Source organism: Coenobita brevimanus, chromosome 14 (genome assembly GCF_032717465.1).
Source record: "Coenobita brevimanus isolate Jiangsu-jjx chromosome 14, ASM3271746v2, whole genome shotgun sequence".
Classification (NCBI taxonomy): Eukaryota; Metazoa; Arthropoda; class Malacostraca; order Decapoda; family Coenobitidae; genus Coenobita; species Coenobita brevimanus.
Genome location: NC_136967.1, coordinates 53,103,779 through 53,175,867, shown reverse-complemented (window position 1 = coordinate 53,175,867; position 72,089 = coordinate 53,103,779).

Here is a 72,089-nt window from a genome sequence, read left to right as displayed (position 1 = left end):
CAAGACAGGGTGGAGCTCACCAACAGAATGGGAATTTTGGGTAGACAGTGAAATGGAGTTGAATGTCTGCCTCGACCCACAACGCTGCTACCAATAATGTATCTGGGTTGTTGGAAAGTGTTGGTAAAAAAGTCCACTGAGTTTTAAGGTCTTTACTGAGGACAAATTTAGCACAGGTAACGCCCGTCGTGAGCTCTATTTCTCTACTGACTGAAAAGCTGGTGCAGTCCTCTCCTCTTTTCTCCCAAGATAGCCTAGGTTAGCAAAACCATGGTGGCGTCACATAGTCAACGATGTCACCATGCATTCCATCACATTGCCACTCATGGCTACACATTACTATACATACATTAACATACATGAACATTTATATAATAATGAGCAAAACGAAAAAATAGGTTAATACCTAGTTTATAACAAATCACCCAATCCTCCCCCCCCCCTCCCCTCCATTAATCTCTGCATCTGCGCAGCAAGACCTTCCGTCTTGTCTCTGGCAAGCATTACAGTTGTAAGAATTTAAGCGACAGACTCAATGACAAGACGGTGACAACATAATGTCTGGTAGAAAAATAAAACACGGAGGTGGTGATGTCGGGCATAAAGCAGTGAAGCACCGTTAACGGCGACGAAATACTGGAGTCCGGATACAAGTCCTCATTATGAGTCCCCATTTTGGACTATATTTATTTACTTACCTTTGTTATTAACATCTGCAGGCTGATATGACACATGCTGCTGACTTAAGCTGCATGGCATTTGCTAGAACAGAATACCATAGTTCTCCCCGATAATGAAAGAATTATTTAAACCTGAACCAACACTCTATGAATGTTCCCCTCACATCCATTAAATAAACTGGTGGTCAGTGGAATAAAGTATCATCTCGACCATGTGAGGATTAATGTGGTGTATCGTATAGTTTATGCACTGTTTTTCTACATTAAAAGGATGCAGATAACGGAGAAGGGAATGGTAAGGTATATTATGAAAAAAATTGTGTGAAAAAATATGCAGCAATTTACACACACACACACACACACACACACACACACACACACACACACAAAAGTCGATATAATTTGGTGGAGACGATAAGAAAAGTGCGTGAAACGAGGCAAGAAGAAGAAAAGCAGCGAGAAGACGATGGAACCCAAGCCCAGGTACCCTTGGCAAATATTTAACCAGCTGGGAAAGGATTAAATAAAATCCTGACCAATAAATCGATTGTCTTGGAGCATTTGTCGTTCTCGTTGGGAGTGAAGTGTTTGACGGGTATTCATAAAATACTAACCAATAAATCGATTGTCTTTGAGTATTTGTTATTCTAGCTGTGTGTTGTGTTTGACAGGTACTTTGGCAAATATGAAAGTACAAACAATTAGTTGGATAGAGTTTGTCGGAGAGAAAGTCATTTCGACCATCAAAGAGTATTAACATCAACAGAAATGATTTATTAAAACTCCATCCATCTTTCATGTATTCAAAATGTCGTGTGTGTGTGTGTGTGAGAGAGAGAGAGAGAGAGAGAGAGAGAGAGAGAGAGAGAGAGAGAGAGAGAGAGAGAGAGAGAGAGAGTTATAAACATAAGCAGTACCTCAAAAGGCTTTACGACCCATATGAGGAGGCATTATTACTGAATTTTCCACTTACATGTTCATACTGTAAAAGTCGGAGGAAAATAATGTAAAGATGAATACGCTCCCTACCCAATTCTTCCACCCGCAGCTCGGATGCGGAAAATAAAGTGCACCTACCATGGAGGGAAAGGCTGGTACGGGACTTTCTTCAGGAAATGAAGAATCGCATCCTTCTACCAAATCACTCTACAGCTAAATTAAACCTGTCAGGCTATATCTATCCATGTCTTAGTTTTGTCTGTAGGAGGACTGTTAAGTACCATGACTGGAAATTTATTTCAGGTGTTACAGACCATGTACGTACACATTAAGTATTTGCCTAACAGATTTTGGTGACAACGCTTCAGATTGAGCTTCCAGGCGTCCATACTTGATTCACAGTCGAGTTGGTATTTAAATCAAATATGTGCTGGGTGTCGATGTCGTCAAAATCTATGAAGTATTCTGAAATATCCAGTGCAAATGTCTCTTCTATCATGTAACGAAGTTCAGCGTCAGTAGCTTTGTCTGGTACTCCATGTGACGATGGATGGGATCCGCTTCGTAGCCTGTACCTAGACTTTTTCAAGCCTCACAGTATCTTTCTTCAGGGACAGCACCAGAAATACAAAGATTAATTCTGATGCGGCCATAGAACGAGAGGACCATCTTGTTTCTGTATCTAAACTGTCTTTTCATATAAAGTAAAAACTTTTAAGATTTTTTGCCTGTTACAAAGTATTATTCAGAGAATCTAAATTGCCTGCTGATTAGGGACACCTGCGTCTTCCTCCAAATTAGCAGTGCTTGTTGTACTTTGTAAAAAGTAGTTGGTTTTTGGATCTGCATGGCCAGTGTGCATCACCTCGCTCTTATCCAGGCTGAATAGCATTTGACATAGTTCAGTTGACTTCCCTATCGTAACCAAGTTCTTAAGGTAGCTCTTTCATCTTTCTGAGTGACGAAGCAATGTGTCGACTACAGATTTTGGAATTCTACTGACTACGCCATTTCTATATCGCTGATATAATTTATAAATAATAACGGACCTAAGGCACTCCACTCATAACTGATGCCCGGTCAGAAGTTCCCCATTGACTGCTGATCTTTAGTGCAGATTAGTCAGCAAATTCTCAATGAATCTAACTACCTTTCCCTGAATTCCCAGTGCACGAGTCTTTGTCATGAACTGTCAGTACCGAACAGGATTTTATGGAGAGCTTTCTGAGAGTCCACATAGAGAATGTTAATCTATCAGTACTTGTCATGTTTAACGATCATACAGTGTGAAAATTCAACCAGACAGGTCAAAAACGAAAGCCGCTGTCAAAAACAGTACTGTTAGTTATATACTGTAGTAAAGTATTTAAGTGAAGATGATATATAGTCCTATTTGCAACTCTACCTTCCAATACCTTCCCTGCCAATGATGCAAGGTTGATTGGATGGTGATATCCTGGACACCTGTAATCTTTCGTTTGTAAGAATAGGAACTACGTTGCTTTCTCCTCAGCCCAAAAGACATTCAACAAACAGTGGTACCGACGATGAGAGAATGGGTATTGAGGAGTAGACTGTAGCACCAGTCGAACAGGGCAGTACTCCCGAGATTGATGGCAAGCTGGTGATAGGGAGAGCTGGAGCTCCCGTTTCACCAGCCCTCAGGACTTGATCCTGACCATCTCCCTTTTCTGAACATTTTCAGTGCATTCATTTACACAGAGAGTAGGCCAGCATGCTCTCATATTACCTCTACCTTCAACTGTCTACACCACACTACATGCGCATAACATATCACACCTTCTATTCACATCTTTAGTAATGACCGCTGCAATCTTGCTATCAAATGAGGTGGTACCTCGGATTGCCACCACCGGCAGGGTAGGGCTGGAGGCACAGGGTCCTCCCGGTCGTCATCAAGCGACTGTGCCGGCAGCGACTGTTGCTATATCCGGGAATGCTCGTCGGCGAAGAGGTGACGGTGCGGCCTTATTCTTTACCAACATCCGTGGCCTTACCACAAATTTAAACTCAGTTCATTTTTTCCTTCAGTCCATATCCCCTGACCCTTTTCCTCACAGAACCACAAATCTCACCCTCTACTGATATATCTCCATTTTGTTTTCCCGGTTACCATCTCCTTACAAACTTTCGGAACAAGGGCGGCACCTGTTGTTATATCAAATCCCAATATGCAGTTGATACTGTTTTAAACTTCATTTCATCCAGCTTTGATTACTCATTATATAAATTAAATTGCCAAAACATTACCAAATATATCTGTGTAGTTTATCGTTCCCCCAGTGCTTCTTCGGAACCCAGTGTATTTGATTCCATATCCACTCAGTTGAGTAACCTTGACCTTGCCCTTGGGAATGAAATTACCATTTTGGGTGATTTTAACATACACAATGTTGAATGGTTATTGCATTCTGCCCGGACTGACGATGCTGGTCTAGAATGCGAGCTGTTTGCGGAATCGTTTAATCTCACCCAGTTGGTAAAGCAACCAACCAGGATACCTGATAATCCTGACCATAATGCCCATCTCTTGGATTTATTCTTGACAAATAATCCAGATCAATACAGGATAGAGGTACTGTCACCACTTGGACCCTCTGACCACAATCTCATCAAAGCCTCATTAGTTAACCCTCCTACACCTCCCCATTCCGAACCTGTCAGGATGACCCGATGGCACTTTGACAGGGCAGACTGGGATGGATTTAGAAATTATCTTGCTGATGTTCCATGGCAGTCTTTCTTCTCTAGTGATCCCAATACTACCCAGTCCCACATTTGTGACTTAATACTAGCTGGTATGGATTTATTCATACCAAGTCAACACTTCACTAAAAGATCAAATTCTCCAAAATGGTCTGATGGCAATTGTGCCAGAGCAACAGCCCAAAAGTCATTAGCATATAACTCTTACTTAAAATCAAAAACATCTGAATCACTCCCCCAATTTAAAATTGCTAGAAATCATGCAAAAGCTGTGTTAAATCTATCTAAATCAAACTTTCTTCAAAAACAAGCATCAAAACTACTTAACAACCCTAATGACAATAGAATATTCTGGTCAACTCTTAATTCTTTCAATAATAACTTTAACAAGTCATCTTCCATTCCCCCACTAAAATCTTCAGATGGCATTATTACAAATGACCCACGTGGGAAAGCAGATATCTTTGCTAGTACCTTTGCAAGAAACTCTACCATAGATGATACCAGCCAGAATGTCTCAGTACTGGAACTTGATTCTCCCGAAATTGCCCCACTTAAAATACAGACAAGATTCGTAAAATCCATTCGAGACAATTTACCTACCAACAAAGCTCCAGGCCCAGATGGAATTCCTCCAATTGTTTTGAAAAAGTGTTCCCCTGAACTTGCCTCTGTCCTAGCCAAATTATTCAGACTATGCATACGTACTTCTTTATTCCCAAATTCATGGAAAGAAGCCAATATCCACCCAGTTCCGAAGAAAGGAAGTTCGTCTGACCCCTCCAGTTACAGACCAATAACTGTCACATCTTCTCTTGGTAAGGTATTTGAAACTTTAATTAATAAGCATATTGTTAAACATCTTGAATCCAACAACTTAATTAGTGATAGACAATACGGTTTTCGCCACGAAAGATCCACCATTGACATAATCTCTTAACTCATACCATCCATCAATCAATTGATCTTTTTGGAGAAACTCATGCAGTAGCTCTTGATATCTCTAAAGCTTTCGACAGAGTATGGCACCGTTCCCTGCTGTCCAAACTCCCTTGCTATGGACTAACGTCTTTTGTTCCTTTGATTTCTTCTTATCTTAGTGACAGGAAAATAAGAGTAAAAGTAGATGATGTATATTCGAATTTCCACTCAATTAACGCCGGCGTGCCGCAGGGGTCAGTTCTGGCGCCAACCCTATTTCTGGTTCATATTAATGATCTCTTATCTGTCACTCACAATTCCGTTCACTCATATGCAGATGACTCAACACTACGTAGTTCATTCACACTCAGACATCCATTTACAAAGTCTAATATCTCTACCTCTCAACTCAGTACAGCCATCTCCATAAATCAAGATCTAGCTACAATCAATGAATAGGGACAAAACAACCTTGTCTCTTTTAATGCTAGTAAAACTAAATATATATAGTTTACTAATAGACAGATATTACCAGATTCGTACATTACCTTCAGTGCTACTAATATTCCCATCTCCAAAAGTATTGAAATTCTTGGTGTCTCACTTAACAGTGCCCTCAGCTGGACCTCTCATGCCAGATCACTTGCTAAGGCCGCCTCAAAGAAACTTGGATTATTGTACAGAGTCCGTAACTTCTTCACCGATGAGCAGTTAGCTATAATTTATAAGAGTCATGTGCGCTCTCAGCTTGAATATTGCTCACCCTTGTGGAATGGTTGTGGAGAGGTTGCATTGAGACAACTGGACAAAATTCAGAATAAAGCTGTTAGAATCATTAACAACCCTGCCATTACATATAAACTACCTCCCCTGCAAGTAAGAAGGAATGTTGCCTCCCTTGCATTATTTTACAGATATTTTTTTGGCAAGTGCTCAGACGAGGTTGCGTCCATGGTGCCGCCTGTCCATGCCTTCCCTCGTGCTACACGGGCATCTGGTAGCGCTCATGACTGGAATGTCACTCAACCATATTGCAGAACTTCTGTCTATCAGAATTCTTTCATTCCCCGAACTGCATCTCTCTGGAACTCGCTTCCCCAGAGTTGTTTTCCTCCAAATTTCAACCCACAACTGTTCAAGTCTAACTGTTACAGATATTTTATGAATGGAGGACACCAGTAGTCTGGTGTATGGATTATTTTTTTTTCCCCCGTTTGTTTTTCCTTCCTCCGTTCTGTTATTAAAAAAAAAAAAAATGTTCATGGTGAGAAGATATGCTTTGATCCATACAATGATCGATCGTTAAGACCAGGAACTTGTTGAGAGAGGGATGTTGCTTAATTATAAAGTCACGTTGAGTCTCATTTCAAACTTAGGGATGGTTTAGAGACAGGTAAGCCTCTCAGATCTACTGCTTGTGATGGGAATATACGGTTGCATGCGACTCCCAGGCGAATGCTAAGGCCAGCATCTTGGACAGGTGGAGAGAGACGATAGGTATAGACGTCGCATCGTATTACCGGATAATCATGTTAGACGGTTGCCAGCTAGGCCCTGACCATTTCTAGCATCGGACAATGACATAAGATGCAGAGACAAGACACCCTGTACATAATCCCCGAAACAGTTAGTGTCATCCATTACTTTTCATATCAGCATTCTGCCACAGAATTGTCCGATATTCCATCACTTTTAGCTCACATCCTGAGCATATACAAAAAAAAAAAAAAAAAAAAAAAAAAAAAAAAAGCTAACATTTGGAAAATATTTCTTAACATAAATTATCCAGGTTGGTTCATCAAAAACTTATACTTCAGTGCTAAGAAATCCGATTTCGTCCCTAAAGCAACAATCGCTGAAAAGAAACGCCTTCTCAATTTGCGTTATGTAGCAGACACGAACGTGATTAAATCAGTAGGTCATAATCGTGGTGTTCATATTGCTTTTAAGTTCACTTCCAGTATAAAATTAATGATACTCAAGAACAAAAATGTAACCAATTCGGAAACAGGCATATACAAAGATCTTTGTAAGTATTGTAAACCAGTACAGTACGCATTGTGAGCTCTTGATGACCGAGCGATTGTCATGTTACCACAATCTCCCTCTGATTTAAAATTATAGGCGGAATCTCCGATATGTAATTGCTAGAGTTGATGCCAAAACAGTGTTACGACAAAAAATCTTTTAAAGTTTGATTTCTTAATTGCGGCGTTCACTTTCTAACACTCCCTTAGAATATTCGAGATCCCAAGGTGTTCCCATGCTTTTATGGGTGAGCTACCAAAATTTATTGAATGAATGTATCACATGCAGAAAGAATATCAACTCTGCTTCACATAGTAGTAATGTTATTAGCTTTTGCTTAGCATGATGGTCGAACCGTGGCGGGCCGGGTCGGACCGGCTCGATCTGGGCTGCTCATTTCCAAACTTTACTGAGAATAAACACGTCTCGCTCACTCGTAATTAGTTTATATAGGGGAATTATGTCGAAGTCTGGAAACATGGAGCAAGAACACAAATATGCTGTGTAAGGGTGTAATGTGAATAATGCGATATTTAATTAGAGGGGAACTAAGTGGAGCGCATCTCTCCGACAAGGGTAACGTAATTCCGGATCCAGAATCTGGAATACGATCCGGATCGGTCACAAGAGTTAATCGATTGTTCCCTGGAAAAATGGGCTATCTACCCACTAAATTTAGTCCTAATCTCTCTTTTCGTTTTTGAGTAATCATGCTAACAGACAAACAAACTAACTCACAAGCAAACAAACAGGGGTGAAAACACACTGTCCTTGTCGGGGAGAATTACGGTTGTGAAGGCATGTTACTTTCTGCCCCACCCCAGCAGGTCGTGTCAGATATAGACCCTACATGACTTGTCTGGTGGTCTCACACACACACACACACACACACACACACACACACACACACACACACACACACACACACACACACACACACACACACACACACACACACACACACACACACACACACACACACACACACACACACACACGCACGCACACACGCACACACACACACACACACACACACACACACACACACACACACACACACACACACACACAAACTATAATGTACAGCATGCCGTTCCTCCACTCAATTTTGACCACTGACGATCGTGGCAGTGTCCACCTAAACTGATAATATATTCTTTGTCTTCAAGTGTGAGTTTTACTTATCATCCACGCTTAGTTGCTCTAATGTTCATGCCATATTGCCTCTTACTTTGCATACACATAGCAAGTTTAATTCCTTTTTATTAGAAACTCGGGGTATTATCTGAATGGCTCGAGTATATGAGCTGCACCCTCGCCTACCTCACAAGTGCAGTTCCTGTGGTGCCAACAACTTTAATGGACCTGTCAGTATTCCATACAAAATTATATACGTTTGCTGTGGATATTGTTCTGCCGAGCGGGATTGAGGGTTGGGAGCTATGCAATGTCCCCTAACCTGCAGGTTAGCCTTTGTGGTGCCGGTTAGCTCTTTGTCCCTTTTGTTTTATGTCTCATAGTGAATATTACAATATGGAGGCAGCAAAAATAAAACGAATAGTATATCATCGAAGCCAAGGAGTCAAGATAAGAAGGTATCTGAAGGTAGCATGAATAGCACGAAAAATCGTGTCATTGTAACTGATGTGTTAAGCTTGAGAAAATTTAAGAGTTCGTCCCCAGACATGGCCTCCATCCGTCCATCCTCTTTAAGTCGTTTTTCGCAGAGTTGAGTTTATGGTATTCACGGAGGGGCTGCAACTCACTGGTTAAACCTGGGAGAGGGGAGATATCCCCTTCCCCCTCCCGTATTCTTGCTCTGCACGTCTGGATAATGCTCAAATCAAGAAGGAAGAGGGGGAAGAAAAAGAAGGAAGACAAATTCACAGCAAGTAAAGCTCATAAGAAAAGAAGAAAGAGAGAAGGAGGAGGAGGAGGAGGAGGAAAAACGCACAGCTGCAAAGCTACTAACAGATAACAACCAATCCTACATTATCCTCTTCAGAGTGAAGGAGCCCAAGGCGAAGCCATGTGGTCCAGAAGATGACCAGCCTATTCCCTTGACAGCATTAAAAGATCGAACAACATCCAGTCACATTTTCGCACGGCTGTCACTCATCCTGGCTTTCTAACCACTTGAACCACACTACACCAAGTGATATATATAAAGATATTCATTTTTATATCTAAATAAGTGACGTTATTAACCTCTTCAGTACGATGATGAATTAGTTCTCTTATTCTTGCTAGCTTATGATGATTAGATTGAGTACCTCACGTCACAGTGAACTGCACTTCTCTCAGAAGAGTGTTCTGACTGAATTTTTTTTGGCAGTGGCAAGGTTGACAAAGAAAACTGCACCTTTCACATGAATTTGCTGATTACAGTTTCCCGGCCGTGACAAGAAGAAAAATGCTATCTGCATATCTCTCAACTGTAAACTTACTGAAGGCAAACAGCGATAGCAAATGTATAAAGTTGAACTACACCTTCCTCAACACCCTTTCCCCCCCACCAAAAAAAAAAGCTAAACAAAATGTGTGTGTGTGTGTGTGTGTGTGTGTGTGTGTGTGTGTGTGTGTGTGTGTGTGTGTGTGCCAAGTGTTCCTGAGCAGTTGTGTCGGCAGAGAAGAAGAAGCCAGTCTCGCCCAGGGCCCCACAAAAGGAGAGGGAGAGCAGAAAGAAAAAAAAAATCTTTCAGCCATAACAAAGTACACTTCCCGTTTCCTTACCCCTGAAGGAATTATAAAACTCTGTTACGACTCTCTCTCTCTCTCTCTCTCTCTCTCTCTCTCTGCACCCATCTGCTCTGTTTATTGTTACATGATTTTTTTTTTGTCGTAAGCTATTAAAGGCAGAGAAGGCATTGCTCAGACAAATAAAGCTGTTTCGTGGTTGCAAAGGTACTGGGTTTTAAAATTCTATCGCTTTCAGAGTTAATAGGGAGTGTATGACGACGAGAGGAAACTTTTTACCTGAAATTGTTCGTGTGACGGTAGCAACACAATAGTTAAGAGTATTGGCGTTATCACAGTTTGTCGATATTGTGTGAGTTGGGGTTTTGGTTTTCGTTTGATGAATCTGATTAAATTTAGACTTTCTATGCATTTGTCAGGCTGTGAGACATTACCATGCCACTTTGAGTTTTATTTAATAATACATTACAACATGGACTGTTTTAGAAGTGCTTTTTAAAAGATGCTTTATCTCACACACACACACACACACACACACACACACACACACACACGCACGCACGCACGCAAGCACGCACGCACGCACGCACGCACGCACGCGCGCGTCTGCTTGCCACAACATAACAACGAGACACAGAAGTAAAATGTTCCATACTGTGATCATGATCTATACAGTTGACTTCAAGAAACTGTTGGCTTTCAAAAGCATGCATTAACCTTTGAATGACAGCAGACGATTGATTTATAATACTATAGCCAATATCAGCCAAATCTTTTCACGCCAGAGGAGCCTCCCTTCTCCCAGGGGTTAAGAAGACGGCTTTTGGAATCTGCAATTTTTAAATATACAATCCCTGTCCATATATTCATCTCTCGTCCAATTTTTCTCTCCTTATCAGAAGCATAGAGGCTCAAAACTAAGTTAATCACTCCAGTCGTTGTCTCTGGGTGGCACTGTCAGCAATGAACCGCAATCACACATAGGATATAAACTCTGTAATTGCTCCCCATTAAACCAAACTCACAGCAATGGGAAAGGGTAGGAATGGGTATGAACACCTAACAAAGTTGACTGAGTTGGTAAAGAAGTAAGTCTTTTGTTAGTACGTATTCACTGACATTAAACTGAACTTTTTATCGGTAAAGTAAGGTGATTCTGAAACCAATTTTTGTCAGTTATGCTATTTTCATCGACATTACAGTTGTTAATTATTAGTATCTTTCAACATCAAATGGCTATAATGTAAAATGTTTTTATTGCTTTCAGAACGAGATCTTTCTTGTAATGTAAACAAATTGTTCTGGAATATTCAAAACATTAATAGCAGAATGCAGGTAAGCAAATTAATTTATCAGTGTTAGGCATTTCCGATAATTTTAGTGCCTCAAGGTCCAGCCCGGTGTCAAACTTTGGAGATAACAAATAATGTGGTAAATGAACGCGTGTTACAGGCAAGGAACTTACAACGGTTCGAAATGAGGACCGGCACCCATTTTTATAGTACGAAAACCGACAGAATGGGTACATAACAAATGTATGAAAACATATGTGAATATATAAATATATGTATGTATATAGACAGATAGATAGACAGATAGATGGATGGATATAGATTGATAGATAGATAATAGAAAGATAGATAGATATATGGATAGATAGATAATATCATGTGGCCTATTTCACTGGGCATACTGTTACATGAACCTTCATATTTTGTGTTTTCTATTTTCTTTATCTTACTTCTTGATCCTTCTCTATCTCATCTTCTGTATTAGGTGATGATGTGATGTTGATGATAGCTGGAAGATGATTGAAGTAGGTACTGATTAAATTTCGGGCACTCGTGTGAGTGCTGCTCTGCAAAACTCAGGTTTCAGTGAAGAAATGACGTAATGAACAGGCACTGACACCATCCTTGAAGATTTGTTAACAGCATCTTACAATGGTTACAGCCCTTAACTACATAGTAAACATGTGATGCGAGGCACAACAAGAATAAAATGTTTATCTTTAGCTGAAAAAGCGACCTGCATTTTGTTGTCCACTGAGTCTGGTGAAGAAAATCGTGTCCTCTTAACGAAATAGAGATGAAAGAAGTCAACGTACCCCGATTGTTGTTAAACGCTTAATCGTTACTGCCATTTATAGTCAGTACACTACTAAAGTCGAAGGTAATGGCGCAAATGTTTTCAAGTTACGCCCTCTGAAAATCCGTGATCTTGCGTTTGACCTTTCAAGGTCACTCAAGGCCAAAGGTCATGGTGTCAAATGAAAGTCCATATGAGGCTTTCTCTATGATGATAACAGTAAATCTCTCAGTCTTCAACGAGTTTCGAGTTATAGCCCTCTGAATAAGCGTGACCTTGAGTTTGACCTTTCAAGGCCACTTACGGTCAAAGGCCAAGATACAAATTTAAAACCCATATGGGACTTCTTAAATGATGATAATAGTAAATATCTCTATATCTTCAACGAGTTTCTAGTTATGGCCCTCTGAATATCCATGACCTTGAGTTTGACCTTTCAGAGTCACTCAAGGCCAAAGGTCTTGGTGCCAAATGAAAGCCCATATTACGAGTTCCTATATGTTCTTAATAGTAAATATCTCTGTCTTCAGTCGGTTTCTAGTTAAAGCCCTTTAAAAATCCGTGACCTTGCTTTTGACCTTTCATGGTCACTCGATTACCTCCAAAATTTAATCACTTTCTTTTGGAACCAGTGCCCATATATCTTGAAAGTTTCATGTAATTTCATTTAGACGTTTTTTCGTAATGTTGCTAACAAACAAAGAAAACAAACTCGACTAAAAACATCTCCGGACTCCGTCCGGGCGAGGTAATAATCGATGCCTCACTTAACCCCTACTGTGATTCAGACCTCATATTTGGCACAAAAAAGGTCTACATTGGCCATGCTGCAAGCCTTTTATGAGGTACAATTTACGCAGTTACTCAGGGGAGGTAAATAACTTTACAAAGAATCGGCGTGGCGAGGCTTAAGAAGGAACCGAGTCAGTTGTGGCATGGGTGATGTTGATTAAGTCATATTTCATTATATCATTAACGATTAAGAAGTGTATCTATCTATCTATCCATTGCCAGACGCCTCAATCCCGTACGGGGTGGCCACAAACAAATCCCCTCCATATCGCCCTGTCCCCCTCCATTTCACTGCCCTGCTCCCAACTCACACCCCCGTCTCTCATATACCTCTCCACTCCATCCCTCCATCTCATCCTCGGCCTCCCCCTCCCTCTCCCCTCCTCCACCTCACTCACATACACTCTCCTCGTCAGTCTCCCACCCTCCATCCTCTCCACATGGCCAAACCACCTCTGTGTGTTCCTCCTAACACTTCCTATCACATCCACGTCCACACCACAACGCTCCTTTATATCCTCATTTGTCAGTCTGTCTCTCCATGGGATTCCACAGGCTCCTCTTAACCAGGAAACGTAGTCCTTGGATTGCTCAAATCTCCGAGGACCCCTGTAGTTTACTGGTTAAACCTACATTATTAACCAGGAAATGTGCTAGTACTTGGATTGCTCAAGTCTCTGAGAACGGGCAGTTTACTGGTTAAACCTACATTATTAACCAGGAAACGTGCTAGTCCTTGGATTGCTCAAATCTCTGAGAACGGGCAGTTAAACCGAACACTACACCTACGATTAATAACAGCAAGCTGAGAATCCCTATGCAGTCTCGGGCAGGTCACATTTTAACACCCAACGTGGGTGTGAACACTCATGTGGATAATGTGCATTCTCTAGGAATCCTCAGAGAGGCCCACAGCTCGAGATGCTCCACAAGGTAATTCAGACACAGCCTCGGATTGCCTCAACGGGGGTCTCAAACTTTCCCCTTAACCTACGGTACATATGTATGTACAGGCCTTGGACATAATGTGTCCTGTGGGGCCAATGGGCGAGACGTCAGGTCTGCACCCACATCACCACTGCCCTTTCTTTCAATTGACTCAGAGATCATGGGCGTGGATTCAAACGGCGCAGGAAGAACATGTCCCTGGTTGGTGGTACGTTGACACACATTGCAGGAACTCACAAAACTATCTACTTCCGGTTCCATTCCTTGCCAGAAAAAGTCAGCACTGATATGGCCCTGGGTTTTCCTTTTGCCCATGTGACCTCCTGAGGCTGAACAATGACCCAGTTCTAACACTGCTTGGCGAAACTTTGTGGGAACGACAAACTGCAGTTGAACCTCGCCCTGGGGTGTTCATGACTCACGGTAAAGCCGTCCTTGTTTACGAAGGAACCTGGCTTGACCTCCCCATGACTACTTAATCACTCTACCCTTTCGTTTCTTCCGCACGGCAGCAAGTGTCAGGTCAGAATGTTGTTCTTGAATATCTTAGTTACAAATCAGATCTTGTGGCAATGCAATGGTCACCGGGGTGACACAGTTTGGACTTGGCCATGGCTTGTGTTACTGCAGCTGAAGTCTAAGAAGCGCCATCTATGGTGCAACTATACTTGGCACCTGCTATGTTGCCTATAATGTCAAATAAAGGTTTTGGCATGACAACTGTAAGTGTCGTATCAGTGTATAATGGAGATGCCACCTGGATACGTGCCTCAGAGAACAATCTCACTGATCCAGCAATAATCTGAGCTTGGATCTGTCGACCTGTTACTCCTTAGGCCGAACTAGACTCTGCCTGACAGAGAAACCTGAGGAACCATTGTCTCTCAGGACCTTTACAGGAACGCCTCCCACAAACCCTGGCTGAACAAGGAGGGCACTGTTACCTGTGGGAGGGCCTGTGGAAGAAGCAGCCAGCCATTGATAAGGCTGCTGAATGTATGATGCAGCAAACATGGTGCCCTGAGAATTAGATACCTGAGGGGTCATACTCACCATCTGGGGAGATGGAGTGTTGACCACCTGTGGCGGAGCGTTCACTGTCGCTGGGGGACTAGTGAACTGTGGGGAAGTACGTGTACTGGTGGGGTTGGCACCACTGTGTGCTTGTTGTGGAATGAAGGCTGCATTTGCATCCTGCCTCCGATTCACTTAAGTCGATTGTCCTGACTGAGAGTTACGTGGTTTGTCCTTGCTCTGCTGCTGCTTGAAATACCGGTACTGCTGCTGGTTAGGGTTCTGCTTGTGGTACTGCTTCCACTCATGTTTCTGGTTATTTTGCCCCCGGTCCTTCTTCTGCAGTTTGTTTGGACCTTGGCCATTATTTTGAGAATGGCCTTGATGCTGGGGTTCAGTTTGAGATGGATTCCCAGATTTGTCAGCTTTACTGTTCCAGGTGTGTTGCTTACGAGTTTAATACCCGTACGCAGTGAAGAATGCATCAGCCTTCTCCACCATTTGGCTGGGATCCCTTACCTGGCAGATCTTAAGCTGAGCCATAAGCTCAGCAGGCCACGACTTTTCTAGCTGCATGCGCAACATAAGGTCAATTATCCCTTCTTGTGTGGGAGGGGATTCATCTTTCTCTGTCCACTCATCTAAGTAAGCAGTAAGTCGATCAAAAAACTGAACAGTAGTCTCCTTTTCTTGCAGATGCGCCTTCATAAACTGACTCCTGGCATCGTCAACTGTGAGACTGTACGGTTTGATGAGTGTGGCCTTCATCATCTCATACATGAGATTGTCTCCACGAATTCTGTGGAGAATATCGAGGGCAGGGCCCTCAAACAAGCTAAGAAACTGGAGCCGCTTAGCTGCCTCATCCAGCTGGTACAGCTGCGCCATGTTTTCAAAACAAGCTATGAACTGCTTGATTCGCTCACCTTCCTTGTACGAAAAAGAAGCTTGTGGCGTGGGGTTGCCAGAACATGTGCAGGGAGAGTGCTCGTGGAGCTTGGGTTAGTTGCACCAGATGTGTCTGAAGCCAAGGAGTCTTGCTTGAGCTTCCGCATCTCAGGTTCATGTTTCTCGTGTGCCTCGCACTCAGCTCGTTCGTGTTTTCGTTCTCTCTCTCATCGTTCTCGCTCGTATTCACGTTCTCTCTCACTTTCCTCGCACTGATTTCTACACTCTTCACGGGCATCATTCTCACACTGCTGCTCGTAACTAAACCGTGAGAGCACATATTCTTTAATTTGTTGGGGGTCGGTAAGCCCCATATCTTTGGCTGACTCTCTATTCTTGTAATAGGTGAGTCTTGAGTTTTTATTGTTATTTTGATAATTGAAGAGCAGGAGGAGTTGCTTCCTAAATTCTGGTGTAGCAGGGGTCATGTCACGTGTGTTACACTATTGTTGAAATGTTCTAGAAGCCTGTGTGTGAGTATGTGTGTGTATGGTCACTAGGCATTGTTCGTGTGCTTATCACGCTGACACACTACCTATCTCATCCCCTGACTTGCTGCTTCGGTATATTGTCAACATTTCTTCACTTAGACTTGCAGGCTCATATCCCGTTCCCAGGCTTGCCTGGTGCTCTGTCTATCTATCTATCTATCATGTTTTCTATAATGAATTGTATTTATAATATGGAGTCCTTACATGGCTTCCTGTACTTATATATTAGTAGTCATGATGCTAACTCAATTAAGGCTGAGTGGGTTAAAGAGTGAGTACTGACTGCTGTTCCGCAGAGAAATGTTAATAATCAAAAGTAAAGAATATAGGCACAGTTGGTGGTGACCAGTTTTATCTAAACAGGTAAAGAAAATAAGAAAAAAAATGCAACTGATCGGGAAAACTACTACATAAAATTAATAGAAATGAATCAATAACCACCAGTAAGATAGTGCCTATAGACTTTAATGATAACAAATACCTAGGTGTGAGTGAGTGAGTATTATTTTGTTAATAACTTGAGAGTTAGGAGTTAATATCCTGGAATGAGGTCGCCAGATGTCATGGTGGGATGTGAATTTATGATTTAGAAATGCTGGATGTTACTTGAAAATAGAGACAAGGGACTGACTTGTGAAAATCAAGTAGTAAGCTTTACTTTATGCCGGCTTACTTCGCCAATTCTCTAAGGACGAGAATTTATAAACTTTCTCAACAGTACACAGCAGAGACTAATTACTCACGAGTGCTGTTTGTTAGTACTGTTAGCCTCTTGAGAAAGTGATTCCACCCCCGACAAGCAATAACTAATACTAATAATAATAGACAGGTTCTTGCCAGTGCTTAACTCCTGGCTGGCACAACGGATTTCAATTTGATACAAAAGAACTGGCCTAAGTACCAGTTATGAATAATGTAAGGAGTTTGTGCAAACTAGGAGCAGCAACTAAAATAAGTTTAATGTGGAGAAATAAATCACGGGTCTAATTATATTAAGGTCAAAGAAAAGAGCTGTAAATTTATTGATTACAATAAAATAAATTTACGTAATATGAATCTCAAAAATGAATTCAAAAGGGGAATTCACGGTCACTAGGGGATTCATGAATTCAAATGACAAGGAGAATACACTCACTCGCTCATTCAAAAGCTAATCAAACTTAAGCCTAGAAAAAAAAAGATCAGAAATACTGGTCAGTGGAGGGGAGCCAAACGAAAAGTCTGGGTGCCTGCATGATGAATACCAAACGTTGCTATTCGCTAAGCCTGCTCGCTGTACAATGGAGGTGCTACTCTACGCTGGGCACAAACGGTCCTATCCTCGAGGTGACTCAAAGCTGACTGAGTTCAAACTGCGAAAGGGGGCAAGAGATGGCCGTGTTCACTGGAAGTAGGCATGGCCTAACTTCAATGGTCAACGGAAAGAGGGCAAACGATATAAAAATACAATAAATCACTCAGTGAAGCCACTAACGTGGTGGATAAATAGTCACTTGTGAAACAGTGACAAATGTTCTGAAAACCATCCCGATCAAAGTGAATACGAGGACGGTTGAACTGAGTGATGCCCAGTGGGAGTTCCGCTAGAGTTCGTGGTTTTCTCACCAAAGTACAATGTCACGAATTTGTATAAATACACTCACACAAATTCGTGACATTAACCTTGCCAGTACTCCACCTGCCACAGCATCACATCCTCTCACTACTGCCCTAATCTTAGGTTCCCCTTCTGTTTTTCATTCTCCAGCCAGTGTAGTGTCTACTCCAACACCTTTGCCTTCCCAACCACTTACGCAAAAAGCGATGACAGGCTTGGTATACCCTCCGCAATCTATTTTCTGGATGATCAGAAACGTCCAAATTTCACCGGGAATGACAACACGGTTTCTATATATGATTTCCTGCACAAGGTCAAAACAGGTATTGATAACTGGCACATTACTACCTCTTCATTAAGGTAAGATGCCTTTGGGTGCCGGCTTGCGGTCAGATTGATTCGAGGGGTGCACTTCATATGACGATTTCTGTAAGGACCTGATGGACTTCTGCTGTTGTAATGCGAAAACAGGCCCCCTCATTGCCATTTCCACGCTCCTCAAAAACATGCGAGATTATATGAACGTTCCAGCAAACCGTGCTACCCTGTGGGAAGCATCGGCCACTGCCAATGCTACCATTTCTGTGATGGGGCAACTTCTGTGAGGTACCCCGTTGGTATTTCAGGATGATGCTGGGGAGGATGCTATTAAATTGGAGAATTTTTGCCTTTTAATGGGTTTCCTTAGATTTATTAATTGGCTTGACAAATGCCAAAATGAGACTGCTCTACAGATTGGATTCAATCCATAAGATAAATTGCTTAAGCTGTCAAAGAAAATTCATTGGAAGATGGGCATGGTGGTCGCTCGTCAGGTGATGGACAACACTGACAAAAAAGTTTGAGCACTGCAATCCTCTTCCACCTCGGCGGATCCTCCTTGTTTGCACTCATTTGTCAAGGGTGCCTCTACTAATGCTCGTTCTTACTTATGACACAGATCGCCTACGCCTGTATGAAGTCGTCACCCATCCAGTGGGCGTGATCGTTTCACCACATATCAGGGCGAGAAGTCCTCTGTTGTGTGCTGGTACAGTGGTGTCTCTGGATATCGTGAGTCAAACTGTTATCGCAAACAAGGACAAGCCTGTGGAGACAGGCAGTGACGTTCGCCTTAGAAGTCCGACCGTGGATATTGTAGATATTATGAGGATTCCACAGGTCACGCTTCCAGTGAGTGCCGTGTTCGTGCTCACTGGCATTCAGAGGAAAGGGAGCATGGCACTCGGACCCCTCTTGCATAACAGTTCCCGAGCACCGTGAACTGCCCCTGTATCGTGTTCATGCAGTAGGTTCTTCATGGGTGGTTGTGCATGGGAAATGTGGTCAAGAGGACGCCTCTTCCTTTATGGATGCAGGTTCTGTCGTCAGCTTAGTGACTGAAGGGGCATAAGCAAGAATTATTCATCGCAGCTGTAAACATGCTTGGTTTCTTGAGTCCTCTGATCTTCATCTTTGTAGTGGAGATGGGTCAGATTTAGACATCAAGGGCAAATTTCAGCTTCAGATTTTACTAAATGATTCGGTAGATCCATTCATTGCTGAGTTCTATGCCATTATTAAGTATCTGTCCTGCCCACATCTTACTGGGTATTAAAATAATGGCGGACAAAGATATCGATGTGTTACTGGCACGTGGGGGCATTACAATTCAGGACTGGTTTGTGCCAAGCATCTCAAATCTGATTCCTTTTTAGTTACGAGTTGACAAGTTTCTGTCCCCCCTGTCGACTCATCCTCCTCTGACATACCTGATTCCATTATTGATCCCTTGTATTCCTCAGATTTTTGTCCCGGTTATGAAATTGATCATCCTAGTGAGCCGTCCTGTAGCACTGAGGCGTCTTCAGACTCGTCCTCATAACCTACCTCATTGCCACTGCAAGGCATCATGCAGTCCTGAATGACCGACCGAGAGTTGGTAAAACAGTGCACGGTTTTACCCCTTAATGCATAATCTAAGGTTTGTTTGAGGATTGTTGGATTTCCTGGCGGCATTACTCCCATTTCTCATCCTGAGACCTATCATGTTAAGGGCTTGAGTTACGAATCTGCGATGTGCTCGGTATTACACTAGGAATTATGTTTTTATATCTATCCACTACAACAAATGAGCCACTTAAGCTGGATGCTGGGACACAAATTGGCGATTTTTTGGTATACCCAGTGGCCGTATTTGTATGCCAAGATTTCCCACTCTGTCACAAGTATGTGCTCAGTTATTCACTCTGCTGAAAATATTGCACAGGCTAACCTTGAGTATCTAGCCAAACTGGGCGACTATCCTGAGTACAGAAGTCAGTTGCTTGATCTTGCAGTGTTGTAACTCTGCCAGGCAAGTATATGGGCAAATCTAACTTGGTCAAACAATTACAATGCAACCTGATACTCAAGCCGTCTATGTTGCTGCATATCATTTGCCTCATAGCCAGCGTAAGGAGGCTGGTTGTCATATTCAGATATTGGACTCCGGAGTGCTTGGACATTCTGACAGTCTGTGGAACAGTCCATTGTTCTTTATCCCAAAGAAAGGTCGTGAAATACGCCCTATCATAGACTATCGCCGCATAAATGCCTTAACTGTTGAAGACAGATTCCCAATTTCTAGGCTTACTAATTAACATTGTTAGAATCACTCGGTGAAAATAGCTGTACCTTCTCCCTTGATTTGTTGAATGGCTAGTGGCAAGTGGAAATGGAGGAATCGTCTCATCCAGTTACTGCCTACTGCACCCTGTCTGGTCATTAACAGTTCCATAGACTACCATTTGGTTTAAGAAATGACCCATCAGCGTTCATGTGTTTAATTCACACTCTCTTCGTCGGCACGATAGGTCACTCAGTCTTTGCTTACCTTGACAATACCATTATTGCTAGTTACTCTGTCCTGGAACACTTGAAGAAGTCAGGACAGGTTTTCACTAGGCTTCAGCGGGCTCAGCTTAAGATCAAACTGTCAAAATGTCATTTCATACAAGAGAAGCTAAAGTTCCTCAGACGTGTCATTGATGCTCGTGGAATTCACAAGTTGGACGAAAAGGTAACTGCTGTGTCCAGCTTTCCTACCTCTACCAACACTGATGCGGATCATAGCTTCCTGGGTCGTAGTGGTTATTAATGTCGTTTCATCAGGGGGCACATCCAAATAGCGACACCACTGAATACGGATCAGCCTTTTGTGTGAACCGATGAACAGGCTAATGCATTTAACACCCTGAAAAATGCTCTTGCACAGGCTTCGGTCTTGGTGTTCCCAGATTAAACTAAACCATTCTTACTATGCACAGATGCTTCCGGTGTGGGCCTCGGTGCGGTTCTGATACAAATTGAACCTACAGTAAAGGCAGGAAGCGTGTCATTGTCTATAAGAGTCGGGTACTAAATTCTGCAGAGAAGAATTACAGCATAACCCACTGGGAAGCACTCGCCGTGGTGTGGCTTCTAAAGCGTTTCTGTGACCTCTGTAGTTATCCTGTTCATATCCAGCCAGACCACCTTCCTTTATGTGACCTGCTTTGAGGACACAATCTTACTGGTTGTCTCGCGCATTGGGCAGTTATCGTTTTGATTACAACCCAATGTTTGAATGTGCCTGGGAGGTCAAATGTTTTGGTCAATGCTCTAACTCGTCATGTTGCTGTAATATCAACAGGTTGTGATTGTAGCTCGGCATTCAGTTGCGATATTCTCCACGGGTGGCAGTGTGTTGACCCTCTATGGCAGTGGTTCTTAACGTTTTTTCTTGGCTACCCAAAATCCCTAAGATGGTCTCTATGGCGACCCAAACCCTCGTAGACTTACTCAGCACCAGAACTGAAACAAACATATGTGTCATATCATGTGGCTAAAACCAAAGTAATATTTCAGTATTTTATTGATGTCAAAATAAATCAATTTCATTTTTATTATATGTATTTCCTAAGAACTATAATATCAACACATTTTGGCAGGAAAAAAATAAATCGAAGATCAGAAAATCAAAATAATTCATTCATGTTCATGATACACCTATTTACTCTGACCATTAAGGAGAGAGTCACTATTTTGGATGTTGTCTGAGACATAAAGTACTATAATCAGTGAGATCCCTGGCACTGAAAAGTTTCAATCAGCTTCTCAAACCGGGGTGATTTAGATGACAGACTGCATCTTAGGTCATGCTCTGGTTGTAGACGGTTTCTGTACTTTGTAAGTGCAGAAAATCCTGTCTCACACAGATGAGTCGTAGCAAAGGGAAGGAGTGCTTTCAGGGCTTCACCTCCAAGAATTTTCTTTTCTTTGTAAACTCTGATCCAGAATGAGCTCAGTGATTCGTTTTGTTTCCTGAAATCATAACGAAGTGTTTCATCATTCTGAACCTCGATGAGCTGCTCCTGGAGGCAGCTGATGTTCGAAATTTCGTCAGGTCAGTCTTCAGCTTCAATGCTGAAAGGATTTCTTACCCAGGCATATTTCATCACATTCTCAGGAATGTAGTGAAAAACTCTTCGATTAGCCTAGTCTGGAGATATGTTCCACAATGATGCTTTGGATCTGGGTGAGAGAAAATTTTTCGTCTTCCAGAAATTCACTCAAAGATGGAACGACGCAGTCTTCCCAGTCTCAGTTTTACTCTTCCACAGCTTCAGTTTCCCCTTGAATGCAGTTACCTTCTCTGACAGCCCAACTAATGTCTGATCGTGACCTTGCATTGAAATGTTCAAGGCGTTAATCTCAGCAAATACATCTCCAAGATAAGCCATTTGCATCACCTACTTTGAATCAGAGAATCTTTGGGGCCAGTGAATGATTCTTTTTTGCTAGAAATATCTCAGTCTCGTTCCGCATTTCAGGCAACCGTTGGAGCACCCTTCCTCGTGACAGCCACCTAACCTCAGAGTGGTACAACACGAGTACATGTTCTGAACAAAAATCAAAACACATCCGACTGATGATCCTGGAGGGCACAGCCCTAGATTAATGAAAATGACTACCTGGATGACTTCCTGCATCACTTTCTGTAACTCAGGTGACAACCCCTGAGAAGCAAGATTTTCACGGTGAAGGAGACAGTGAACAATCAGCACGAATGGATTTTCTTCTTTAACTCTAGCAATGAAGCCATGGCGTACTCTCAGCATTGCCTGGTGCACAGTCACAACAGACATAAAACACTGATTCCACTGAAGCCGTGCTTCCTTGAAGAATGAGTCCACAGTACTGAAAATATCTTCTCTGGTTGTGGTCGTGTGTAATGGCCGACAGAACAAAAATTCCTCTTCCATGTCTTCGGTACCGTACGTAAGCCATGAGCTGGGCATCATTACTCCGAAATGAAAACGATTAAGTTTTAAAGTATAAAATGTACAGTACCGGTACGCTACTCCCAGTTGTGTGCATGGTAATAATCTTTTTTTAAGCCAAATGCAACCGCCTACTGTAGGGGAGAGAGAGAGAGAGAGAGAGAGAGAGAGAGAGAGAGAGAGAGAGAGAATGTAAAGTGTGAAGTATCGACAAGTACGGTAATATGTTATAAAGTAATAGTATACAACATTAATAATATCAGTAATATATTTGTCTCTTGGCGACCCACTCCAAATGGCTTGGCGACCCAAAGTTGGGTCACGACCCATAGGTTAAGAACCATTGCTCTATGGTCTCAAGTCATATACTTTCCTGAGTCTGGCGATGATTCTTGTTTGCCTAAGTTACCAGTTCCCGTGTCTGATTTTTTTTCTTTTGAATGAATTACCATATAGAAAATTGGTACTCACTGGTAGCAACGTGCCTCGTCGTGAGGTTAGACAACTATTTATTCCAACGGATTTGATTCCTACTGCCCTCTATTCTATTCATGACACTCTTCACGCGTTGCACCTGTGTAAGGATAGACACTTATGACAGGCATGTCTTTTGTGTTATTGGCCTACTACGCACAAAGCTATAGATGCTCATTTTGATGCATGTCTCTCTTGTGCTCGTAATAAGGGTTCCATGGACCAGCCTGCAACCATATTGTGATACCCGTATCATCTAGGCCTTGGCAGACTGTCTCCCTTGATCTTCTGAAACTACCTTATATGGCATCTGGCTTTGTCTATTCATTAGTGGCTGTTGATCATTTTTCCTGGTTCGTAACATTGGTAATATTGCGTGACAAATCAGCTAGTACCATTGCCAGTGCATTTATTAATTCTGTCATTTGTCCTTTCGCAACTCCAGAGGGCATTTTTACAGATAATGAGTCAGAATTCAAGAATTTCCTGCTGGAAGATATTTGCCGTCACTATAAAATTGGTAAATGTAATGTTGTTGCTTGTCATCCAGCTTCTAAAGGCCTCGTGGAGAGGCAAAATCGTAAAGTCCTAGAATGCTTGCGCCACTTGATGGGAGATCATACTTCCACCTGGGATGAGTGGACTCCACAGGTTGCTGCGTTTATCAATGAATCATTGAATAAGTCAATTCGTGAAACTCCATTTTATGCCATCTGTGGTTTTGAAAAGAGGTTACCCTATTCTCTGCTACCATCTAAGCCTGATCCTGTTTACAATCATGATGATTTTGTCAGTGTTCACCTTTCAGTTTTTCAGAAAATTCATAGGTACGTTCAAGACAGTTTGGCTCTCTCAAATGCAAAAATGGTACGTAAACAACACGCAGCTGCTTTTGATGTTACCATCCAAGTGAGTGGCTTACTACTTGCTCTGGCCTACAAGCGTTCATCTAAACATGATGGTAAATTCCTGGGTCCGTACCACGTAGCCTCTCGTAAGGGCAACAAATTTGAGATTCCGACGACGCGATTTCACATCATCATATATCCAACTGTTGAGAGTCTGATGACTTGAATTCGAGTCATACGAATATATATATATATATATATATATATATATATATATATATATATATATATATATATATAATTGCATGTTTTCCATTTCCTATTTGGGTTTGTTCCACACAAACCATCCTGTTTATCCTTTTCCAGTTATTTGTTTTTACAGTGACGAGTACATCAGATAGATATGCACAATAAATAGGTTTTTACCATGAAGAGTATCGGTATTACCAGCATGGATATTTGCCTGCGTGACAGCGAGAGCGCGATGTTGATCGCCAACCGGAAGTATAACTTTCCGTCAGCGTATCTCAGGGATAAATAGAATAAAATGCCGTAACCTATATATCAGTGGAAAGGAATTTTACTGTAGATGGACATGGTGCAATCGGAATGCATGTAAATGTAAAACCTATTTTTTTTACAAACATTTTTCTACGGGAGGGTATGCGATTTTTCCTTATGGGCTAACTTCAACTCGTCTTATTGGCCTTTTATTTACTGTTTTAATCTAGTTCAGTGATACTAGCATAAAGAGCATCTACTCAGCTTTACAACTACACCCAAGTTTTTACTTTACCATGAACCCTTTCAGGCACAGTCGCGCGATTCGCGTGATGTCGGCTTGCACTCCGCCAGACACAGTCACGCGACTCGCGTCCTTAAGGCCCCTTCAAGGCCCAAAAATATTCGTCAGAAAAAAACTTATAGGCCGATTTGCGTGATTTTTTGGCGCGTCTTAGGGTAGCCAAGGCCTACTGGAGGTAAGTCATTGGCAACACTGCTTTGCCTTATCAGCCTCAGCCCGCTCCCTCCAACCTCAGTGTTTGTTGAGCAGTCAGCCAGTGATGTTTGACAGCTCGTGGTTCCCTTTAAATCGTCCATAATTCTCCTCCTCTTGCCCAAGGCAAAGACCCTATTGAATCAGTGAGATAATACATTGTATGTGAACATATAGTGATGTGATATTGTTGATGGAACATTCATATATGTATTGAAAAGCAATTCTGGCCGTTAGCAATCGTTGGGCCTTGGAGCCAGACACATGGTCAGTGTAGCGGGGTTGCACCACTCCACCCCCCCCCGTAGGCCGTATGGCGTGAGTGGAAATACGTATATAAATGAAGCCAAGGCATAAATATATATTGTGTGAAACATACTGTGGATGGCTTGGTGAAATTATGGAGCCAGCAAGCGTTATGTGTGGCATGAAACAGTGTTGTGAAGGGGCAAACCTGAAGTTGGGAGGGGAGAATTACCGGTGTTTTTAGGGCTGGAATTATTGTGATTCTGATAGTGTAAATGCGTATGGAATTGTATGAAATATACGTCAAACAAGCTGCGAGTTTCAGAACGAGTGTGGTGTGTGCTAAAAATAGCGTTGCCTCATACTCTCAGGGAGAAGCTGACTCACACACACACACTACATAACTCCTTATCTTCAAATCCGTGGTCTAACTGGATCAACACCCCTGGAGGAAGTGAGTTCTGCAAATTTTGTTGATATATGTAATAATCTATTACCATTACCTCTCACACTTTCAGACAAATATCCATTTTCTCCTACAGATTACACATATGAAAGAAAGTAAATCTCCACAGCAGTAACTATAGAAGAGTTATGTTTATGTGTAGTAGGTTATAACAATAGAAAAACATCCATGGAAGATGTAATAGTCTACAGATAGGGGAAAAAAGAAAGTTAGTAGCATAGTCTTCAGGCCGGTGTGCGAGGAAGAAACAGTGTGTGTAAAAGTTGGTAGCGATCGGAAGAGTAACCTCACTTTGTCGGCCAATTACTCGAAAACTATTAGACTTATCGATTTCCTGTTACAACCATCATCAATACCACTAAATTCTACGTAAGATCAATACCAGAATGTAAGCCTTTGGTAGCGTTTTGGGGGTAAAAGGCGAGAGAAATGTTTTTGTTCCTAGCGGTTGTTGTGTGACATGACAAGCGCTCGGAGTAATAACATCATTTTGTCGGCCAATTACTCGAAAACTATTAGACTTATCGATTTCCTGTTACAACCATCATCAATACCACTAAATTCTACGTAAGATCAATACCAGAATGTAAGCCTTTGGTAGCGTTTTGGGGGGTAAAAGGCGAGAGAAATGTTTTTGTTCCTAGCGGTTGTTGTGTGACATGACAAGCGCTCGGAGTAATAACATCATTTTGTCGGCCAGTTACTCGAAAACTATTAGACTTATCGATTTTCTGTTACAACCATCATCAATATCACTAAATTCTATGTATGATCAATACCAAAATGTAAGCCTTTTGTAGCGTTTTGGGGGATAAAAGGCGAGGGAAATGTTTTTTTTTCCCTCGCGTTTATCAGTGACATTCGCTCGGAGTAATAACCTCACTTTGTCGGCCAATTACTCGAAAACTATTAGACTTATCGATTTTCTGTTACAACCATCATCAATACCACTAAATTCTACGTGTAATCAATACCCGAATGTAAGCCTTTGGTAGCGTTTTGGGGGTAAAAGGCGAGGGAAATGTTTTTCCTCGCATTTGTTATCAGTGACAAGCGCTCGGAGTAATAACCTCACTTTGTCGGCCAATTACTCGAAAACTGTTTGACTTATCGATTTTCTGTAACAACCATGATCTATACCACTAAATTCTACGTATGATCAATACCAAAATGTAAGCATTATGTTACGTTTTGTGCGATAAAAGACGGTGGAAATGAGTGTCTCTTCCCGGCTGTTACCATTGAGAAAGGCTCGTAGTAATACTCTCATTTTCTCTGCCAATTACTCGGAAACTATTGGACGTATCGATTTCACGTTTGAACCATGATGAAGAGCAGGAAATTCTATATATGTACAATACATAAAAATGTAATATTTCTCATAAGAATTCGTGGTTACGTGAGACGGGAACATTGCGTACGCCATGCGCGCATCACGAAAGTCAATCACGCACGGAGTGCCTTGTACTTTTTTTCGATTTACTCGAGAACTATGAGGCGTATGGGGTTTTCCCGTCACAGTGGGAAAGCTGGATAATGGGGGCATATTACTATGTAATAAAAACGTTAGGTCCCTGGGAAAACTTAGCTCTCAGAGGTCAGTGAAAATTTTTCGAAAATGGCTCTCAGTTTTTGACCATTTTCTCGAAAAGTATACATCGTATCTAAACCAGATTGGTTTCGTTAGAAAGCTGATGAAATTCTCTATGAAAAAATATTAGATCATTTTCCTGTAGGATGGAAAACATTCAAACGGTGATGTTGGGAAGTCAAAAATGTTTACTCGACATGCCTTCCAGGGCTCATAACTTTCTGTGCTGTTGTTTTCCTGTGTTTTGGTCATGTTTATCAGATAGAACAAACATCCATGCATACCTGGACATAGGTTTCATGGGAATACATTGATTTTGGGGGGGCGAAAATAAGGCAAGAATGTGTTTCATTCGCTCAAATTTGCTCAAATTTGCCGCGCGCGCGCTCACCGGCCGGGCGGCTTCGTAGTCGAAATTCCGGGATCAGAAAACTTATTGAAACTTATCGTGCGCGAAAGGGTGAATATAAACGTCTAGGAGGCATGTGCGGCATGAAAACTTATAAAATTTATCAATTCATTTTCGATTTTCTCTGTGAAAACTAACATAAACTGCTATAATCTATATATCAATTGAAAGGAAAGTTACTGTAGATTGAAATGGTGCTATCAAAATTCACGTAACTCTAATATTTTATATGTGTGCGATTTTTCCTTTTCGGCTAATTTCTACTAGTCCTTGTTGGCCTTTTAGCTATCGTATTTACCTTTTTCAACCATACCTTGATAAAGAGCAAGTATTCAGCTTCAAAACGGTACCAGATTCACTAGTCTACAACAAAAAGAAAGTGTACAGTGGCCAATTAATTACAAATATCGCAGAACAACGGCCCGCTCTGTGTGGGCCTGACTGAATCTGGCACAGACACAATCGCTGAGGGCCGAAAATCTCAAAGGGTTGAGGATCCCTCTACCGGCGATACCAAATGGGTGCATGCGCATGATCTTGAGCATGTCCCGAGGGGCGTGGTGTTGGAGGAGTCTCTCGGAGATGCTCCATCTTCTTCTCCCATACCTTTTTCTACTCCTGTAAGTTCTTCTGACACTCCTTCAGATTCTCCTCATTCTGAGGCACATTAACCTTCCTTTCCTGTTAATGACTATTGTTCAGCATTACGCTTTGCACACAAATCTCCAGTTTCTTGTATATCCCCACAGTCATATCCCCTTCCTGATCATCTCCTTGGCCTGAGCAGAAATTTAGATTCATTTTATAAGTTAGGTGTTGTGGAGAGAGCAGACGACCTTGATTAGCACTAGCTATCCATGGTTCATCTCTGGATGATCGGTAGTATTATTTCATACATTCTTATATCCTTGTGATTACTGGTCTTGGCTGTGAAATGGTCTTGGTGGTGAAATGGTCTTGGTGGTCAATTGTTCTTGATGGTGAAATGATCTTGGAGAAGTGGTAATGGCGAAGAAGTGGTCTTGGAGTAGATATGATCTTGATGTAGAGGTGGTTTTGGCATGGAAGTGGTCTTGGTGTGCGAGTGGTCTTAGCATTGAAGCGGTCTTGGTGTAGAACTGGTCTTGGCGTTGAAATTGTTTTCGCGCTGACGTGGTCTTTGCATTGAAGAGGTCTTGGGGTTGAAGTATTCTTGGCATTTACTTTGTCTTGGCATTAATGTGGTATTGGCGTCGAAGTGATCTTGGCATTGATGTGGCTTGGGACTGAAGCGCGATGGCGAGGAAGTGGCATGATTGGTCAGCTGGTTGATAGGAAGGGCGAAAGGTTTGACGTCAGTGGGAGGTCCTTACATTGTTTTTGCCATGAAACTATGTGTCTAATCTGCTTGGAGTAGAGGAAAAATAAAGGCTGGAAAAAACACAGAACTACCAAGAAGAGAGATGGGGCACTAGAGGAGGAGAGGACAGTAAGGAGAGAAAGATTGGAGATAAAAAGCCCATTTTATTCGCCTCTTACGACAAGCAAAGATCCTGTGGAGAAATTCTTAAACCCGTCCACATAGCGGGAGAATCAGATTACCATAAAAAGAGTTTCAGCCAAATATCCGATAACATTTTGTTCGGCGAATCAATCCTCTGTTGATCAAACATTCTTTCGGCCAATCATCCGACCAGACGACTGTCGGCGAAATGAAAGGATTTTTTTTTATCTATGTCCACAGATGGGGACAAAGAAAGTAGCAAAAAGCTATAGAAAACACTTCTGGTCGCTTAGTTCGCGAGGGAGTGTATTCAGATTGGATGGAGCATTAAAGTCCAGCTGGTGACATGCAAAGGTGTGAGAGTACTGGGCACTGGGGAACGGAATGTCTTACCTACGTCCAAACCTCGGATCAAAACAAAATAACATTAGCAATGCATATAAAAAAGGAAAAAAAGAAAAAAAGAAGGGGAGGGGATGAATGGTCGTCGAAGATTTCACCCCTTCAAATAAGTTTTCTAAGCTTAGAGAGACCGGTTTGTTTCTCAGCTCGTAAATGATTCTCTCTGATAATGAGTCATAGAGGAAAATGCTGGACATGTCCTAATTATGAAGTAGATGCAGTGAAAGAGTAAGGAAAATTTTTGTAACAGAACTCTCCCAGTGTATGAAGACTTTCATTTCCATATCCAGTAAATAAGAAACTAGTAAGAATACTTTAGCATTTGATGCTGGTGTTCTTTCTTTGTCCTTAGTTCAGGTAAGTGGTGGATTTTTGTACTACAGATATGGAAGAATGTAATAGTCATATTACTCTATTTTATCAGTTTGCACTTTGAGGAATGTTTTTGAAAGGGAATAAATATATAATATTACACAGAACACACAAGCAGACACAGTATAGCCTGACACACACACACACACACACACACACACACACACACACACAGCAGAGATGGGACAGTGAAGCTTGTCATCCCTCGGGTGAAAGAACTAGTCTTGGGTTAGTATATTACGTGAAAATTTTATTTTGGTTCTGTATTGTATATTAAAAAAAAAAAAAACAGGAAGAGCTGATGGGGGGGGGGGGGAAAGAACGTCCGAGTGTTCAGTAACAGGCTAGATAAATTTCGATATCGAGACAGGCCGACTCGAGCCTTACTCAGATCCTGCATGCCACAAGGAGGTAAGACTAGGTAAATGCAGTTCGGCTTCCCTTCCATACACACACACACAGACAAACGAACAAACACACATTCATGAACACAAATATACACAGAATCCACGAATATAAACGAAGCGCGGTAGCCTACAACCACAATCTCAAAAACACCCAAACCTGCCCCAAAGAACACAGGATAACCAAAGCCAACCCAGCCTAGCATCGGTCTCTTACTCCTCCATGTGCATCACACCTGTCGATACCTGAAATCCATCTTACACTTGATCAATGCCCATCGGAGTATTATGAAATTCAAGTAGGCACTCATTTATCACCCAAGACTCGATACTGTGAAGCGGATTTAGTCATTATTTACCCTCTTCTTCCCACCACAGGACGGTTTTATTTAGGCAGAGGGAGACCTGTGGAAGTGTAGCAATTCGATTTAAGTTGATTATACTCATTATTCAATCTATTTACCCGTTTTGTTATTGATAGCCTGCATCCAGGTGATTTTTTTTCATCTCGGTTCTAAAAGTACGATGACATCTAGTTGTCTCACACTCTTGCTGCTTTTATATGATGTTTATCAACTAAGGAATTGATAAGAAAATGATGTATTTAAACCCTGCAGGTACAAAAGTTTTTCTTAACCTGAATAGAATAGTCTGTCGCCAGCAAGAGCAAACTACGTTACCAAACCGAATTGTTTAGTTTCATTCATACGAGGACGACGTATTTCTGTTCATTCTTGCTTCCAAAAACGATTTTTTCCAGTAAGGCGACTCTCATCAGTGGAACACTGTGTACAGACGCTCAAAATTAGCCTTACACTTTCCCGAGTTTACGTTCTGAAACTGTCTACGAGCCAGTTAAAAATGCTCTTGTAACTTTCAGTTATGTGTTACTTAATGCTGTTATTAGCAACACCTTGTAAAGCATGACCTTTATACAACACATAAAATAAAGTATCATTTAGAACTACTTGTGTTAGGAAGAAAATGGTAACGGCACCAACGTTCATTGTGAAACCATCGATCACCTGCGTAAAGATATTTTATTGATCAAGTGTACACGATTAAACCTCCAATACCAGTCTTTTTTTGTATTTTTTCTTCTTCTTGCTACCGGCTATTTTGTTCAGCATAGGAGACTCTTATACCTGGAGTGGTTAGACATAGCCTTAAATAACACTTCTGCACAAAAAATCCTTCCTAACATGGGTGGAATATAGGAAAATTGATGTCACCGAAGAAAAAGTAGCACGAATTTCTTATAGCCTCGAGATTGCGGTTTATTTTCTCTTTGGCTGAACAGATCTTGTAACATCTTCTCCTCGGCAATTCACTATTGTTATAATTGTTTACTACTGACCAATACCATGACGATATTTCAGAAATGTACTGACATTGCAGTACATGAAAATCTTCGACGAAACATGCAAAATATGTCCCAAAAGGAGAAGTGCTTCGAAGCCTAAGCCAATTAACATACGGCTCAATTTCTCGTTAGCTTGGTAAATTCGTACCACTTCTTCGGCAGATTATTTCTTCATAATCTGCTGTATTTTACTGACACAACATACATACACTTGAAATGTAAAAGAGAATATCAGGGTGTAATACTTAAGTCGTCAAAGAACGCCACGAAGCCTCCCATGCCACAGAAACCAAGTCCACGACTTCCTCACACCTCAAACCACAGGTGTAGTTGATGAGAAAATGTGCACTCTAATCTTTCATTCTTACAGTGATAAATGCGAGAAACGGGTAGAGGAAAGTAGACGTCAGAAGGTTTACTTCTCCCTGCATTCAGTTTGTTTCCGAATTCCATTTACATATTTTGAAGTCACGGGTGTTACTGAATTCTTTTTGTTTACGTCACCAACTCTGAGCAAAGAATACACAATCAGCTCCAGTAGTAATCAGATGGCACCACACAACTTTGCAGAATATTCGTTGTAACATTGCTTATCACCTCAAGGCTTTACAACCGACAGGACTACTCAGTAGTAGTAGTAGTAGTAGTAGTAGTAGTAGTAACCTCGGTCCGTCTGGCAGAGCAGATCAATCAACCACAAGCAAGCAGGTGCCCATGCAGGGACATCTTGTACAGTGCACCGATGTTCGCTTGCGGTGGACAACGTCTCTCCACAGCGCGACACTGGGACAAATGTGGAGGTTTGGTTCCTGTATGGACGCTGATTTGCGTCTCTCACGCGAAATTAAGAGGGGCGCCATAGTAGGGTCCACATCAACTTGCAATTATTTGGTTGAATGGTTTCCCGGGTTACAGGAATCCATGAGTCCTGACACACAGTGACAGGTGAGTGAATGATTGCCGCCACCACTTGCCACAAGACTACTCAGTATAAGGAGTATGTCTAGGTAGTTCAGTAGGCTTAGACAAAGTCATACTAGAAAATTATATCAGAAATTATATACCCGCGGATATTATAGGTATCGGTACACGGTGAGATGAAGCCGCGTGCACGAGCACACACACACACACACACACACACACACACACACACACACACACACACACACACACACACACACACACAGTCTCACAGTCACTCACTTTCAGTCTTTTGCATGTGTCTGAGGAGCAGCAGTCCTACGTTGCCACCACCTTCATATACCACCACTTCGGCGCTCATACCCACCGTCCGTACTGAATACTTGCTAAGACCGTCCTATTCAGAACTGGTGTGATTGTATTAGCGGTGGTGGTGTTATGACTTGTCTGTGGATCTTGTGGGACATCAGTAAAGTCAACTGCCATTGTAATCTACTCAATAAATAATCCACTCGAATACACCATAGCTGTTTCCCGCTCCGTTTGGGATGGAAGTTGATGCCATTCCAACAGCAGACGATTTCTGTAACCAGTGAACTAACACAGATACTTACGGAGGGGGAAGAGAAGGAGGAGTGAAGGGGGAGAGAGGGAGAGAGGGGAATTAGAGGGAAGAGAGAGTGTGAGGGGGGGGGGGAAGGAAGGAATGGAGGGTGGGAGGGAGGCAGAAGGGATTGGGGGAGGGAAGGGAATGATGGGGAGGGACGGGAGTGATGGGGAGGGAAGGGAGTGAGGGGTAAGGAAGAGAGTGATGAGGAGAGGGAGGAGTGAGGGGGAAAGAAGAGAGGGATGAGGAGGAGAGGGAGAAAAGGGAAGGAAAGGGAGGAAGGGAGAGAAAGGAGGGAATGAGGGGGAAGGGACGGAGTGAAAGGAAGGGAGGGAAAGGAGGGAAAGAGGGGGAGGGAAGGGAGTGAAGGAGATGGGGGAAGGAAGTGAAGGGGAGGTAGGAAAGGGAGTGAGGGGGAAGGAAGAGAGTGAGGAGAGAGGGAGTGAAGAGAATGGGGAAGAGAGTGATGGGGAGGGGGGAAGAGAAGGAGTGAAGGAAGTGAAGGAGAGGGAGGAAGGGAAGGGAGTTAAGGGGAGGAAGGGAGAGGGGGGGGGAAAGGCGAGAGTCAACTGCAAAACTCCCGACCACAGATCTTCCCTCCCTCCCTAGCTCCCTCCCTCCCTCAATCTCTCCTTCTTCCTTCTTTCTTCCCTCCTCTCTTCCTCCTTCTCCGTCTCCTTCCTTTCAATTCTGTTTCCTTCTTTTCTCCGCTTTCTCTCTCCCTCTTCTTTTCGTTTCTCTTCTCTTCTCTCTTTCTTGTTACTTTTTTCCTCTTATTTTTTTTAAATATGAGATGAAAGAAAGAAGGGGGGGAGGGCACGAAGGAGAAAGATAAAAGAAGGGAAAAAGAAAGTGGAGGAAAGAGGAGACGAAGAGAGAGAGAAGAGAGGAGGGAAGAAAAAAGAGAAAGAGGGAAGGAAGGTAGAAAGGAGAGAGGGAGGAAGGGATGGAAGAAACGAGGGAGAGTGAAGAGGTAAAGAGTGGGAGGGAGACAGAGGGAGGAAGGGTTGAAGGAAGTTATAATGAAGGCTTTACCTGAGGGAAAAAGTGTGTGTGTGTGTGTGTGTGTGTGTGTGTGTGTGTGTGTGTGTGTGTGTGTGTGTGTGTGTGTGTGTGTGTGTGTGTGTGTGTGTGTGTGTGTGTGTGTGTGTGTGTGTGTGTGTGAGAGAGAGAGAGAGAGAGAGAGAGAATGTGAGAAAGTGAGAGAGTGTGATACAGACAGTGATATTTGGTGTGAAAGTGTGTTAGGGTGTGAGAAAAGTAGAGAGGATTATTAGAGAGAGAGTGAGAATGTGTACTGGATTTCCTGAAAGGGAACGTGAGTGTGAAAATTATTTGGTGTGAGAGAGTGAGAAAATTAGAGAAAATGAGTAAGAAAATGAGAAGGTGTTGAGAAAGCGATAGATTGTGAGTGAAGAGTGAGAAAATGAGTGGTGAGAGAGAGTGAGAGAGAGAGAGAGAGAGAGAGAGAGAGAGAGAGAGAGAGAGATCATATTATGAGGTTTGAGAAATAATATTAAATGAGAGAATGAAAAATGAGTGTGAAAGAGTGAGAGGGCTGAGGAAGTATGAAAGCGAATGCTTGGATATGAGAAAATGAGAGAGAGGGTAAGTGAGGAAGTGTGAGAGAGTATGCTACTTTCCAGAAACTGAGAGAGAAGGGAGGTGTGAGAGAGTGTGAGAAAGAGATAGGGTGTGATCCCTAATATGCCTACATAAATATGGATTTGATTATGGCTGACCTCTGATATTCATATCTAGAAGTATCTATGCTGGTAATCTGAAATCCGGGCAGAGGCAACCTATCAAATGGCTCGTCCAACAGTTTGTGAGGCGCCGGAACTATCACAGTCACCTCCTGACCAGAGGGTCATATGTCTATCATTCTTTTGTTCGCCCGGGTGTCGCCGGAATCGTGGTTTCTGACTGTGCTAAAGTTGAAAATCTAAAACCAAGTAAGGAAAAAACAATCCTACCTCCAGTATAAAAGTTCAAAGAGAAATACCAAGAACCACTATGAGTAGACCCAAATAACTTACTCAAACTCTCAACTGAAGCAAAAAACAAGTCAACTTTGTATGTTTGAACACTTAACTCAGACCCATAAAACTGACGCAAACAAACCAAAACAACATATATTTTAGGACAAAAAATTAATTATGTATTATTAGCTATATTAATTACAGGTGTAATGTTTCTGTCAGTATTTTTTCTCCTAGTAATGCCTCACATCAATTGCTGAATTTAGTTATCACCTGAAAATCATTATAAGAGAAAGGGAGGATGTGAGTTAATCAGTGCTCTCCAATGGCTAAAAATACCATCTGATGCAAATTTTGTCCTCATCTGCAGCTCTTTCCCATATGTTCAGGTATTAATCATTTGAATGAACGACTTGTAACTCCAATATATCTAACCTTACAAATAGGACACGTAAATTTGTAAACAACATCTGAACACAGAGGAGTAAGCACCTGTCTTTGTGGTTTAAAAGATTCTTTATCGTAAAGTCATTAAAAAGTAAAATCCTAAAATGTACAGATGTGAAACTGTTTTTTTAATCTTTAAGTGTTAAACTGCAAAACTGATTGCTAGTTTCCCCATAAGGCATTTTACTATTTAACCCATTTTTTAAACCTCAAAGCATACAGATTCATTTTTAAATTCGGTATAGAGGAGACTTTAAATATTTATCAAGTATATGTATCTGATAATTATTGTTCAGAAAATAATCTATGAGTTTAAGAAGTTCTTCATGCAAAGTTGTATAATTAAAGCAAACGTTTTATGCTCTATTCAGTAAAGTTTTAACTGAATTAATTTCATATATCACAGGACAAAAGCTACACCTATTTAAAACCTGTCCTGTAAAAGTGAGTTTCCTATGTACCCCTCTTACTAGCCCTTCATTACTTTTAACAAATTTTATATCGAAAAATGATATACTTCCATTATTTTCTAATTCACATATGAACTTTATATTTCTATGTTGTTTGTTAATTAAAAAAAAAAAAACTTCAGTTGAGTCTCATCATTGTTGAAATTTGAAATAAATCATCTACATATATCTAAAATAAATTGGTCTTAATTCACTAGGACAATATTTGAACCATGAAATCCCTCTGTTGCACAAAAAGTCATTGGCAAAAACAGGTCCAAGAGGTGAGTCCACACCAATACCTTCTATTTGATTATAAAAAAACATTGTTAAATAGGAAACATGATTCTATCTATCTATTTATTGCCAGACGCCTTAATCCCTTATACGGGGTGGTCACAAACAAATCGCCTCCACGTCACCCTGTCCCCCGCCATTTCACTGCCCCGCTCCCAATTCACACCCCCCTCTCTCATATACCTCTCTTCCCCATCCCTCCTTCTCATCCTTGGTCCTCCCCTCCCTCTCCCCCCCCTCCACCTCACTCACATACTCTCCTCGTCAGTCTCTCACTCTCCATCCGCTCCACATGGCCAAACCACCTCATTATGTTTCTCCTAATGCTTCCTATCACATCCACATACACACCACAACGCTCCTTCACATCCTCATTTGTCTGTCTGTCTCTCTATGTGACTTCACAGGCTCCACTCAAATAAATCATTTCCACTGCCCTCGCTCTTGACTTATGTCCCTCCAACAACGTCCAAACTTCACTTCCATACGTCAGAGTTGGTATCACATTACTGTCATGTAATAACTTTTTCACTTCCATGCTTCATATCACTGCCTTCAAGGAACCAGCAACCTTTCTTCCTTGTTGTACCCTTTCAAGCACTTCACTCTCCAAACTTCCATCCTTACTCATCAAACTACCCAAGTACTTAAACGTACCGGTACTCACATTTTCCATTTCCTCATCATCTAACCTCACTGTATATTCGCTGACATCACTTCTCTCGAAGACCATAACTTTACTCTTTCCTACATTCACCTTTAAATTCCGTTTCTTACACACTCTCTCAAAATCATCCACCAAGCCTTGTAGCTCCCCTTCGTCTTCCCTTAACAATACAGTATCACTAGCAAACAACAGTACAGGGAGATTCCAAACACTGCCCTTTCTCATTATAGCCACTCCAACATTCACTTTCCTACTTGTATCTCTTTTATAACCCCATCCATATACAGATTGAACAGACAGGGAGACATGACACATCCCTGTTTTAACCCAACCTTCAAATAGAAAAATTCACTCATTTCACTATCCAAACGCACTGCAGCCTTAGGACCTACATACATACTCTTCAGAGCATTCAACAACTTCCCATCTTCTCCATATATTCTTAATATTTTCCACAAACCTTGTCTATCCACCCTGTCATATGCTTTCTCCAAATCCATGAAAGCCGCATACAACCTCTTTCCCTTCTCTAGAAACTTTTCCACTAAAGATCTAAGAATGAATATCTGATCTACTCAACCTCTTCCCTTCCTAAAGCCTCCCTGTTCTTATCCAACTAATTCCTCTGTTGTTTCCCTAACTCTATCAATAAGTATCCTTCCGTATACTTTGCCTATTACACTAAGATGACAAATGCCCCTATGATTACCACATACTTCTTTTTCCCTTTTCCCTTTGTACAAGGGAATAAATACACCTGACTTCCAATCATCCGGGACTCTACCTTCCTCCCAGGCCAATCTGCACATCTTCCACATCCATTCTATTACTATCTCTCCCCCATGCTTCAGCATTTCACCACACACTCCATCTATTCCTGGGGCTTTCCCCATTTTGACTTTCTTCATTGCTTCCACAACTTCCATCCTACTGATTTCTTCCTGTCTTCTCACCTTCCTCCTTCTCCCAGCCATTCCCCAGCCACTTATACTCGCATTACTTTCATTCTTTATGTTCAGCAATTCATTAAAGTGTTCTCTCCATCTGCTCACTTTTTCTCCCTTCTCAGCTAGTAATCTACCATTTTTTTATTTCACTCCCCTACTAACGTCATTGCCACCCTGTCTGATTGTCTTCATCTCTTTCCAGAACAATTCTTACATTCCCTCCACTTGACACTCAAATTCCTGCCAAATTCCTCATCCACTCTCTTCTTACTCTCTCTTACTAATCTTTTCACCTCTCTCTTCCTTTCTACATATAACTCTCTCTTCCATCTCTCAACTCCTTCCACGCCCCTGTTTCTCATCCATTCATTATGTGCTTTCCTCATTTGTGCCACAGCCTGTCTCACCTCTTCATTCCACCATGGTGTTCCTTGCACCCCTTTCGTCTTCTCTTTACCCCACACACCACCTCACATGCTGCACATATTTCCTCTGTGAATATCTTACACACATCTTCCACATCCCCCATCTGCTCTAATTCATATTTACCCAGTCGTTCCTCCACTTCTCTCTTATATTCTGCCTTTTTCTCATCCTCTTGTCTGATATGTCAAAATGATAACTGTCTAACCTGATTTGCACTTAATTAATTGAAATTGCTTGGTTTGTAATTATCAAGATTTATGATAATGGTTTCAGCCAAAGAAATATTAGTAAAAGGGAGTGTATATCATAGCCAGCCATAACATATTGTGTAGGAAGTGTTATGAATAAAATTTCATCCACAAATGCTTTTGAATTAGGAATAGTATAGTCATTAGTAGTCGAGGGATACACACTAGGAATCAAGAATTTAACTTAATTATATCCAGCGGTTTTTACTAAGGAAACAATAAATTTAAGTGAAACATCATATTTATGATTCTTTGGGCTACCATACATTATTCCTTGTGTAAAGTGTGCCAGGACCACGATGAAGTGATATAAGAAACTGTTCTTTCATTTGCTAGACATCACTGCTCTGAATTGCCACCACCTTCATGCCATGACAACAGGAGTTCAGGAAACCTTTGAAAGGTTTGTGAGGGAGCTCACAAGAGAGATGTTTGCACGGTATGCTGTTGAAAGGCCCCAACATCGCACCCGCACTGCCCCTATTGCCCAAACTCCCCTGAGAATATCCGGCCGCCATTTCCCCACTCCTATCCCTCCCCAGCCAAACAGACCTAGGCCCCAACGCAGGTGTCACGTGTGTAGCAATTCCCGGGTGAGACTCACCACACAGAGGAAGGACACCCACTATGAGTGCGTCGAGTGTGACGTGGGTCTCTGTATCCACCCATGTTTCAGCAATATCACACCTTGATGCAATTCTAATATGGTGTGAATGCGATAGGACGCTGAAACTATGAAGTAAATGCGACAAACAGACGCTCAGTGAAATTATCAGTCCTGTTGATCTGAAAATATTAGTATAAAGTGCATGCGGGTATAACATAAGTGCAAAAATAGTATGTAAGTGTATAAATATGCTGTAAGTGGAAACATACCTAGCGAGGGTTTTTTGATGCAATAATCTGTCGCTCAATGCAATAAATAAGGCCTGTAAATATGTAAATATTATTATTGGAAATGCAAACGGGTATAATATAAGTTCAAATTATTGTAAGTGCTGAAATATATTCTAAGTCAAATTATTCCTAGCGAGTGTATAGAGATGCGATATCCTGACGCTCAGTGGAATGAATAAGGCTCGTAATTATGAAAATAGAAGTCAACAAGTGGGAAAGTGTGTAATATATGTGAAGAATTTGTATGTAAGTTTTAAGTATTATGTTGGTCGAAACATTATTGCGAGGGTACTTTCATGCGATATTCTGACGCTCACTTGAATAAATAATGCCAGTAACTATGTATAGTGCAGTATAGGGGTGTAAACGTGTGTAATGTAAGTGGGAAAGTATAATTGGAGTGAAAAAATAAAGTAGAAGATGAAACATGAGTGTTTGAGATTGTGCTTGCTACGTGAATATGCGCTAGCATTTCGCTAAATGCCCTCGTAATGAATGTAAATAATTGAAAACATTTACAGTGCTGGAGGAAAGGTTCAATGTAAAGGAAAAAATAATAGGAAAGTGATAAAACAATTGGGTATGTTGAAATACAAGTCATAGCGAGTGTGCTTAGTAAGCCAGTGTACGCTATGCTTATGCTGCATGTCATCGTAATGAATGAAAACATCTGAAAACATTTATAAACAGTAAAAATAGGTAAAATGTCAATGAAACAGAAGTATACAAGTAGAAAAAATGGTATGTTGACTGATACAAGAAACTTAGCATATAACATGTTACCACTCGGACCTAACTCAATATGCTCGCGCAAAGGTACAATGCTTATTTTTCATATATATGTGTTTGAAATTCATTATATTGTTACTCTTATTGTTTATTAGTTCAAATTCAATAAATGTTGAGGTGTTGTTTGTTGTTTCTCCCAATATTTCCTATCATAGAAAACATGAGCGCCTCACACGTCAGTGATAGAATACGATACCTGGCACGGGGGACCTCACCTGTTCCGACCACTTATGGACCACCGTAAGCCATTTCTTGGTGATTTTCCTTTGTTTCTCAACAAAAGCGGAAGTTTTAGCCAAAAAAATTTTATTCCAAAATAGCTCGGGATTGGGGGATGTCGGAAGTGAAGAAAACCTTATGACGTGACGGGTTAACGAGGTTATTCTCTCTGGCATGGAAGCATTCATTCCTTTCTCTTATCCTTTGACTAATGCAAGAAAGTCTTGGTTTAATCACGCTTGTTCTAATGCTGTCCGCAACAAGGAGAGGGCCTATAAATGGAACAGGAGCCAACCCACCCCTGAATCACATCTTTTATACGTTTCTGGCCTGAATCTTGCTAAGTCTGTTCTTCGCTCAGCTAAAAATAATTTCATCCATACTAAATGATCTCATCTCTCCAACTCGAATTCTTCCCGCTCCTTCTGGCACCTTGCCAGTAACCTTTCTAACAACTTTACCTCCTGATCCTTCCCTCCTCTTTTCTACTCTGATGGCTCTGTAGCTATTTCTTCTACTGATAAAGCAGATCTCTTCGCTCAGATTTTCTCCTCCAATTCCACCTTAGACGATTCCAGTGCTGTTCCTCCATCACTTCCCCCCTCTGACTTCCTTATGGCTGACATTAAATTTCTTCAGCTGATGTATTTTCTGCCATCACAGGCCTCAATACTAACAAGGGATATGGGCCTGATGGAGTCCCTCCTGTTGTTCTCAAGAACTGTGCTTCAGTGCTTACACCCTGCCTAGACAAACTCTTTTGTCTTTGTCTATCAACTTGTACCTTTCCTTCTTGCTGGAAGTTTGTTCTCATTCAGCCAGTCCCAAAGAAAGGTGACCATTCCCAACCCTCTAACTATCCTCCAATTGCTTTAACATCCTGTATCTCAAAAGTTTTCGAGTCAGTTCTTAACAAAAAATTTTTAAAGCATCTTTCCTATCACAACCTTCTTTCTGATCGTAAATGTGGGTTCCTTCAGGGACGCTACACTGGCGATCTTCTCACCTACTTTTCAGACTCCTGGTCATCCTCCTTTCGGGACTTTGGCGAATGTCTTGCCATTGCACTTGACATCTCAAAGGTTTTCGATCGAGTCTGGCATAAATCTTTAATTTCCAAGCTGCTCTCTGACGGTTTCTATCCTTCTATCTGTGCCTTTATCTCTAGCTTCCTTTCTGGTCGCTCCATAGCCGCTGTAGTAGACGGCCATCATTCTCCTAGATCTATCAACAGTGGTGATCCTCAGGACTCTGTCCCATCACCATCTTCTTCCTTTTATTCATCAATGACCTTCTAAGCTGTACATGTAACCCTATCCATCCATACACTGATGATTCCACCCTTCACCTTTCCTTTCGGTTTCCACAACGTCCATCTCAGCAGTTACTTCAACAAACAAGGGATGAGGCTATGGCACACCAAATGTCTGACTTGGCTCGTATCTCTGACTGGGGTAAAAATAATCTTGTTGTTTTTAATGCATCAAAGACTCAGTTCTTACATTTATCAAATCTTCCACAGGTGTACCCACTAATGTTTAATAATATTCAGCTTAATCCTGCATCATCCTTGAACACGCTTGGGGTTTCATTTACTCGGGACTTATCTTGGAAAGATCATATTACATCTCTTGTAAAATCTGCTTCCAAGAGATTAGGTGTGCTAAGCCGACTCCATTCCTTCTTTACCCCTGCACAATTGTTGACTCTATACAGAGGTTTTATCCACCCCTGTGTGGAGTACAACACCCATGTGTAAGGAGGTTCCCCACAAACAGCTCTTCTCAATAGGATGGGGTCAAAGGCTTTTCGTCTCATTAACTCTCCTCCTCTTACTGACTCCTACAACCTCTATCTCTTCGCCGCACTGCTGCATCTTTGTCTCTTTTCTTTCGCTACTTCAATGGTCACTGCTCCTCTGAAGTGTCTGCATGCATTCCTCCACCTCTACAACGGGCGCGCAGCACCCGTCTAGCAGCAAACTCTCATCCCTTTTCTGTCCAACTCTCTAATGCAAGAGCTAACCGTTACTCCCTGTCCTTCATCTATGCAACAGGTCAACTCTGGAACTGTCTCCCTCTGTCTGTATATCCTGCTTCCTATGATCTCCAGTCTTTCAAACGCAGTGTGTCCAGGCATCTCGAAATGAACGGATCTTGAATTTGGCTCTCTCTTGTATTCTGGTTTTCTCTTGGAAGGAACAGTTATTGCGGGCTCGTAGCCTTTGGTTCCTTCTTCCTCGCATTAAGAAAAAAAATAGCCACAGAGAAAGTCATGAACTCGAGGAATCAGTCTCGACTGGGGTTATTTTGGAAGCATGTTCTAGATAAGCGGCCGATGTTTGTATCACGAAAGATATTCCCTGGTACAATAATTATTCTGTTCGTATGCGCCAAAATTATTGAGATAATATAATTTTAAGGTATTAAAGTTGGTCATATTAACTGGTAGAGTATATTACGGACTGTTTGTAGAGATGAGAAAGGAAGTATAACCTAGGTTAGGTTGACTTTCCTCAATAACACCAACATCGTTTCCAGTATAATAACAGAGGACAGGAAATATGGCTAATAGAAGTACGGCATGTGCTAAAATGGTATGCATTAACTTCATAATTATTTGAGATAACGTTCGTAGTATCAAATTTCAGTGAAAGGAAAAGTGTTATATTAATGTATTATTATTTGGTTTCAGATCTTGGCAAATCCAAAAAAACGTACACACCTGGATTTATATACACAATATGACTTTGACTTCATAGTTGTAGATGGTGTCGAAAGGCCTGTGTCTGTTGTGCTCAGAAATTCTTGGAAATGGTTCACGGAAACCTTCAATACTAAAACAGCACCTTGAAGCAAGACATCTTGCCTATACATCTGATGACCGCCCTGTATTTGGGACAAAAAGAGCTCGGTTTAGGGCTGCGGTAATACTGCCCAAACTTGGCTTCGTATTTGAGAAAAATCCGATGCCTACAGATTCATGTCATGTAGCACAGTGAATAGCAAATGTAAAGAAACCTCACGATATGCCAAAAGTTCATTAAACCTTGTGCTTTGAACGTGGTGGAACATGTAGGCCATGTGGGAAAGAAGCAAAACAGAAGATTCAAGGCATTCCCTTTTCTAACGACCCAATTCATCGACATATTAGTGAAATATCTCGAGATATTTGTCAATAGGTTATTGAACAGATCAAATCTAGTTCTGCAAAATTTTCTTTGTAACTTGATGACTCATGTGATGTTGGTAATATTTCACATCTTGTTTTCGTCCCGTACATATATGGAAAGAAGTGAAGAATGAATTTATCTTCTATGAATCTCTCTGACAAACCACAAAGACTGTTGATATAATGTATAAAATAGAAGACTCCCTAGAGAAGAAAAACTTAAATGGGACATTCTTGATTCAGTTTGTACTGATGGAGTCCTTCCCAACACAGGCTTTATTGCACTTGTAACACAAAAGACACCTCATGGGACAAGAACTCACCGTGTTCTTCACAGACATGCATTAGCTCCGAAAACCTTTGTGCCTGAGCACTAGATTACCGCTTGTTCCAAGCATTTTGTGATGAGATGGGCTCTAAATATTCAGTTGCTTTGCTTCATACCGAGGTGAGGTGGCTTTCACGTGGACTTATTCTTAACCGTGTGTTTGAGCTCCATACTGAGGTGGAGATTTATCTTTGTGACCGGGATTCAGAACTGTGTAAAAACTTTGCTGATCCAAAGTTCATAGCACGTTTTGGGTACCTCTCACATATATTTAGCCATCTTAACAAACAACTCCAGGGAAAATCAGTAACCACTGTTGATGCAAGTGAAACGATGAAAGCGTTACACACCAAAATGGACTTGCTGTTACGAATTCATCAATGTCATTTTGCAAATTTTCCAAACTTGGATGAGGTCATTAGTAAAGAACTTGGTGTGTTACCGAAGATAAGTGACGACATCACAGTACATCTGAAAATCTTGAACGAACTCTTTGCTAGCTACTTTTCAAAAGACATGTTTCCAGCAGAAAGATGGATATTAAGCAATGCAGGCCTTCCACTATAAAGACCTGGAAATATGCTGGTCATTCAATTTAAATTTTGTGCAAAGCAGGGGAATTGCAGCATGGATAAAATAAATAGGTGTTGGAGTAGGAAGATGAATCAACTATTAAGCCTATACAAAACCACTCCATGATTCATTGATCACAACATGCACAAATACCCTTGCTCTCAACAATTTCTAACCCCTCACACCTCTTTCCACAGTTACACACACACATACTCGTCTTCCCAGAACTCCATGCATCTCCACGAATTACCATTACTCTGCTTCCCCATAATTTGCACAGTCCTTCACACCTCCAACAAAACTTAAAAGACACTTCCATGACCTTCCAACAAACCCACACACGTTCATATAGTCTCACACACTTTGCCCTCTCGCACCTTATTTTAATTCAAACTGAGACTGGTGCGCTGTGACTGTTCATGGTTATAAAAGCGAGATCGACAGCCCATCACAGCTTCCCTACATATAGCCATGAGAGAGACACCCCAGCACACCTTTCCAGGCACCTCCAAACACGTTTTCACAAACATGCACTGCTCCATACCCACACATTCACCAGATCCCACACTGCACACGCGTCTCCAACTTATTTCAGTGGCAGTACTGATCATTGGTGTGGCATTGAGAGGTCCCTTTGTGGATCCACTAACACCATCTAATTAAAAGAAGACGTACAATGAACACTCCAAGGGTAAATTAATGGCCTGTGACGCGGTTTTAGCGCCAGCGAACTAGGCAACTTGTATCTACTTGGTTTTCCTGACGCTTTTTTCCCCCTAGATAAAAGAAGATTTTATTAACATTAACCGTTTTTGAAACAACGATTTTCTTTTTATGGATAAAAAAATCACATTTTACAGGGATTTCCTTGTGTTTAATGGCATATAAATAGCCTCCTCATTTCAAAAGTTCTCTCCTTATTTGAATAAAATAGCCTGACGTAGTGACAACAGAGGGGCTTGAGATAATGCCATTAGCTACCATTCATTCAAGACGCATCAGCATTTTAATTAAACCTGACGGCTCTTATGAGTATTTGCTTAATCTCATCAGTTCGATGATATATATTATTTTCATTCCCATTTTGCTACCACCAGACGTTCGCTAGAGTCCTTTATAAAGGTTCCAACATCCTTGCGTGCGTCAGCCTAATGGCGGCACTCAATGCTGCTCGATCTCTGACAGCCTCCCTATTCAGTCGTTTATCCCTGAGGTCACACTCTGTGACCTCGTCCCAGGTCTTTTTAGTTTTGCCTCTCGCAGCCCCACTCCCAACGTTCACACTTCCCACTTCCTGCACCCATTTTTTTTTTTTTTTATGTCCTCGACTCTGGGCATAGGCTTCACAGCCTGCTACCAAGGCCCAGTAGCCCTCCTACATACCATACACCTCTAAATGTCACCACTTCGGCACTAACACCCACCGTCCATATTGAATACATGCTAGGGCTGTCTCATACCGGACTGGTGTATTGGTATTAGCGGAGGTATTTTTACGACATGTCGGCAGGTCTTTCGGTTAGTAAAGTCTGTTTTTATTAAATTCAAATCCTTAAACTGTTCCCTGCCCAAGCGGGGATTTGAACCTGGGTCCGGTAGGACTGCAGGCCATCTCTCTACCGACTGAGTTACCGCCTCCCCCAATGCCATCCTCCATTCTCTCCACATGTCCAACCCATCTCAGTCTACCCCTCCTCATCACAACACCAACACACTTTAGTCCCATCCTTCCTTTCAACTCTTTCATCGTAGACCCAGCCCCCCCAAGTCTCGCATTCAAGAAAGCACTGCACGTCCACCTAATAATTATAATTTCTCTACGTTTGAGCCTACAAATACCTTCTTCCTAAACTGATCAGATCTCACTACCATGCAGTATTCCACTCCTAACACATGCTGTATCCAAAATTCCTTTAGCACGGAGGAAGAACCTTCTCAATGTCAGGCGAGGCAACAGCTTCCTGAACTTCTTCCAACGACTCCTCATTCTAGCCGATTCTCTTCAGTTTAAGAAAGATTCTAATAATGATGTCTTCATTCTTGGCCATATCTAGTATCTAAGTTCAAAAAGTCTCACTCAAACTTAAAATAGGTCGTCTCAGGTAATTTACCTACTTCAATTTTGTGCTGAAATTTTTGAAATACTGCAAAATTTCGTGTGGCTACATAAAAACTATAGCATTGCCCCACCTAGGGGCAGTCCTCCCCAGTTGGTGTGTGGGGGGGTGAACGTCTACCAGAATGCAAATTTTCTTGTTCCTAAGTTAAAAACTGTGACAGCATGCAGTGGCCAGGACCTCCGATGGCCACCACTCCCCATCCACGTGGGTTGTAGTTTTTGGTGGGTTCATCCTGTACAAAACGTGGCCCCCAGTAAATATAAACCATTGAGCAAAATTCCATTTTCATAAGCAAATAACTATGGCATTGTCTCCGTTGGGGCTGCCCCCCCTCCCCTCGGCCGTCGGAGATGGTCACAGGGGTTCCCATGCTATCTTAAAAGGTGGCCGACGTAGACGCCTACTAATATGGAATATCTCTGATTCCAAGGTAAAAACTGTGGCCATGTATCATGGCTTTGCAGGGACGCCTAGGAGCAGCTCCCACTTCCGTGAGGAGTTACCCTCTGTGATTCCATCCTTCACAAAGCATGACCAGGATAAATAACTATAACAATACGCCAAATATCACGTTCTGCGGTTAAAAAACTTACGTGACATTGCCCAAGAACACCAGAGATTACCCTGCATGTACGAAGTGGCCCTCAGGGGGCCTGCTATGCTTATAACTTGGCACAAGTGAGCCTCTATCTTTATGCAAAAATTCTTGCTCCTAAGTAAAAAACTGACATTGACTTTTAGTTTTGGGAGGGATACCCAGGGGGCACTGCTTGGGGGTCCCACTCTGCCTGAAACCTGGCCTGGAGGAGGTCTACCACTGTGCAAAATTTCATTTTTAATATGTGGTGTGACAATGTGAAATTACTATGATGTAACATGCTGGGGAGTTGATATAGTGAGTTTCAGGTGGAAATACGGTGCCTTGCTGTGGTGGAGATGATAGAGGGGTAGGAAGTAGTGGGATAGGAAGTAATGAGGTAGGAGGTAGTGGGGTAGGAGGTAGCGGGGTAGAAGGTAGGGGTAGGGGGGTTAGGAGGTAGGGGACTGGAGATAGGGAGGTTCGTCGTAGGGGAGGTTAGGTTACTTATCTTAAGTAGAATCTGCAGGTGAAGGTTTAAGTCCGGTCATTACTGTGTATTGTAGTGTAATGAACTGTAGTGTCATTAGTGCAGAGTAGTGTGATGTAGTGTGGTAAAGTGTGTTGTAGTAGTACATTGCAGTATTGCCTTGTGTAGCTGAGTATGGTGTGAAGTAAATAGTAGTGTGGTGTCGTGTATCAAAGCATGCTGTAATGCAGTGGGGTGTGGTGGGGTTCACTGTCGTGTGGTGTGATGTGTGATGAGCTATAGTGTGGGGTACTGAAGTGAAACTGTGCTGGAATATAGTGTCGCGTGGTGTGACGTCTGATGTGCTATGGTGTGGTGTAGTGTGGTGCGGAACGAAGGGATAACTGTGTTGTGTGATGTTACTAATCTAGGGTACAGTGTTGTACTGTGGTGAGATGGAGAGAGGTGTGGAGGTAGTGTGGCGGTGATGGAAGTAGGGAAGGCAGATGCAAGGTGTAGGTAGAAAGGAAGGAAACCTTAGTTACGAAAGGGTAGGAAGGTGGAATGAAGGTGTAGGGAGGAAGAGAGGGATGAGATTTAGGAAAGAAAGAAATGGAAGGTAAGGAAGGGTAGGTAGGTTAAGTAGGTATGTAGATAGGGAGAGATAGAGAAAGGGAGAGAGGGAGGAGTAGACAGGAAGAGAGTGTTGGGGGGAAAAGGAGTGCTGGGTGGGAAGGAATGTGTAGTCAAATAAGGAGAGTAAGGAAGGTAACTTATGATGAGCAGAATCCCGTGTGTAGGTTTAAGCCTGGTCATTACTGTGTGAGGGCCTCGGTAAGCCCCTCCATCCCTCCTGCCACCACGAGGCTAATAGAGTGTCTGGGAGGAGGTGGAGAAGGAGGACGGAAGACAAGAGTGGAAGGGGGAGAGAAGGGAAGAGAGTGGAAGAAAGAAGACGAGTGAAGGACGGAAGAATGGAAGGGAAGGGAAGGAAAGAGATTGGAGGATGGAAGACGAGTGAAGAGGGTGAAGAAAATGGAAAAAGGAAAGCAAGTAAGAAGTGGGAAAAGGAAGACGGGCTGAATTGTAAAAAAGAATGGGGGAGGCAAGGCAGATGTGGAGAGTGCAGGGAACACAGAAAAAGGTGGAAGGAGAAAAAAAGGGGGGGGGGAGGTTTAGTGTGAGAAGAAAGAAGGGTACCAAGACGGGGAGATAGTTGAGAGATGAAAGAGGCAAGAGAAGGGAGAGAAGAAAGAGAGAGGGAGGGAGGAGAGACTAAGGGATAAAGGAGAGAGCAAGGAAAGAGAGGGAAGCAGGTGGAGGAAGGTAGAAGATGGAGGAAGAGAAATTTTGTTGAGCACTAGGAGGAAAGAACAAGCTCGTCCATTCCTACTGCCACCACAAGGCTGATGGCGGTGGCGTGGGTGGCCTGGGGTGGCGGGCGCTGGTAGGGACGTGGGAAGGGAAAATGAGTGGTGGGTGGGGGGGATATCTAGAAAAGATGGGAACAGAGAAGTGTACGAGTAAAAGAAATAAAGGGCAAGAGAAGAGGACAAGGAGAAGAAAAGTGCTGTATGAAAAGGGAGAGGGGACCGGAGGAAGAACAGATGAGGTAACAAGAGGGAAGAAACGATTGAGGATCAGAAGAAGGAAGAACAGATGGAGAGAAGACCAGGATGGAAAAACAACAGGAAGAAGAGTAAGTTAGAAGAAAGGAACGAGAAAGGAACAGAAGGAGGGAAGAAGGAACTGAAGGGAAGCAATGAACGAGGGAAGAAAAATATGATGGAAGAAAAGAGTGAGGGAAAAATAGAAGAGTGGGGGAGAGAAATGAATGGCATAGGAGAAAAGGGAAACGGCAAGCAAAGGAGAGAGAGAGAGAGAGAGAGAGAGAGAGAGAGAGAGAGAGAGAGACAGACAGACAGACAGACAGAATGACTTTAGTGTGGTACTGAGAGATGGATAAGGTGTGAAGGCGGGATGACTCTACTGAGGAACGAATCGCACCAGAACACTTGTATGTGTTCCTCGTTCACGCCGCGACGCACATGCTGTGCCATCACTTGCGTTTGGGCTTGTTTACACGGTCAGTGAGCACCTGCAGTGTCCAAGCACGCCACACTTCGAAGCATGATGACGAAAACATACTTCTGTATACACAATGGATCAGAAACAGGGATCGAGTTTCAGTTCACTACGTGTACACGACCATTTCCACGCATTTTCCAGTACCATTATAGGTACTCAGTGACCATACAAACGAGCCCTTATGGTTACATGTTAATAATTTCCAACAAAAAACAGTATGAAGTTGCTTCATACCAATTACACTGTACCACCCTAAAAAAAAATAATAAAAAAATAATGCAACAACAAGTCTCTGAACGCGAAGCGCCAACACCAATACCATACTCTAATTTTGACAGTACAGTGAACGAATAATGAATGCGGAGCAAACGCTACCGGTTATAACTTTTCAGTATCTTAATACAACTGGTTGTAAATATATACTAGGCACACTTGTGGCATCATCAAAGAAAATATCAGATATAAAGCTCCCGATTACATAATACAATGCCGCTGTAAAAGATTCCGAAACCTTTTTGTATGCCTTGTCTTTCTCTAAAAGAAACAGATACAGACAAACTTACAGACTGATAAAGACAGACGGATGGATAAACATAGAAGCAGATAAATAAGTGGTAGGTGGGGCCACTCACTCAATGTAGTGCTGCTTTGCGTGTCTGCCCATTCCTCTTTTCCTTCCTTCCTCTGTCTTCCTTTCCTTCATTCTTTCCTTTTCCTTCTGCCTACGGGTGACTTTATACTCCCCCTTCTGTCTTTCTTTCCTTCATTATTTTCTCTTCCTTCTGCCTATGGGTGACTCTACACTGAGTGCCAAGCCAAATGGTTTCCTGTACACCAGGAAACCATTTACTGCGCTGGGTGGTAACCATATAGCCAAATTATGGCGCCTGGTGGTTTAATGGGTAATTAAAGGCGTTCCAGTAGGATTGAGCCGGTGCAGGTTTATATACAATGGGTGGTTGGGGCTTATTGCTCTAGTAATGCCACTCACGAATGAGTGAGACTGATCACTCTCATGTTAAATGTCAGGACCAATATGCCTAGCCCAGGCTCCTACGCTTCTTATGGGGCAACATTGGATTGGATGATGAATGGATGGATGATTAATATATAACTAAGTATAAGTATGAAGGTAGAGAGGGACAGACAGATACAGAGAGTGATATTCAGACTCACAAAAAGAGAAAGACAAACAGGCAGATAGTCAAATAGACAGACTGAGTGCTACGGTTGTGTGGAAGGAATCCGTACAAATAGGCACATTGAAAGACAGACAGATAGCGTAAAGAGACGTTCAGAAGACAGATGTATAAGTATAAAGAAGCAGAATGATAGACAGGGAATAATACATAAATATAGAGAAGAGACAGGCTGATAGAGTACTGTGATGATGAGGACAGGTAGGCAGATGGACTACTGAGTTGATATGAACATAGATAATGAACAGACAGACGGACAGACAAAGAGACAGACAGTCAGACAGATAGATCGATAGATAGACAGACAGAGAGAATTCTGGGGTAATTGGAACGAAGAGAGACTGACAGACCTAGTGATGGTGGAAGGTGGTTGAGGCGGTGATAGAGGGAAGCTATTGGGAACGGTACACTGAACGCTAATTCCCTGTGATGAAAATGACAGTTGGTGCTTCGTCCATCCTCTCCCCGCTGTTTCATGCGGGGACTCTGGTGGCTCGGGGACTCCTATGACTCAGTGTTAATGGAGGAAATGTTCTGCCTTTAGATGAATATAAGTGTTATCCCGACCATGAGGGTGTTAATGGTTCAAATATTTACAGTCACATCGTTCCAAAACTCCCCCTGCCCCCCACTCCAACTTTCGCTTTCATGCGTTTGTCTAGGTGACTCTGTGACTCCCAGATTTTGGGCCATATTCTTATAGACTTAGGCTTAGTAAGATATCATCATCATCATCATCATCGTGACCCACTTTCCCACCTAAAGAAAGACTGTGGTAAGATATAGAACCAGATGAAAAAGTACAGAAGTTAAACAAGCACCAGCAAGCCAGGGGAAACTGGCCCGGCAGCTATTCACACAGCAAAAATTGACTTGCTGCCTTATTGGTCCTCGTGAGGTGGACAAGCAATGTTAATCTCCCTCCTCCCATCCTTATCTCTACAGCAAACTCTCACCTTCTCTGTAACGCACTGTTTCGTTTTTACCTACAGTACTATGACGCCTCTCACTCTTGCTTTAGAGTCAGTTTGCCCTTACCTGACGGAGCTGGGCAACTCCCACTGTTTGGATGCTTTCTCGTGGTAACAAATATTCACTGAACCTTAGATTGGTATTACCATCAGTTTAGGGGGCTCTAACATTTCTTTCGTAACAGATGATTTCTTTATATGCCTCGTTACTATTCCTATTTTATATTATTTACGCAAACTTTGTGCAAGTGGAAAATATATTTAGTACATATTAGAATTCTAAGCTTGTGAAATGGGTAAGAGATCGTATGGGGAAGAGGCGCTAGAAAGCTTCATATGCTTACGAGAATATAGGCCTCGGTTAATGGTGTATGAATGAGTTCTATCGTTACTTTCTTTAGTTTGTTTTCACTTAAACGGAACTGGGACAACACAACTTGACAGTTCAAGTCGTGGTTACATATCGGTGAGCATGGATGTAAGAATGACTATCCTTTGTTATCAGTCAAATCAACCCTTCAACCAGTAGAAGAGTGGCAGTTACCTCAGTTGGAAAGGAGTAGGAATCTTCTGTCAGCTTGGGAAAGAGAATGTGGTATAGTCATTCCCTTGTCTCACTTAACCTAGCACGTTTCACCGTTCCTTGCTGATGTCCTACCTTTATCCTCCCTTCGTTCCTCTTTCCTAGGGATCAAGACCCGTAACGCACTTCTTGAACAACATACTGTACACTAGAGCTACCTGCCCGTGTCAAGAGCACACAAGCCAGCCGCTACACTACATACAAACATACATTCTACTATACTAAAGTTTCTACCTCATGTAATACCTACTGTCTTACTTTCTTCAGCCATTCACTCCCACATGAGAGTCACTCCTTTCTATTTCATTCTCAGCATAACTCTCCCTTCTGCAGTACAGTCAATTCATCCCATAATATCCACTCAGCTATATTAAAGAAATCTGCTTCGTTAATATTGCAGTCCTCTGTTTCTCTTAACGCACACCTCCTGACAACAAACACATGCAGCGTGAAGCATATTCCATTCCAAAACCTAACAACTTCGCTGAACATTCTCTCTCTCTCTCTCTCTCTCTCTCTCTCTCTCTCTCTAACAAACACAGACAGATTCAGTGATAATCAGGTAAATTCTACTGCAAATCACATACTCTTTGGTTGTTTAATTTTATATCTTATTGCGGAGAGTTGATTGATGACACTGTATGCATGGCTTTGTTCACTGAGTATTCTAAAAATGGTGTCTAACGGTATTGTGTTTCAGGTTTCTATTCTGCCTTCTTCAAACTCCATTCATGGCAATGGGAAAGAAGATAGGATGATAATAAACATGATGATGATAATGATGATGATGATATATGATTGTGAACCTGCTTTTTTACATAATCGTATCCTAATAGTTGTTTTCGAGTAGCCAGCAAACCCCTGAAATTAATCAGTTTAACGTTTTATATAAAATGCTTATTATGTAGTCAGAATAAAAATAAACACTGCATGGTAGTAACCAGAATAACCAAGAAAATCTTCTGCGGATGGTCATACTAATATTGTGATTGGAGGTGGTGATAATAATAATAAAAAAAAGTCTGGTGGCACTCAGCATAAAATGGAAATGGTCTGGTGGCGGTCAGCATAAAATGGGACTCGTCTGGTGACGTTCAGCAGTAAATATAAATTGTTTGATGGCAGTCAGCATAAAGCGGAAATGGTCTGTTGGCGGTCAGCATAAAATGGGAATCTTCTGGTGGCGGTTAGCAATAAACAGAGATCGTTTGGTGGCAGTCAGCATAAAGCGGAAATGGTTTGGTGGAGGTCGTCATAAAATGGACATGGTATGGCAGTATTAGGTATGGGAAGGAGCTCATCTGCAACGTCTTATTTTCGTTTTTCAGCTAAATCTGGTGACTCATATTTTATTTCATTCATGTTAATTCCGGAGAATTTGATTCAAATAAGTATGTCATAAATGACTTTGTGTCATAAAAGACTGTGTAGGTTCCTTTGTGGTTCAGTTATATATATATTTTAGATTTTGAGACGAGCGGTTTTTATATCTTGGAGTAGCTTCCCATTTGTCATGTAGTGACAGGAGAGGTAAAGAATAGTATGGGACTATTTTTATTTGTCTTGGAAATATTAACAAGTCTCTCATACAGAGCGTAAGTATAGAGTCCCGTCCGGCTATCTATCTCTCTGTCTCTCTCTCTCTCTCAAATTGCCAAGCCCTTCTCACTGTGACCTGTCTCCTCTGAGGCCTGTCTCCTTCTAAGCTTTCTTTCCTAAATTCTGGTGAAACAGGAGACGTATCACGTGTGTTCCTCGTGGATGGAAAGTTTAAGAAGCCTGTGTGTGAGTATGTGTGTATATGTGTGTGTATGGTTACTAAGTCTTTGTTCACGAGAGGACTGCTGACAGCTAACTGCATCATCTCCTTACTGGCCGCTGTCGTCAGCTTTCCTCAGTGTAACTTGCAACCTCATTTCCTTTTCCCAGGCTCGCAGAGGGCTGTCTATCTATCTATTTATCTATCTATCTATTATGATTTGTAATTATAATACATTGCTCGGCCGCGCGAAAATGGCGTACCATCGACAGTTAATAGTTCTAACATATTAATACACATTATATACACATTATAATGAACTTATAAGCTAATTGAGTGAAATACATAATATTGTAAAAGTAACATAATTGTATGAATATTGTATACATATAATATTCATAGTAAATAGTGATTATTCAGTAATATTACATTTTAAACAAGTTGTATACATATTTGAATAAATGCAATGGTTGTTGTATAACACTTTGTAAGACGTGCATGTACAACAGACGTACGCATATAATTGTGCAATGGTAATACTGCTAGGTTATACATTACAAGTAGACTTTTTATTCATGAACGTTAAATACAGTGTTCATTAACTTCTTCACAAATAGAATTCCTTCCTAAGTTGAACAAAATCATCTGGAGGTAGGGAATGTAAGCTACAAATAAAATGTCACCGGATTAAATGGGTTAGCCTCCTTCAGATTTGTGTATAAGTCCTGCTACCTCAACATTTCTCAGTTATGAGAATCGTGGACACAGACGGAAAATAATGTCTACTGACCGTATGGATTAATTCGGAGTTCACAGGAAATAAGAGCTAGGTGATAGTGGACGAGTGGTACTGTATATGTGTAGACGAAAACGATATTCTGTATTCCCATCTTCCCAAGGAAAAAGAATCCGGAGGCCAGAGACTACAGCAAATCTCCTTCAAATAACTTTCCCATATCACACTCTGAATTCATTCTCACTCCCATCTTCCTTTGGTGTTTTTTTTTTTTTCCCCTTGAAGTGATCATATTGCTGGGAAAGTGTGAGTATCCAGTCCAACGGACAGGCTTCTCTCATGGAGCAATGCGACAGCACTGTGCTTATTTATATTTGACTGGATGCATCTCTTTATTGGAGGCATAAGATGGAATCAAATAACAAATTATTATTGAACAAGTTTCTGGATTTTACTATTTCACACCAATGGCTGTCTATCTATCTATTGCCAGACACCAATGGCTCTTTACGAAATTTCGTTTTTGTTAATTTCAGACTATTTTCTTCACATTAGAGTCATACATTTCGAACTGCAGGGGTTACGCATTGCCTTTATTAACCCTTTCAGTACTCATTTTCATTTAACCGTGGAGGGACCTCAAGGATTATGGGATTAATAAAGGCTGTTTCTAATCCTGCACTGTGGAAGGTCTGTCCTAAGCTGAATTTAATCGTCTGCGGAAAGCGAGATTGCGAAGTACGTCATCTAACTGAGGGGGTTAAAGATATTGCCAGAAACATGATTTGTCTGTAAACACGGATCTGCGGGAACTATCTTAGCTCACACAAGTGAATGTCATAAAATGCTCTCTCTCTCTCTCTCTCTCTCTCTCTCTCTCTCTCTCTCTCTCTCTCTAGTACACTGCTTGATTGGTTCTTCATGGAGAAGAAAGATGGTCAGGATTTGCTCTTCTTCACGCTAGCAGAGAACGAGTAAACAAAGGTTGTCTGTGCTGAGAACGATGCACATGGAAGTCGAAGTATTAAAATGGTTAGGCTATGCATATTTGTAGCCGTTGGTTTAGACTCCTCTGAGTTCCACAGCTGATCATCAAATAATGTTCCTGCAGCTTTATTCTCTAGCTGCCACAGTGCCACCGAGATTGGTGGTGATGAGCCCAAGGTAGCGTGCAGGTGAATCAGAAAAAACTGGAGCAGGTGTGTTTCTCCCTCTTTATTATGCCACAGAAAAGTACAGCGGTGATAAGACAGAACAACGGAATAGAGAGGCTTCCTCTGACGAGAGTTAAGAGTGATCTGCTCAGCCTCACTGCTCGCCCTGGGAATCAGTACAGGTCAGCTAATTAGAAGATGCCACATCTCTCAGACATAATGAGATATGTACAGACGTCGGAATAAGTTCGTTTCCATTTCCTTGGACTAAGGCGTTTGTAACACTGCTCGATGGAGAGCTATCCCCTCCTCCTCCCTTCCTCATAGTCCCACACTCCCACCCAACCTCACCACTTTTCTCTCCGACCCTATTCCTACCTCTATGCTCCGACCCCATAACCCCACCCGGTACCCTCCATACTCTCGCTCAAAGCCAGTTAAGGGTTTCTCTACTTCAAGTACCTCTCTAACTACGTGTATTCCGAACAACTAATAAAGGAATTGTACAGTATATATCATAAACCAAGTTAGGAAAAGGTTTACTACACTGTGTGTGTGTGTGTGAGAGAGAGAGAGAGAGAGAGAGAGAGAGAGAGAGAGAGAGAGAGAGAGAGAGAGAGAGAGAAATCTGCTGTGATTAAATGTTGCAGTACTAGACTGGGTCTGGTTAGTACTTGGATGGGTGACCGCCTGGGAACACCAGATGCTGTTGGCATCCCTACGTCAAGTGGGGTTGGTGGAGGATTAGTGCCCCTCCCTGTAAAACAATTAACTCTAAGCCCTTGGCCACCCTGTTTGGGATACATGGCGTCTGGCAATGAATGAAATGACTAGACACCTCTTTTACACACACACACACACACACACACACACACACACACACACACACACACACACACACACACAGAGGGAGAGAGAAAGAGAGAGGAGTTACAAGGAAAAGTTAGGATCTTAACCCTTCGTTAGTCAGGTGGGGTGTTTTGGCACCCCACTTTTTTTTTAAAAGCTCATATTTCCTAGCCGGTAATTCGAATATTTCTCTCCGTTCCAGTACTCTCCTGATTCAGTGAGGGGAGGGGGCATGTGGATTGGTTTACTGCTGCCTCTGCTGTAGTGAGAGAAAGGGGCACTCCCCCCCCCTGGGGTATCCAGTCACCCCATCAAACTAACCATTTAGATCATGTTGTGATATAGATTTTTTTTTATCATATTTTTGCATATTGTTTATCATTATACTGATTTTAATAATCACAAAGTGTATTTTCCTGTGCATGATTACCTGACAAATGAGATATGAGTCCATTTGTTATTTTCTTACTGATATTATAATTTGTTGTATTTTATTATTATAAATTAATGAACACCACATACAAGGCATTCAATCTTTTCATTAGTGATTGCAGAGATATGCTGAAGCGGCAGTATGAATATATTTTACATGTTAGTAACACTACATGTATTTTTGTATTGGGGTGATGTAACACCCCACCAGACTAACCACTTGTGAATACCCCACAGGACTAACGAAGCGTTAATGACCATGCAGCCCATGCCGTGGAGATACTTCTTGTTTGCCTGGGAATGCATATCCAATTCACATTTATTCTAATGTAAGAACCTGTCAATGAATCCCTTAAACTTCTCGACTGTAGTGTAACAACGTCCATGTTGAGTCATTTCCATGTGGAGCTGATCTTGCACCTGAAAAAAAAATTCACGTAGTTCTGCTTTTTTTTTTTCTTTTTTTTTTTTTTTCTTTTTTTTTTACAGCTTCCAACCATGGTTGTGTGCCGAGTCCGTGTTAAGAATAAGCAACTTTCTATGTATTGATTGTGAAACCCATTCAGATTTAAAACACTTTAATGATCTGACCTCGTAGTCCATGAGTTTCTTCTAAAAAAGTCCCACAGGCCTCAGGCGAACCTGATACCTTAGTCTCCTGAACTCTTTTGAAGTCGACGTATGTCTTTTTCAAGCGACCAAAATTCCACAGCAACTCAGGAAGTGGCCGTATTAAGGAGACATAGACTGTGAGAACAATCTCTTTAATCATAGAGAGAGAGAGAGAGAGAGAGAGAGAGAGAGAGAGAGAGAGAGAGACTTGGAATGGTAAGAACAATCAGGAGAAATACTGATAAAAAAAAGTGAGTGAGAGAAGAGACTGAAGCAGAGAGGAAGAAAACACGCAGGTAAAAATATGGAACAATGTTATAGGAGTGACACAGGGACGGAAGCCCTCACACACACACACACACACACACACACACACACACACACACACACACACACACACACACACACACACACACACACACACACACACACACACACACACACACACACACACACACACACACACTTTCTGAATATTTGTCGACCTATCTGTCTGTGCCTGTCTGTGGACTGCCTCTCTCTCTCTCTTTCTCTCTCTGGATCCTTTGTCTCATCCCCAGTTTCCTTTTCCCTCCTTCCCCTTTCTTTATAGCTATCTGCTCAGTCCCTACCTTCCTCCCTCTCTCTTTCCTTTCCTTCGTCTCTCTTCCCCTCTGTCACTCCATCCTTACCTCACTCTTCTTTCTCCCTCCCCGTGTCACAACTTTGTCTTACTTTTTTCATCTGTCACATGTCTTACCTTTTTTTCTCCATTACTCTCTCCGTATTTCTTTACTTGTACTAAATCTATTTCCTTCCTGCTTTTCCCCCCAGTATTAACTGCATGCTCTTTTTCTCTCTTCTCTCTCCATTTCCCCTTGTCACCCGAAATCTCTTCTTTTATTCCACTCTTCCTACTGTCTTTCCCTCACTCCATCTCTCTCCCTCCCCCTGTCTTTCCTTCTCAACATCCCCCTCCTCTTTCTTGCCCTAAAAATTAACCTGTTTTCTTCCCATTCTTAATCTCTACTTTTTGCAAATTTCTTTAATTTCTCTGTTTCTCTGCTTCCCTTTTTATTTGAATGTTACATTCGTTCTACTCAGCCTCAGTGCTTTCGCCTTATCCGGCTTAGTTCTTTCCCCGCGTCCTTGCCAGAATAACACGCGTTCTTCCTGTTACCTTGCCTCCTTTTCTAATTTTTCTCATTATCGTTCTCAGTATTCCGTTCCGTTGCTCTTTTTCCCACTTTCTCCATTTGTTATCCTTATTTCTATGTTTGCTCCATCCCATTTTCTCTCAGTTGTCTCCCCTTTTGTCTTTACTTCCCTGTCTCCCGGCCTTTCTATTCACATCTCCCTTTTCTCTTTCCCTTTCACACTGCTTGTACTGTTTCTCATTTCACCTCTCACTGTCTCTTCTTGTCACTCTCTGTCTCTTTTCTTGGCTCTCGTTGTTCTCTTCTTGCCTCTCCTCTTCTTAATTTTTCTGTAACTGTCCTCTCATTTCTCAATTTTCCACTTGCTCTCCCTCTCCGCCTGTCGCCCCCTGTCTTTTAACTCTCTCTCTCTCTCTCTCTCACACACACACACACACACACACACACACACACACACACACAGTGTAGTAAACCTTTTCCTAACTTGGTTTATGATATATACTGTACTATTCCTTTATTAGTCGTTCAGATTACACGTAGTTAGAGAGGTGCTTGAAGTACAGAAAACCCAAGATAGCTGTGAGCGAGAGTATGGAGGGTATTGGGTGGGATCATAGAGGTAGGAGCTCTATGGGTGGGATTATGGGGTCGGAGAGAAAAGTGGGGGGGTTGGGTGGGAGTGTGGGACCATGAGGAAGGGAGGAGGAGGGAATAGCTCTCCATCGAGCAGTGTTACAAACACCTTACTCCACGGAAAAGGAAACGAACTTATTCCTACGTCTGTTCATGAGTACTGTAGGTGTGAGTTACAACTCAACCATGCACATCATACATCTCAATAAGGCAGTATTAATTGCATATGGTGTATTAACACACACACACACACACACACACACACACACACACACACACACACACACACATATATATATATATATATATATATATATATATATATATATATATATATATATATATATATATATATATATATATATATATATATATATAATTCCCCAAGACTTAGACACATGCAGAAAATACAACCTTCTTTCACTCTTCTTCACTCTCCCTGTGTACGTCTGAAAAGGCTAGCCTTAGCATGTCTGGCCTCTCATCTCTCTCCCACACCACACTCATAGTGAAGTTGTATTTGGATATTCATCTCAACACTACAATACATTTTCATTGAATAAGAATAAACATACCTGTAGATATAATATGTATAAGTAGCGTGAGACATAACCCATTGTTGGAGTAATGTCAGGACCAGAACATTGCTCGGCCACACCTTTTCGACGTCCCCGTCGACATTGTAGTCCTACCTACCGTGTAGCCTAACCAGTGTGGAGGGTAGCTAACTTCTCAGGCAGATCCACTTGAAATCTGCAAGAACAGCCCGTGGTTTTATTGGGTTTCCTCCTTTCATGCCTTTCAGATAATAGCCCCAAACACAAACAGAGGACAAGACCACAAGAAGTAGAAGACCAACGCCAGGACCAAAATAGGAATTAGAAAGATTTGAAGGAAGATAGGACATTACATATGGTTGTAAATCAGTCTTGTTCAGGTAACAAACTCCATTCCGTTTAACACATGAGACAGCCTGTTCAAATTCAACAAAGAAACATTGAATGAAGGTAGAAAGGGTCGTAACTGTGACGAGAAATTCACCGACAAAGCTAGATATTGATTGTTAGGTAGAATTACCATCTCTTTACTGTGCGGCTCACAAAAATTGGGTGCGACATAGTATCCGACTGTCGTAAGGAACTGGTGTTGTGATGCACACTTCAGTGTTATGTCCTGTGTCTCAGGAAAGAAGAAATACTGTTACACATCTACATGAGCATGGAAAACTGATTTCAGTTGGATGGGTTGGCAAGTGCAACGTTGCAATGTAGAGGAAGTGTTCATGGCCAACAAGGCCACCTTACACTCCTCAACCTCTAATGGTATAAAGAAAAAATGGAAAGCAGGACATACATGGAGATCGAGAAAGGAGGCCTTACACTTCTCAAACTCATCCACAGTCGTTTCTGTTATATACCTTTTGTCATCAGACACAGCTAACATTTCTGGACCCTCTTTCAAAATGACAAGTGTGTTGTTAGTAGTAGCAAAAGGGAAAGGATTGAACCGCCATGCATGGTATGTTATAGCATTCCTCATAGGTACCAATATCAGGATGCCATCATGGGTCAACTGGGCCTCCAATTGTGGATAATATTACTCCAGCTGATTTACAGTATACCAAAAAGTGGCGTAAGTCCATGCTTCACCATAGCTATGTCAAGAGCATTACTTAAAACATGAGTAGGAAGTAATAAAGCATTAACCCTATTCAAACTTGCACTGACTAAGCAGTCCACCATATTGGCGCATGCAGCTCCAAAGCGGTGACTGACTCATCAAGAGCATGTAGGTACTCAGCGATTAACACTGAGTAAGTTAGCGTTGGTAGGTTAGTTTGGATATTGTTCGCAATTTCTACGAGATGGTTGGTAGTCACAATTCTCTCGTTAGCCTTGTTAGTGAACTCACCTAGTTGTTCATACGTGTGTACGATTAGCCTGTTAATTACCTTAGCTGCCAATGCCAAATCACGCATCTGTCTGCCCAATTGCACTACGTCCTTGTCTAGCGTCGTACCAAAGAGCTTTTGAGACAGGATACCTAGAAAGTCCACAAGTCCTCTCTTAATATGTGCATGGACATGCTGGGAAAGATCAGAATCTGCATTATGTAAAGCGACATGCAATTTAGTAAGCCTGTCTAAGAGCCTATCTACAGTATATGTTCAGTCTGAAGTTCGAGTAATCCATGTAAGGCTTGTACGAAAGCTTCACTGTTCTATCCTTGATCTCACTCTGCAATTAGTCCCTTTGCAAAAGTGGAATTTGGATTTTCTGTTAATCATCTGAGATTAAGATACAACACGAGCGGTTCCAAGGGTTATTCACTTCACATAAGTTAGCTTCCCTTTCGGCAACTTCGTATCCCAGCATTAGGCCACCAAATTAAAGAAGCCATTGGTGTAGACTTCACTGGATTCCACAGCTGACTACCAAATAATGTTCCTGCAGCTTTATTCTCTAGCTGCCACAGGGCCACCGAGATTGGTGGTGATGAGCCCAAGGTAGCGAGCAAGTGAATCAGAAAAAACTGGAGCAGGTGTGTTTCTCCCTCTTTATTATGCCACAGAAAAGTACAGCGGTGATAAGACAGAACAACGGAATAGAGAGGCTCCCTCTGACGAGAGTTAAGAGTGATCTGCATTCTGCTCAGCACTACTGCCCGCCCTGGGAATCAGTACAGGTCAGCGAATTAGAAGATGCCACATCTCTCAGACATAGTGAGATATGTACAGTCGTCAGCATAAAATCGCTGCAAGTCTACTAGTGTGATGCGAGTCCTTTTCTCTGGCAACAGTGTAAAGGGATGAGTTGCCACATACACTTTTATACACTTTAACAATGTGTTTCTCAAAAGTGGTACTAGAGACTGCCTAGAGTACAATTCTCTGTATACCGTAATTGATTAGCGTAAAAAAATTGCAAGAGTTGACAATGTTATGAAAAGACGTATGAGCGTAATACTCTGGTATTCTTCATTATAACAGTGTGTAAGCTCCCTTCCCGTCTCTCCCCCTTACTCCTCCTGATGTCCTCCCCCACCCCTCCCTCTCCCTCCTACCCCCCACTCACTTTCACGCCTCTCCACTGTCTCCTCTCCCCACCCTCTCTACCTTCTTTCGTTTATCCACGGCACTAACTCGACTGGCGCATCGCAATTCTCTCTTGACTTTTCTAAACTCAGTCTGCCTTATTCCCAGTTGCTTGCAGTACTACCAACTATATCCAAGGTTTATTATCAATATTCCTTCCTGTTCTAGTCCCATTCTTACCCTCCTTGTCTCCTTCTCACTCCTCTCCAGTTGTCTTTCTGTTCTCCACCGTTTATCACTACCAACAGCCGGGAGATACAGGAACATTGAGGTCTCGTTCTTGTGATGTATTCCTTGTTAGTATTTGTTTGAGTGATCCTGGAAGTCTGTGCCTATTATATCAGTAGGCAAAATTAAACAAACATTTGTGCCCACTCCTCCTACTTCTCGCCCTCTCTCTTCCCTAGGAAAATGTTCCCATTCTCCTCATACTGTTCACTGAATCACGAAGCACTATCAGAAACACTACAGTTTCGAACTGCTGCGTCATGTGTGGAGTAACGAGTGGGAGAAAGAGACTGTTGCATGGCATGAAACTCTCGAATGTTGAGGAGCAAAAAGGTTACAGGAATAGACAAGAAATAGAGAAGAGTGCGGTTTATTACGTAGATTAGCGTTGTGGGTGATATAAGGTAGACAGGGCGGAGAGAGGAGTGGAGATGAAGGATAGCGGGAGAAGGAAGGAGGAAGGGAGGGTGGGGAGGGACAAGGTATGGATACGAGGGAGAGAACAGGAGTTTCACCATGCGACAACATTCATCTGTCGTCTTTTGAACATATTTACGCTTATCAGATATAAAGAATATTGTATTATGGGTGATTTATAATACTAATTCTTACAAACACGTCTTTAAAGCGTATAAAAACCTGTGTGGCAACTAGTTCCCATACACCGTTGCCAGACAAAACGACCCACATCACACGAGCAGGCTTGCAGCGAATTTGTGCTGACGACTGTACATGAGTAGGTGTGAGTTACAACTCGACCATGCACATCATACATCTCAGTAAGGGAGTATTAACTGCACATGGTGTATTAACACATATATATATATTTCCCCAAGACTTAGGCACATGCAGAATTTGTATCCTTCCCTCACCCTCCTTCACTCTCCATGTGTACGGCTGAAAATGCTAGCCTTAGCATATCTGGGCTCTCATCTCTCTCCCATACCACACTCACAGTGAAGTTGTATTTGGATATTCATCTCAACACTACAATGCATTTTCATTAAATATGAATAAACCCACTTATATATATAATATGTATAACTAGCATAAGATATAACCCATTGTGTAAGTAATGTCAGGATCAGAACATGTTTGCGACTGTATGTCCTTCGTTTGAGCTGAAAGAGAGCGAACATACAAGTATGCAGGCGTTTGATATTACATGCCACCAGCACTCTACATAATCTCTTGAATCTGGGTCTATACTCTTAAGTTCATTCTTTCTTCCACCATGCAATATTTTGCAAGTTAAAAAAATGTTTAGCAGAGAATGGGTTTGTTAAAGCTGTATCTAACCTGTCTAATTAAATTAAGTCTCTCTTTAGTAGCACGAAATCATCTGGAGACAAAAAGGAATAAAATGGAAAGTACAGCATGGGTATGAAGGTGCTTAGTATCTGCCACGACTAAGGTTTCGAACACTTTACGCGAACATCACCAGACGAGCTTGATGGCACTAAGCCACCATGGTTCCCAACAGTCTGACACGCTTAAAAAAATAAGGTCTAAGATTAATGCCTATCAACTGAATGAGGGTCAGTAAGACAGGCAGTCACTTTTTGCTAAGTTTAAGTGATTCCCCAGAATATGAGCAGCAAAGTCGGTATTATATCTATGTTCTCACTTGCAACATTGGACAAAAGAAACAAAAACTTTGTCCGAGAGACTGACCGGCCTGAGATACCAACTTAAAATCACTCAGTTTCAACTTGAATGTGCTGATCAATGCAGCAGTGGCTGGACATGTCAATACATACACCACAGGCCATGCATGCTGACCCATGCACTCCAAGCAGGACATGGTGGCCTATACATCACAAGCTGAGCCTGCTAAACCCATACAAAATAAGCTGGACTTGCTAGCCCATGCACCACAGGCTAGACATGCTGACCCATGCACCACTGGCTGTCCATGCTAACCCATGCACTACAAGCTGGATACGCTGACCCATTCACCACTGGATTAACGTGCTGACCCATGCCTCACTGTCTCAACATGCTGTCTCACGCACCACTGGCTGGACGTACTGACCCATGCACTCCAAGCTTGATATGATGACCCATGTATCACAAGATGCACACGCTGACCCATGCCCCACAAGCTGGACATGGTGACCCATGTACAACATGCTGGACATGCTGACTCATGCATCACAAGCTGGACATGCTGACTCATGCACCACAAGCTGGACATGCTGGCTCATGCACCACTGGCTGGACATGCTGACACATGCAATACTGAGTGGACATGCAGACCCATGCACCACTGACTGCACGCGCTGACACATGTGACGTATCCTACACTCCTTCATTCCCTCATTAATCAGTTGTATACTTAGCACCCAGTCTCAATGAGCACGAATACTGACTGCAGTGAATAGTAGTTGGTAGCGTGAAAAACCATAGCAGTAGGGAGTGTGTATACAACTCCAGGGAGAACTTGTATAATTTAAGCTATAACAACAAGATTTTGCGTATCCCTCTCTGTCTCTGCTCCGAAATTTTTAAGAATAACTGTTCCACACATTGAGGTTTCAAAACACCAAGATAACTTTCTGTTTTAATATTAACAAGCATGTACGAGATATTTGCATTACCTCAACAAACGTGTGCACAAATTAACAAGTTAAACAAGACAATTCCGTTGCTTTAGCGACACAAATGTAAACAAGTCACTTAATACATGAAGTTTTAACTCATTCCCAAGTAAAACCTAGTTAAAGCAACTCAGTCATTTGTTTATAACTCGTTGATTAAACTTAAGTAACAAATACCTTAAATGCAACTCAATTGTCTACCTTAACAACTCACTCTTTGGGTATTTTATGTTTACTTACTATAAAGAAAACCACTCAGTTAATTCTGCAACTAACTTTACCCAATGACCAGGGACAAACACGGCAAACCCTACCTGTATCCCTGACCGCCTTGGAGAGAGCTCCAACATACTTGACCCCTTCCTTACAACTAATCCTTCTGCTTACACTGTTAATCTTTCCTCTCTGTTGGGCTCCTTTGATCACAACACAACCTTATTACCTTAACCTGTCTTATCGCTCCGGTACTGCCTGCAGACCCCCCAAAGAAACATCGTCTGTGGGACTTTGGAGCTGCAGATTGGGAGGCCCTCAGGCAGAACTTCTTTGATTTTCCATGGAATGATTATTGCTTCCATGGTCGGGAGCCATCTGAGTGTGCCTTGCGCATTGTGGAGGTTATTCTCTCAGGCATGGAAGCATACATTCCCTTCTCATATCCTTTGACTAATGCAGGAAAGCCTTGGTTTAATCACGCTTGTTATTATGCTGTCCTCAACAAGGAGAGGGCCTACTCGTATAAAAGCTACCGAAGCCAACCCACCCTTGAATCACATCTTGTTTTTGTTTCTGCCCGGAATCGTGCTAAGGCTGTTCTTCGCTCTGCTAAAAACAATTTCATCCGTACTAAATGCTCTCAACACTCCAACTCTAACTTTTCCCGCTCCTTCTGGTACCTTGCCAAAAACCTTTCTAACAATTCTACCCCATCTTCCTTCCCTCGTCTTTTCGATCTGATGGCTCTGTAGCTATTTCTTCTACTGATAAAGCAGATCTCTTCACTCAGACTTTCTCCTCCAATTCCATATTAGACGATTCCGGTGCTGTTCCTCCATCACTTCCCCCCTCAGATTTCCTCATGGCTGACATTAAAATGTCTTCAGCTGATGTATTTTCTTCCATCACTGGCCTTAATACTAACAAGGCATATGGGCCTGATGGAGTCCCTCCTGTGGTCCTCAAGAACTGTGCTTCAGTGCTTACACCCTGCCTAGGTAAACTATTTCGCCCTTGTCTGTCAACTTGTACCTTTTCCTTTTGCTGGAAGTTTGCTTTCATTCAGCCACTCCCAAAGAAGGGTGACCATTCCCAACCCTCTAACTATCGTCCAATTGCTTTAACATCCTGTGTCTCAAAAGTTTTCAAGTCAGTTCTTAACAGAAAAATTTTAAATCATCTTTCCTATCACAACCTTCTTTCTGATCGTCATGGGTTCCTTCAGGGACGCTCCACTGGCGATCTTCTCACCTACCTTTCAGACTCTTAGTCATTCTCCTTTCGGGACTTTGGTGAAAACTTTGCCATTGCACTTGACATCTCAAAGGCTTTCGATCGAGTCTGGCATAAATCTTTAATTTCCAAACTACCCTCTTACGGTTTCTATCCTTTTATCTGTGCCTTCATCTACTGTATAGCGTCCTTTCTGGTCGTTCTATAGCCTCTGTTGTAGAAGGCCATTGTTCTTCTCCTAGATCTATCAACAGTGGTGTTCCTCAGGGCTCTGTCCTATCACGAACTCTCTTCCTTTATTCATCAATGACCTTCTAAGCTGTACATCTAACCCTATTCACTCGTACGCTGATGATTCCACCCTTCACCTTTACATTCGGTTCCCGCAACGTCCATCTCAGCAGTTACTTTAGCAAACAAGGGATGAGGCTACGGCACACCTAATGTCTGACTTGGCTCGTATCTCTGACTAGGGTAAAAATAATCTTGTTGTTTTTGATGCATCTAAAACTCAGTTTTTACACCTATCAACACAACACAATCTTCCACAGGAGTACCCACTAATGTTTAATAATACTCAGCTTAATCCTGCATCATCCTTGAACATGCTTGGGGTTTCATTCACTCGAGACTTATCTTGGAAAGATCATATAGCATCTCTTGTAAAATATGCTTCCTAGAGAATAGTGTGCTAAGCCGACTCCGTACCTTCGTTACCCCGGCACAGTTGTTGACTTTGTACACGGGTTTTTATCCCGCCTCTGTTTAGAGTACAACTCTCATGTATGGGGAGGCTCCCCGCATACAGCTCTTCTCAATATGGTGGAGTCAAAGGCTTTTCGACTTATCAACTCTCCTCCTCTTACTGACTCCCTTCAAGTTCTATCTCTTCATCGCACTGTTGCATCTTTATCTCTTTTCTCTCGTTACTTCCATGATCACTGCTCTTCTGAACTGTCTGCATGCATCCCTCCTCCTCTACGACGGGCAAATCGCACCCGTCTAGCAATAAACTGTCTAACTCTCTAATGCAAGAGTTGACCATTAATCCCAGTCCTTCATTTATGCAACAGGTCAACTTTGGAACTGTCTCCCTCTGTCTGTATTTCCTACTTCCTACGATCTCCAGTCTTTCATACTTAGTGTGTCCAGGCATCTCGAAATGAACGGATCTTGAATTTGGCTCTCTCTTGTATTGTGTTTGTTTTTTTTGGAAGGAAAGGTTTGCGGGCTCCTGGCCTTTGGTTTCTTCTTTCTTGCATTAAAAAAAAAAAAAGTATTGATGGATTCTGAGCAGAAGTTAATTGGCTCTTTACACTTTGGGCATATGTGTGTTTTCCTTACCTTACACTTTCTCAAGTCTGCCCTGATTCAGTAACTTCCATTTACAAGTACTGCGAAGTTCATGGTCGTGGCTGCCTGCCTCCCTCAGCAGAATAGCTGCGTCTCTTGGACACAGCTCTTGTCCATTCCCCCTGCACAAGTTATAAGTTTATTCTAACTTTGTCACCCTTATGATCATCTTTATATATATTTCATGGAGCACTGTCTTGCCCCATGCTTGATTCATTGATGCTAACCACAATGATGAACTCACACACACTATTCCTCGTGCCTACTTCCTGTCATGAATCACTGATACTAAAAATAACGACAGACGTACTGTCTTCCTCGTGATTACCTCTTCTCTCCCCCACACTCCACAAAGGATCCTTGGTCATCCACGGAGGGTAAGTCAGCAGCCTACAGTATTCATCTTGACACGCGCCAAGTACTTTCATGTGTTTTCTTACATTTTTACCCCTCAACCTCCTTCTCCCTCTGTTTTCTTACCGTATGTTTTCACCTATTATCATACTTCACTTTCTTCTTTCTCTGCGGTTCTTTTCATCTTCCACTGAACTCCAGCCCTCTCTGCAGTTTCCCATGCTTCCTGTACTTGTGTTCTAATCTCCACATGATGCTTATGCCAGAGGGTTTTATACACTTCTTTAGGCAGCCTGCTATTCGATCTGTCTATGGCAACCACACCCCCTTCTCCATTCCTTCCTTCTTCATTTCCTTCTTCTTCTCCATCTCCTTCTACTTCTCCTACACCTCCTTTCTGGTGGCCAGTCGCGGATAAGATGAAGATGTGGAACGGAAGCACAGTCTGTCTATTCTCTTAATGGTGTAGTAATTCGCAGCTTTGTTGGCGTTACTGTCAGAGTAGGCCACGCCACCCACCGTGAGACTATTGCCATCCCAACACATGCACTGGACATGCAGACACATGCACCATTGGTTGGACATACTGACCTTGGCACCATTGGTTGGACGTGCTGACCAATGCATCACTGGTTGGGCATGCTGACACATGCATCACTGACTGGACATGCTGACACAAGCACCACTGGTTGGACATTCTGACACACGCACCAATGGTTAGACATACTGACCCATGCACCACTGGTTGGACTTGCTGACCCATACACCACTGGTTTCCACGATGCCAAAGTAAATGAACATAGAAGTAAGACTCGGTAACTATGGTGTGGTATAGAGAACGATTCTACCAGCAACAACGTTCGCTGGTCAGGCGGTAAATTACTAAACTGTGATTGATTTGTGCAGGCTATTTTTTTTTACAGGGGTTTAAGTTAGGTTTGTTTAGGATGCTGTGTTCTTTCATATGTGGGTTACGTAAATTTAGTGTAAGCTTTTGGGGTCAGGTTAGGCGAGAGTTAACCATTCATCCCGAAGACATCATTTCTCGTGCTCTCTTCATAATTTTCTACAGTTTACAGTACTTTCGAAAGGAAGGGTTAAAAGCAAACCTCATCACCCCTTTAACTATGTGAGACCTCGCTTATGCAGAATAAAATCACCCAGCTGAGGTAAGAGTATAATAAACAAGACATCAAGGTTAAGAACATGCTCACTGGTTGACAAAATTTAAAAAGCATTATGGTTGTATTATATTTTTTGGTGATTCTAAGCAACATGAACCTATAAATTTCGAATATGATATCCAATTTTCGTCTGCACCTCCAGTTTTCGATAACCATAATACCATAGGAAAATCTGCTCTTGTGTTGGAAAATCCGATTCGACTCCAATCATAGAGATAGATATTGATAATACCTCGTAAAGTTGCATTCAGTTAGTAACTGTGGCGGTTATATCGGTTTCAGTTAAGTATTTGAATCACAAGATATTTAACAACTCAACGTGAATCAGCCACAGCCGAAAGTCGGATAAAATTTTCCCACAGTCAAAAAGATTTTTTTGTTTTTTGACACCAATGTATGCAATGATAATCTTATATTTGCTATTATTCTCTCTCAGCTTTTCTTTACTGTTACAGTGCCTTGATCTGTGTTGGCAAGCAATGAAGCACCGCAACTGTATGAATGCATCAGACTCTTTTTGCTACATCTGCGGGTTCTTTACACATGAAAGCCTGAAGAGACCAATTACAAGGAATGTTAAAAGTTCTTGCAAACAATACTTCTAATGTCCTGATGGTAATCAAGACAAGAAGTGGGCACCCCATAGTGCATGCAAGCTCGGTGTAAACCACATGAAACGACCATCAGGTATGCCTTTCGCTGTACCAATGGTTTGGGGCGAACCAAATGATCACTGTCCTGACTGCTACTTCTGCCTCACTATCACCAAAGGGAATTCAGTGAAAACTCCGTCCAAGATCAGGTATCTTTACGTACCTTCTCTAAGGCAAGCACCCCCATGGCCCTGAGCTTCCAGTTTCAGATCCTCTATTACATACCACAAGTGCATCAGAATCTAGTGAGGAGGAATGTTGCATGGATGCCGACTTTCAAGAAGATTTAGAGAGCACGAAGCCACACCTCATCAGTCAGGTAGAGCTGCATGACCTTATATGAGACCTTAACTCCCCCAGGGAGAAAAATGGCTTCCTTGGATCTCGACTCAAGCATTGGAACATGCTACAAGGTGGAGTATGTATCACTACCTTGCATCATAGACATGAAAAGCTCTCAATGTACACTCAAGATGGATGACATGATTTGTTACTGTTATGATGTTGTATCGTTAATGCAAACCTAAGTCTCGTCCTTATCAAAAAGGAAAATGGCGGTTATTCATAGATTCTGGGAAGAATGCACCGAAGGCAGTCCTTCTCCATAATGGAAATAAACTTCCTTCTGTTCCAATTGTGCATGCCCATGGAATAAATGAAAGTTATGAAACTATGAGTACT